At 32.9% G+C, this 63331-nt stretch overlaps 7 protein-coding genes and 1 pseudogene across 44 annotated transcripts; 2 read left to right on the plus strand and 6 right to left on the minus strand.

The window, feature by feature from the left end:
* Positions 1-933: 933 nt before the first annotated feature.
* LOC8268777 (armadillo repeat-containing protein 7) lies at positions 934-10159 on the minus strand. 33 transcript variants are annotated; one of them, XR_007216455.1, is made up of 11 exons: positions 8936-10004; positions 7666-7787; positions 7141-7317; positions 6946-6982; positions 5742-5786; positions 4143-4216; positions 3930-4023; positions 3719-3801; positions 2589-2705; positions 1891-2025; positions 934-1795 (listed from the first exon to the last, which is right to left on the minus strand). XR_007216455.1 is itself a non-coding variant. In XM_048375956.1 (11 exons), exons 5-11 carry the CDS (start codon positions 7210-7212, stop codon positions 2529-2531), a joined length of 582 nt encoding a protein of 193 aa, XP_048231913.1. In that variant the 5' UTR covers positions 7213-7317; positions 7666-7787; positions 8936-9265; positions 9849-9895; positions 10011-10136; the 3' UTR covers positions 2357-2528. The 33 variants fall into 33 exon arrangements, 28 of the variants coding, with proteins under 28 accessions (XP_048231967.1, XP_048231959.1, XP_048231951.1 ...); XM_048375956.1 differs by lacking the exons at positions 934-1795; positions 1891-2025 and adding an exon at positions 10011-10136 and having other exon boundaries at positions 2357-2705; positions 8936-9265; positions 9849-9895; XM_048375949.1 differs by lacking the exons at positions 934-1795; positions 1891-2025 and adding an exon at positions 10011-10136 and having other exon boundaries at positions 2357-2705; positions 8936-9282; positions 9849-9895.
* Positions 10160-12487: 2328 nt separating this feature from the next.
* LOC8268776 lies at positions 12488-20201 on the plus strand. 4 transcript variants are annotated; one of them, XM_015721810.3, is made up of 3 exons: positions 12488-12775; positions 13301-13495; positions 18100-20201. In XM_015721810.3, the coding sequence occupies exon 3, from the start codon at positions 18122-18124 to the stop codon at positions 20105-20107; it is 1986 nt and encodes a 661-aa protein (XP_015577296.2). In that variant the 5' UTR covers positions 12488-12775; positions 13301-13495; positions 18100-18121; the 3' UTR covers positions 20108-20201. The 4 variants fall into 4 exon arrangements, with proteins under 4 accessions (XP_015577296.2, XP_015577297.2, XP_015577298.2 ...); XM_015721811.3 differs by having other exon boundaries at positions 13301-13379; XM_015721812.3 differs by lacking the exon at positions 13301-13495 and adding an exon at positions 13662-13742.
* Positions 20169-28337, minus strand: LOC8268775 (4-diphosphocytidyl-2-C-methyl-D-erythritol kinase, chloroplastic). Of its 2 annotated transcripts, none has more exons than XM_048369861.1 (12): positions 28027-28337; positions 27765-27860; positions 27604-27672; positions 27339-27443; positions 27148-27204; positions 26853-27053; positions 26008-26100; positions 25815-25914; positions 25182-25281; positions 22556-22641; positions 21666-21774; positions 20169-20449 (listed from the first exon to the last, which is right to left on the minus strand). In XM_048369861.1, the coding sequence occupies exons 1-11, from the start codon at positions 28183-28185 to the stop codon at positions 21674-21676; spliced, it is 1167 nt and encodes a 388-aa protein (XP_048225818.1). In that variant the 5' UTR covers positions 28186-28337; the 3' UTR covers positions 20169-20449; positions 21666-21673. The 2 variants fall into 2 exon arrangements, with proteins under 2 accessions (XP_048225818.1, XP_002523216.1); XM_002523170.4 differs by lacking the exon at positions 20169-20449 and adding an exon at positions 21268-21493 and having other exon boundaries at positions 28027-28336.
* Positions 28338-29192: 855 nt separating this feature from the next.
* Positions 29193-35517, plus strand: LOC8268774 (tyrosine-specific transport system). The gene is made up of 14 exons (XM_002523169.4): positions 29193-29641; positions 29864-29904; positions 29987-30079; positions 30543-30617; positions 31204-31253; positions 31624-31713; positions 31858-31914; positions 32340-32409; positions 33198-33299; positions 33411-33463; positions 34164-34311; positions 34396-34480; positions 34950-35078; positions 35201-35517. The coding sequence occupies exons 1-14, from the start codon at positions 29383-29385 to the stop codon at positions 35380-35382; spliced, it is 1434 nt and encodes a 477-aa protein (XP_002523215.1). The 5' UTR covers positions 29193-29382; the 3' UTR covers positions 35383-35517.
* A 1434-nt stretch (positions 35518-36951) lies between these two features.
* LOC8268773 (protein WHAT'S THIS FACTOR 1 homolog, chloroplastic) lies at positions 36952-39049 on the minus strand. Of its 2 annotated transcripts, none has more exons than XM_002523168.3 (2): positions 38800-39049; positions 36952-38561 (listed from the first exon to the last, which is right to left on the minus strand). In XM_002523168.3, exon 2 carries the CDS (start codon positions 38491-38493, stop codon positions 37066-37068), a length of 1428 nt encoding a protein of 475 aa, XP_002523214.2. In that variant the 5' UTR covers positions 38494-38561; positions 38800-39049; the 3' UTR covers positions 36952-37065. The 2 variants fall into 2 exon arrangements, with proteins under 2 accessions (XP_002523214.2, XP_015577276.2); XM_015721790.2 differs by having other exon boundaries at positions 36952-38564.
* A 6245-nt stretch (positions 39050-45294) lies between these two features.
* On the minus strand, positions 45295-47357 carry LOC125368663 (probable serine/threonine-protein kinase PBL23). The gene is made up of 4 exons (XM_048370007.1): positions 47215-47357; positions 46925-47116; positions 46610-46759; positions 45295-45872 (listed from the first exon to the last, which is right to left on the minus strand). Exons 1-4 carry the CDS (start codon positions 47326-47328, stop codon positions 45582-45584), a joined length of 747 nt encoding a protein of 248 aa, XP_048225964.1. The 5' UTR covers positions 47329-47357; the 3' UTR covers positions 45295-45581.
* Positions 47358-47383: 26 nt separating this feature from the next.
* LOC112535501 lies at positions 47384-50132 on the minus strand. The gene is made up of 5 exons (XM_048373613.1): positions 49185-50132; positions 48857-48999; positions 48345-48442; positions 47997-48208; positions 47384-47901 (listed from the first exon to the last, which is right to left on the minus strand). The coding sequence occupies exons 1-5, from the start codon at positions 49327-49329 to the stop codon at positions 47384-47386; spliced, it is 1116 nt and encodes a 371-aa protein (XP_048229570.1). The 5' UTR covers positions 49330-50132.
* Positions 50133-62205: 12073 nt separating this feature from the next.
* Positions 62206-63331, minus strand: part of LOC125370858 — a 6820-nt pseudogene continuing 5694 nt past the window's right edge.

Below are 63331 nucleotides of genomic sequence, written 5' to 3' on the forward strand. Positions count from 1 at the left end.
TGGATGCCATTTTCATATCAATGATTCGCTTTGTAGATAAATTGTCAGACTCGTTGATCGACAAAGCAACTCTAATCTCTTCTGCACAACAATACCCTGTTCAACTTTTTCTCTGCTTACACTGGTCAAGAAATGAGTGACCCATCTGCACAAACTGATTCAAGCTTTTCCACTGCAAGGAGAGAGGGTGAGATGCTCATATAGGTGGTTTTTTCTTTTCTTGAAGAATGTCCAGGATCCCTTTTTTTCTTATTGAACTTTATGTTAAGCAAGAATTTTACTATTATTTTAATAGTGCAAAAGTTGTATGTAAAATGTATTTATGTGATATATAAAAGTTATACAATAACATAGTAAGAAAATTTAAGGAAATATATATATGGATATTAAAAAATAATTTTAGATATCACCATATTTATATTAAAAATGTACTAAATAGATATTAAAATATATTAAATAGATATAAAAAATATAACATATATTAAAAGATAATTTTAAATATCAATTTTTATATATCTAATATGTACTAAGTATATATTCAAATACTTAAAATGGATACTAAAGAATAATTTTGAATTCTAGTTATACCATATTTATATTATTATATACAAAAACATATTAAAATATTAAAATGAATACTAAAAAATAATTTTAAATACTATATATACCAAGTTAATAAATAATAATTATGTACCAAACATACACTAAACATATACCACCATACTTTTCAAATAAAATTTCAACTTCACAGTAAAAAAGATATTTTAAGTCTTTTTTAGGATATTTCTAAAAAAATCCCTTTCTTTTTTATTTAATTTATTCATAATGTGTCTCATCTATCAAATAATATATATAATAATACTTCATATAGACTCGAAAGGTTAAAATCACTTTCAATAAAAATAGAATCGATCCTCTTTTAGTTTTGTATCTTATTTTATATTCATTTTTTTATTTCTTCATTCCCTCCTATACCCTCCTATATTATGTGACTTTTTATAGCTCATCTAAAGGATGCGCGCAGTACAAAGTTCATATGCAGAATTCATTTAGTTCATCGTATTAACTCGACTTCATTCCCCCTTTCATTCGTTACAATAAAATATTGAGAAATTCAATAATTTTCCTTAAATAATTAAAGATTTTATTGTTGTTGCAACTTTCCACCAACAGAATCTGCTTTCCTTAGGTCTATTATTGCAATTTTCATGTCTTATTGTCCTTAGTGACATCTTTTCTACCATTACTGAAATCCCCTGATTCTCTTTTCTTTTTCATGGACAATTACTTATTTTTTACAAAACCTCAGCCATTTCCTCTATTTCTCATTCCATAATGAAAAATGGGAGTAACCATTGAAGAACTTCACGGTCGGGGTAAAACCCAGAAAACATACAAGATCACACCATCCACATCCGGCTAGTTCGCACCACCGTTACTTGCTCAAGAGCAGTAGCTGACAGATGGATCCAAGAACATCTTGAAGCTCCATGCCATCATTACCAAAACATTGTCAGCTTCGATATAGAATGGCGGTTGACTTTCCAATACTGCATCCGAAAATGCTGCCCTACCTTCCAGCTTTATCAAGCACTAGCTAATCCTAACATTATCTATACTAGAGTTCGTATATCAGGCAATGCAAAGAAGCTAGAAAAGGATTATGATTTGGAGGTGACACACATGGCAAACGTAGCGGATTTGGCAGCAAAAGCATTAATTTGATCATAACGAATTCAGCAGAAGCATTGGTTGAGACTATAATTGGAGAAGAGTTAGATAAGCTGCAGTAGCACTAGAGAGGAGCATGTAATATTCAGGAAAAAAGAAATGAAGAAATGAGCATGGAGGATCATGGAGTGTCTTGAAATGATGTGAGAAGAATAAGACCTTATTGCATTTAAGAGCATGGAACCATAAGAGTAAATTTGTAGTAACAGGAGACAGTGAGTGCGTAGCAGGGAGGATCACTCAGATTATTCTGGAGTTATTGCCCCACGACCACCGACACAATCATTGACGCTGCTATCACCACCGCCACTAAATCAGTGAATCACAACAGTTCCCACAGTTTCATGACATAATTAATAAAGAAAAACAACACAGTTTGTTTGTGTTTTCTTTAAGGAAAAAGGAACCTTCAAAACCAAAAACCAAACAAAAACTGAACATCAGAATAGTTGTCCAGCAGTCCTTTGTAATTAATTCTAAGGATCTATTGCGTTTCATTCCAGCAATTTCTTTTGTTACTACTAGTATTTGCTTCATGTTTGGTTGTGATATCACAAAGAAAGCTCCGCAAAACAAGTGAATCAAATGTTCAAGAATAATTTGCATCAGCTGGAATACTAAGACATCAAAAAAAATAAAATAATGTGGATTAGGACTATGTCAAACAAAGAACTTACAGATATTGGCTTGAAGAACCATGAAGCTAATGACTTGTTGAACTATATACCGTTTTTTTGGGATAAGAAACTAGAAATTTAAGATATTATTCCTTAAAAAAATGTCAAGTAATCCTTGTCTCAATTATTGCCGGAGACATGTTTATCTAAGAATGCATTAGCCAGATTACTGAAGCTTACATTTACTGCTTCTGCTGCAGCATATCTCTGGATGACATCTATAACTTCCGGCCTCAGAATCTCTTCCTTGTTAGATGAGTTGCAAAGATAATAAAGAGCTCCAATAGCATAGTTGACCTGCAACCATGATTGGATATTATATTAGCATAGGCATTGAAACAATGCAACATTGGAGGAATTATTCCAGACCCATAGTTCTTGAAAGGTCAACAAATTTGAAATAGCAAGGCGCTTTGTGAACAAAAGTAGAAGACTTGTGTAACTCGGCCAGTAACACCTTAAAAATGGTATTGCAGGACAAGGAAAGAGAGAGAGAAGACTAAAAGTGGACATTTGTTATCATATTCATCAACAGTCATGTACATTTTACTGCCCCAAACAATGGACAGTTAAAACTCAGTAGAATATCCAGAGTTAGCATTCTACAGGATAATCGCACCACCCACTATCTTAAGAATTTAGAACTTTAGGCATAACAAGCCAAAACTAGATGTTTTGAATTTTAGTTATTGAAAAATCAGAAAAGCACTCCAAGAAAATATTATACGAGCAATTTGCCAATAAGAATACAAATTAAAAATATCACAAGTACAACCAAAGAAGAATATGAATCAAAGATATCATGAGTACAACCAAAGCCACCTTCTTCCCAGTTTTCATAACAGGTCACAAGTTCGAAGCAATTATGATTTGTTAAAGAGTGGACTCAGAAAACAGGGGATCAATCACTTCCTATCAGGGTTGCTCATTTCTAAAAATCTTTTAATTCTTGAAATTACAAGTCTTCTCACTCATTGTACGCCTTTAGTTCCTTCAAGGTTTTCAAGTTTATTGAATATTACTGTTTAAGAATCTGAGTTTCAATATCCAATTCTCAGATTTGAAATACTAAGATTCCTTTTATATTTTGAATCAGGCTAAAAAATAACAGAATTTCAGGAGTCATTATTGTAATACTACCCTTTAAAATACTTGCAAAAGAGCAGACAATTACAAAGGAAAAAAAATTGCATAGATTTTGCCAGCAATTCAATGTGCCTTTTTACAATTTAATCCCATGATAAGCCTCCTAGATATGAAAATAGTGCTACAACCAAATGAAAACCAATAAATCACAAGTTCTCACATACTGTGTTTTGAACTGGGCTTGACAAACATTGGATAATAAGGGGTATTCCACCACTCTGCGTGATAATCGCAGCATTTGCTGGATCTGCAATGTGATAAAGGACAGGTAGTGAGTGCTAACATAAGCGAATAATTCTGATGGCTTAAGGAGGAACAAAGTGAAATTAACGTAACTTTCAGGTTATGAAAAAATACTTGCACTGCTGGACTTACCAGCACAAGAATTACATACACCTCCAATCCCAAATTCCACAAGCTTCTCATTTGGTTCGGTTATGCAATCTAGGAAGAGTTCCAAAACATTGAGCTGATCAAGAATTGCATAGAAAAGATGTTTATGTGGGATAGAATATGTGAAAGGAATCTTAGTTCACATTCACTGTCATACGATTCCGGGTTTCAAACAGCAAAGCAAAAGCCCCAAACCTGGCGTAAGAATACATAATTGTAAGGATCATAAGCAAAGTTTGCCAAATTAGCAACGATTCGCTCTTTCGTTTCTGCAACCACAAAAAAAATTCTTCATATAATTACATGGGGATCTCAAGTATGGATGAATTAGTTGTTAATAGAATGAGCATGTGATTAGAGATACTGTCAAACAACGTTTACAAAATATTAGTAATAAACTATGGCTTTCAGCATCACTCAATAAAAATATCGCAAACATGACACATTACTGGAAAAGCTCATATAACCAATTATCTCTCTCCCTGTCTCACACATATATGTGGGCGCACACACAAGGCTGACATTTTCAGATGTCTCTGAATTTAAGCTCAAACTTAGGCCAAACCTATTGAAGACACTTCACAATAAAAGCCACAATTTTTCAGTAAGAGATGACATAATTGTAAAACGAGTATCATCTTAGAAACTCTGACAGAATCCAAAAGATAATGTATTTGAGTCAACATAAATGACATGTCTTAGTTGTGGAGTTATTATATCTCCGACACTTCTCAGAAATCAGCAACAAATACCATCAAGATACTGCAAGAGGACAATGTTATCTTCTACTATCCAAGTTTCTCTTTTCCTTTATTTCAGCTGTATGTTGCAAAGGTATATAAGTAAAAGCACCTATATCGAGAAGGATTGATCACGATAAAAGGACTACTGCTAACTTTAATAAACTACAATTCACAGAAAAGAAGATAATAAATTCATTCAAAGACAAAGAGGTGTAATAAAGAACCATGTACAGAATTCAGTCTATACAGATATTTTGCAAGCTAATATCAATGTACAGCTTAGCAGTGGCTGGCTTTGCAGTCTGGAAATGCATCATGTGACTTGAAGCTGGTCAAATGGACAAGGGATTGCACAATCTCAAGCATAATGAGAATGACATTCAATTGAAAAAACTACAAGAAGAAAAATGATGGAAGGCAGGACTGAACCCTAAGCACAAACATGATCATGACAAGATATCAATGTTAAGAGAGGCTGCACTTTCACTTCAGTACTAATAGCAGATTAAGATACAGCACACGCCTCTTAATGTTTGAACTTCCAGTGACACTATCAAATAAAAAAGAAAAAAGAAAAAGACAAGGAGTAAAAAGAAAAGAGAGAGGACAGAACCTAGCTATAAGATTCCCTATAGATATATTAATGGCCCGACCAGGAGTAAGGAAAAGTTTAATGTGAAGACTGCTGAAAAAGCTCTATATTAATCAAGCTGGATGCAGCAAATGGCACACAGGCTGGAGCAGGGAAATAGAATTTAAACGACTAACCGGATCTTGATAGAGATGGGCTGATGATTCTTTTAATCAGAGGCAGAGAGAGGGCAAGGAAGGTTCCCATGATCTACCAAGAGTTTCAAATAAATGAAACTAATTTCCTAGTTTCCACTATTAGATTAAAGAAAAATGATACTGAGTGTTGCCATCAAATGATTGTATCTAGGGAATAAGGATGTTAGGCATTATTACTGGTTGAAATCTCTCCTTAGTAGATGAACGAAATATTAATATCACTGGCACCAATGGAAGTAACCAAAGACTCAAAATTGAGTACCAGTGTGTTGAGTGAGTCCACCTGGAATTATAAATAAAAGATATTCTGCCAAAAATAAAAAGCATAAAATAAATAGAAAAAATATAGAGAAGAGGCTAAAAATGAACAAATGACTCTTCATGAATATGTACATCAGACAGCCATATTAAAAGTATTCCATTAACTAAGTCAAATATATCATGGGTAGTACTAAGGACTATGTTAAGAGGTATAAAACCTTCTAAGCAAGATAGTTTTCACTTACCAACAAAACTTGGCCAATAGAATTGCTTATGAATATGTACATCAGACAGCCATATTAAAAGTATTCCATTAACTAAGTCAAATATATCATGGGTAGCACTAAGGACTATGTTAAGAGGTATAAAACCTTCTAAGCAATAGCTGTCCTTATAAAACATATGTAACCTAGTTATGTTCTTACTTCTTGGGTGATTGATTCTCTCTCTCTCTCTCTTTATGCTTTCTTTCTTCTGAAGGATGATGCTACAGTGACCGTACACTCTGTTCCAGCACTCTAACAATACCATTCTTTTTATATCTCTAGACAGCCTCGTTTCTCTCACTTTCTCTTCTTCCTACACTTCTCTTTGTTTCTTCCAAAGGATGCTACAGTGACCATAGTTACTGACTAACAGTTCAGAGCACTCTAAAAACACCAATTTCTCTTCTTCTTTTTTTCCCACACTAGTCGGTTTCATGGCACTCTAAGCTCTTCTTAAATTTTAAACTCTGTAACTGATAAATTACTGGAGACCATACAGCTGTAATGTGATACAAAAAAGATCAAGAATAAACAGAAATATGCTAATTTAGGGAAAGAACAGAACATGTAGACAATCTCTACCTCATTAGATTATACACTAAATGCAGACTAACAGAACTAACATCTCATGCGCCACTTATGAGCATGCTTACAGTTGGTAATGGATAGCAACATAATCATACTGAAGTGAAAATCTTACAATTACAAACATATTTCCGAAAGTCACAATTTGTCAAAAACTTTTTATGAAGCAATATATTATACAAATATTTAGAATGCCATTCAAAGATTGTAACAGTTTTACATAGCTAACAATATCATTCCATCATATGATGATTCATATAGTTGAATTTTGATTGTCTGTGTGCTCAAAATTATAAATTTAGGAAAACAGATAGACAAAGAAAATTATCAAAATAAACTATAAAGTGAACATACCTTCATCACTTGCATTCTGAAATTGGCTCACCAATTCCTGTAATAAATAAGAAAAAAGAGTAATTAATGGAGCATATATATATATCAAGAAGTCAGTAATACTAATAAATGCTCCAAATCTTCTGCTTTGCAAAGAAAAAAAATAGTAATAATAGTTATAATGAGAAGGAGAAATTGAAAAAGAAAATAGAAAACCTGAAGGTATTGGAGCCTTGGGGTTCCATATTTTCCAATTCTTTCTTCTTGTCTCTGATTGTTTGTAAACATCTCTTCTTGCGGCAGAAAATTATTTGGGAAATACGAACCCTGAAATGCTTAACATTGCAAAACTCAACTATATGAACCTCAGATATTTTCCAATTCTTTCTTCTTCTGCATTACAGGAAAAGAAAGAACATCAAATTCTTCAACTCTAACAGGGGGAGAAAGAACCAGAAGACAATGATCATGATGATGATAAATAATAGTTTCTAGAAGTGCAGATCAAGAGTAGAACCCATTGCAATACATGTATGTTTCACACCAGACTCAGCTTATAGATGGTTGTATATTATCCATGCACTTCTTTTACTAGTGAAATAAAAATAACCAGCATTGACAGTTTATCTTCTTTGCAGCTTTAATGATTAACATTTTGCAGTAATTACTTAATGTCCTTAAACTCATTTGTTATGAAAACATAATAAACATGTTGTATGGATGAATTACGTAAATATATACCTCAGATCCTTCAAGCACAAGCTTGCACCTTATGCCTAAGCCCTGGATATCCCTTGTGTGCTAATGCTTGCAACTTTCACATCTTGGACTTCACTATTGCAATCTCAGATGTTTGTTCTGAACTACACTCAAATTACAGTTGGTTGTACTATTATTTATGCACTTTTTTCCTCATGAAAAATGAATTGAACTAGCATAACAGTTTATCTCCTTCATAGTAATAATGCTTGAAAATGATTCAACTCTATTGTTATTACTTACACAATGAAAACATAATATAACTTTTTTATGGATTAATTAAGTAAATATCCACCTCACATCTCTCAAGTGCAAGCTTGCACCTTAAGCCTAAGTCCTGGGCACCCCTTGTATCCTAATGCTTGCAACTTCACATCTACAATTCCACATTTTATTCTATACAAAAATGTTAATGACAGATAACTTTCTATTGCAAAATAAATTAAACACTTATACTACAAGCCATTTGAAATTTACATAGACAATTTGATCAACAATGCAAACAAGTTTAGAGGAAAAATTTCAGTTCAAAAGTATACCGTCTAAAAGCTGCTATCAGGCTATCATTAAGCAAGGCACTAGAATGCTCTTAGGGAATGGAACTGCTTTTTCATTTTCCTAGGACTGAATGGCTTGAAAGAAAGCATTCTCAAACCTATTTAATAACCAAACTAGCACCTATTGCGTGCCTTCAATAAATTCTGCAATCCTTCTGATCCAATTCTGAGAGCAACAGAATAAATGTCCATTATCTATCTTACCACCCTTCCTAACCACTTTAGAATCACTAAAACAATGTCTATATATAACCCAATGAAATAAAAAGTTTAGCCTATTTTTCTGGTTTAACAAAGGTTTTCAAAGGAAGGAAATCCTTCCATGTATGTCTGTTCTGCAGTATATTTTTCTAGTTTAGCAAGAAAAAAAAAATCTATAATAAAAATGTTCAATACCACTCACTCTATTGTGCTTAATCACTGCTCACTCTATTGTGTTTACTCACCATCAAAAAGGGCCCTAGAGTGAGTAATTTTTAATAGAGTGAACGGCAGCAGCAATAGCCAATCCAATTAAAAATCGATGTGCAGATCCATTTGCTCAAATTAAAGCATGAAAATAGTGTTTAGAGAAAATCAATGTCATCAAAAATAAGATCCAACTGGAGTTGAAAGAATAGCAAAAACGAAACACATCAAAAATACAATCGATCTAAGTAGTTGAAATTAAAGGAAAGGAAAGGAAAGAGGAGCACCTTACGAACAAAACCATACTCGCTCTCCTTCTCAGAATCTTCGAATGTTGTCAATCGAGCACCGTATACTGACGGCGTTATGGCAGAGAAAACAGGAAAAAGAAAACAGAAGATTGCTTAAAAGCCCTTCCTAGGGTTTCAACTGGAAGACAGGAATTCGAAGATGGTGGTGATACAGAGACAAAGAAGAGAAGAGTGTATGATTTAATCAAAGGAGAGAAAAGAGAAAACACAGAGTCGATTATGATTAAGGGAGCTTCTTGAGTTTCGTAATGGCACAGTAAGAACAAGGAAATTCTTGCAAGCATGCCTATTCCCAATATATTTTTCCTGGTTAAGCAAGATACCTACAGTAAGAACAAAAATTATACACCAGGGCAGCTTTTTGATAAAAGTACAGTTTAATTTTGTATTTATAATGATGTTGTGTGCTCGTAAATAGCTACTTAAGAAATAGAAAATGAGCAACACAACTCAGCTCCGAATCCTTAAAATTACAAAATTTTGTCCAATAAATAATTTATATATTAAAACATTCTTATAATATTCAAATAATTAAAATATAATTTGCAAATATAACCTCAAAATATAAATTTTGTCCAATTTTATTTTTAAACCATCAAGACTTGAAAATAAAAATATTGTTGCCATCAAATGAATCGTTGAGCATTGAAGTTTATAAAAGGCTACTACCAGATACATAAAGTCAAATTCATTAAGCAAAATCGTAAAGGAGAATGCTAATAATGAAACAACAAGTAAAAGAGAGTGGAAAATGAATTTCAAGTTAGTAGCATTTCCTGTTAAGCCAAAGAATAACCCAAAACTATCATTTCAAATCTTAAACGACTTGACAGTAACACATTCATTTAACGCAGAAATGACAATGAACAATGATCCCTTACACAATTACCAACTAGAAATGTTCAATCGCTTAAAGATCCATCAGATGCCATAACCCTGTAAGTTCTACGAGAATTCAAAATCCCTAATTTAATTGCCCCAAAGAAATGCGATACTTTCATAAAAAAAAAAAAAAACAAAAATAACGACGAATTGACAGAGGGAAACTTACCCTTAAGAGAGAGAAGCGTGATCGATTAGCAGGTGTGAGAGAGAGAGAGAGAGAGAGATTAGAACTTAAAGAGAAATTAAGAATGAGAAATGAGAATAGAGCAAGAGAGATAGGGAGAGTTGTAATTTTTTTCAGGTGACAGTTAAAGACTTTCGCCTTCGCATATTCGACAGTCCGACTTCTTCTTTTTCGGACTTTTGTAATTATTTTGTACTTGTATACTTGTCATTTTTACTCTAGAGTATCCGCAGTAGGAAATTTTAAAATTTGTATAACTATTCTGACTCTTGTTGGTAGTTTGATGATGTATTATGCAAGACAATTATGACTATTTTATATTTGGTTAATTGTATATTTGGATTTGCGGGTTGGTAAAGAACTTACTACGGGTTTGGTGGCCTCACCCATTCTGAATCTTGGGCCCAGTGGGTCGTGACAAAGTACTGAATCGATAGAATTAGTGTTTTGAGAAATTAAAAAATATTAAAATAAAGGAAACTTTCTTTTTATTGATTGGGTATATTGATTTTATTACTACTTACGAAGATAGCTCTAACCATCCTCTCTCCCTTTTCTCGATCTAAGAAAGAAAAGAAAACAATTGCGATTGATTACAGTAAAATTTTTCTACAATAATATTTTATGTATTAATAAAAAATTATAACTTTAATTTAATGTATTTATGAATAAAAATAAACTGTCTATTATAGTAAATTATACATTTTTCAAATCACGCTTTAAAAAAATATCTTTCTATATAATAATTTATGTATAATTTTAAAAATATATATTATACTATATTTTAATTTATTATAGTATTATTTTGTCTCATTAATTTTATTTATATAATATGATAAAGTATTTATAATTTTATATATATATATATATATATATAATATTAATTTATAAAATTTAAAATCTTTTTTAATATGTATGCTTGCTTTTTGACACATAAGTTTTTTACTTTAATATGTGTTTTTAATTTTGACACAGGAGATTTAAACTTATGTGTAATTATATAGTTTTTTCTATTAATTTATTGATTCATAAGTTACATTTCTAATTAAACGCTAATTCTAACACTAAAAAATAGCACATTAATTATATTCTAATATTATATTTAACTAATAAATAATTTTCCAATCAGGTAATAATACTAATTATTAATTATATTTTAATATTATATTAACTGATAAATTAATTTTATAATTAGATAATAACTCTAATCTAAATGTATACTTGATTTTTGACACATAAGATTTTTGTTTTGATATGTGTACTTATTTTTGACACGTCAAGTTTAAGCTTATGTGTAATTTCATAATTTTTTCTATTAATTTATCGATTTATAAGTTACATTCCTAATTAAACACTGATTCTAATAGGAATAGCAGTCGGATGGGTATTTCCGAATAACTGACCTGACTGAATCCTATTATGATATATTTAGATAGTGATAAACGGGTTTGGAATTTAAATTTACTACTCGTATCGGATTTATGTTCGACCGGGTAGATACCCTCTATCCGATATCCGATTATGTAGCCAGATACGGGCACAGGGTACCCAAATCCGAACCCGCTACCCATTTATTTCTTCGGGTATCTTATTAGGTATCTTTGGATACCTTACTCTATTAAATTCATTAAGAATTTTTTTTTTATCATTTTGTTCTCCATATATATTGAACTTTAGACCTTTTATAATAAAAAATCATTCTACCATTAATCCATATATATATATATATATATATATATAGGTAAAACTCATAATTTGGCCTTTGAATTATTAAATTTTATTTCAATAAGCCCTTGTACATCTATTATACTCTATCAAGCCCTTCTACATCTCTTTAAAGACTTTTGTAATAGCAAGAATGATCGTGTAACGAATGCTAATAGTTTAAAACGAGAATGTATAAGAATAAGACAAAAATTTTCCATATTCGCTATTTGCTGATTAAGAGAGAGAGAATTAATATATAATAAAATAATGTATAGTTTAAATACTGTTTTACAGTTTAAATTGTTGATAAATATTTTAACTTAATTTTCTTACCCATTCATTCAAATTGTAAAAGAAGAAGAACACATGGGTAGGTTAATCCCGTGATTCAGCCTCTTGTTCTTTATAATTTAGTTGTCGTGAAATTACAAAAAGGATCTTAATTTCAATTTATTCAGTGATAATAATGTGGATACTCCAAAACACATTACCTTTCTTTTTCCTTCCCCTAAAGTAAGAAGAGTTTTTGGAAGGACAATACTGTCCTTTCAGTATTTATTTTATCGTATTCTCGCACGATCCCAAATTTTCCACGCAATATGTACACAATACATACCATATTAAAAATCAAACATAAAATAAAATTACGTGCATCGCATCAACTTATCCAAAATTCCTAAAAGGCCGTAGGTGGCAACCTATAAGTGGGTGAGCGCATAGGATGACACTAAAAACACATGCACCCTATCACTCAATATCGACCATTACGAAACTCAAGAAGCTCCCTTAATCAGAATCGACTTTGTGTTTTCCCTTTTCTCTCCTTTGATTAAATCATACAATCTCTTCTCTTCTCTTCTTTATCTCTGTATCACCACCATCTTCGAATTCCCTGTCTTCCAGTTGAAACCCTAGGAAGGGCTTTTAATCAATCTTCTGTGTTTCGTGTTTTCTCTGCCATAACGCCGTCAGTGTACGGTGCTCGATTGACAACATTCGAAGATTCTGAGAAGGAGAGCGAGTATGGTTACGTTCGTAAGGTGCTCCTCTTTCCTTTCCTTTCCTTTAATTTCAACTACTTAGATCGATTCTATTTTCGATGTGTTTCGTTTTTGCTATTCTTTCAACTCCAGTTGGATCTTATTTTTGATGACATCGATTTTCTCTAAACGCTATTTTCATGCTTTAATTTGAGCAAATGAATCTGCACTTCGATTTTTAATTGGATTGGCTATTGCTGCTGCCGCCCACTCTATTGTTGCTGCCGTTCACTCTATTAAAAATTACTCACTCTAGGGCCCTTTTTGACGGTGAGTAAACACAATAGAGTGAGTGGTATTGAACATTTTTATTATAGATTTTTTTTTTCTTGCTAAACTAGAAAAATATACTGCAGAACAGACATACATGGAAGAATTTTCTTCCTTTGAAAACCTTTGTTAAACCAGAAAAATAGGCTAAACTTTTTATTTCATTGGGTTATATATAGACATTGTTTTAGTGATTCTAAAGTGGTTAGGAAGGGTGGTAAGATAGATAATGGACATTTATTCTTTTGCTTTCAGAATTCGATTTGAAATGGATCAGAAGGATTGCAGAATTTATTGAAGGCATGCAATAGGTGCTAGTTTGGTTATTAAACAGGTTTGAGAATGCTTTCTTTCGAGCCATTAAGTCCTAGGAAGATGAAAAAGCAGTTCCATTCCCTAAGAGCATTCTAGTGCCTTGCTTAATGATAGCCTGATAGCAGCTTTTAGACGGTATACTTTTGAATTGAAATTTTTCCTCTAAACTTGTTTGCATTGTTGATCAAATTGTCTCTATGTAAATTTCAAATGGCTTGTAGTATAAGGTGTTTAATTTATTTTGCAATAGAAAGTTATCTGTCATTAACATTTTTATATAGAATAAAATGTGGAATTGTAGATGTGAAGTTGCAAGCATTAGGATACAAGGGGCTCCGAGGACTTAGGCGTAAGGTGCAAGCTTGCACTTGAGAGATGTGAGGTGGATATTTACTTAATTAATCCATAAAAAAGTTATATTATGTTTTCATTGTGTAAATAATAACAATAGAGTTGAATCATTTTCAAGCATTATTACTATGAAGAAGATAAACTGTTATGCTAGTTCAATTCATTTTTCATGAGGAAAAAAGTGCATAAATAATAGTACAACCAACTGTAAGTTGAGTGTAGTTCAGACCTTTCACATCTATAATTCCATATTATATTTTACAGAGCACATTCATGACAGATAACTCTCTATTGCAAAAGTAAATTTACCACTTGTTTAACAAACCATTTGAAATTTACACACATAATTTTATTAACGATTCAAACAATTTTGAGCAAAATTTTAATTCAAAATTATACAGTCTAGAAACTCTTATCAGGCTATTGTTAAGCAAGGCACCAAATTAGGGAATACAACTGCTCTTTTGTCTAGCTAGGACCAGTGGCTTGAAACAAAACGTTCTCAAACCTAATTAACAACTAAACTAGCACCTATTACATGCCTCGAACAGAGTTTGAAATCCTTCTGATCCATTTAAGTCCAACTGTGAAAGCAAAAGAGTATAAAATATCTATTTACCACTAAGAATCAGTAAAACAAATATCAAAATGGAATCTAAGCACTTGTAAAGTTTAGCATATTCTGGTTTAACGAAGGTGTTTTACAAGGAAATTCTTGCAAGTATGCCTATTCCCAATGTATTTTTCTAGTTAAGCAAGACACCAAATGCCAGAGTAAAACCAAAATTTGTATACCACTCAAGGTCAACTTTTTGACAGCAGTACAGTTCAATTTTTTAAAAAAAAAAAAAAATTAACAAAAATCTTATGTTTGAATCCCCTGTGCTATTTTTTAACAGTAACACAAAAAAATTTCATGAAAGTATCACATTTCTTTGGGGCAATTAAATTAGGGATTTTGAATTCTTGTAGAACTTGGGGGGGTGGGGGGGATGTTATGGTGTCTGATGGATCTTTAAGCGATTGAACATTCCTGGTTGGTAATTGTGTAAGGGATCATTGTTCATTGTCCATTTCTGCATTAAATGAATGTGTTACTGTCAAGTCGTTTAGGGTTTGAAATGGTAGTTTTGGGTTATTCTTTGGCTTAACAGGAAATGCTACTAACTTGTAATTCATTTTCCACTCTCTTTTACTTGTTGTTTCATTGTTATCATTCTCCTTCAAGATTTTGCTCAATGAATTTGACTTTATGTACTTGGTAGTGGCCTTTTATGAACTTCAATGCTCAAGAATTCATCTGATGGCAACGAGATTTTTTTTTTCAAGTCTTGATGGTTTAGAAATGAAATTGGACAAAATTCATGTTTTGAGGTTATATTTGCAAACTGTATTTCAATTATTTGGATATTGTAAGGATTTTTTAATACATGAATTATCCATTGGACAGAATTTTGTAATTTTAAGGATTAGAACTTTTGGAGCTGAGCTGTATTGCTCATTTTCTATTTCTTAAGTAGTTACTTATGAGCACAGCATCTTCATAAATACAAGATTGAACTGTACTCCTGTCAAAAAGCTGCCCTTGAGTGGTATACAATTTTTGTTCTTACTGTGGCATTTGGTGTCTTGCTTAACCAGAAAAATATATTGGGAATAGGCATACTTGCAAGAATTTCCTTGTAGAACACCTTCGTTAAACCAGAATATGCTAAACTTTACAAGTGCTTAGATTCCATTTTGATATTTGTTTTACTGATTCTTAGTGGTAAATATATATTTTATACTCTTTTGCTTTCACAGTTGAACTTAAATGGATTAGAAGGATTTCAAACTCTATTCGAGGCATATAATAGGTGCTAGTTTAGTTGTTAATTAGGTTTGAGAACGTTTTGTTTCGAGCCATTGGTCCTAGCTAGACAAAAGTTTGGTGCCTTGCTTAACAATAGCCTGATAAGAGTTTCTAGACTATATAATTTTGAATTAAAATTTTGCTCAAAATTGTTTGAATCGTTAATAAAATTATGTGTGTAAATTTCAAATGGTTTGTTAAACAAGTGGTAAATTTACTTTTGCAATAGAGAGTTATCTGTCATGAATGTGCTCTGTAGAACATAATATGGAATTATAGATGTGAAAGGTGCAAGAATTGGAATAAAAGTGGTACCCAGCACTTGGGCATAAGGTGCAAGCCTGTGCTTGAGGGATGTATGTTGTGTATTTACCTAATCAATCCATAAGACAGTTATATTATGTTTCATTGTGTAGTAATGACAAATAATACTACGAAGAAGCTAAACTGTTGATGCTGCTTTAATTCACTTCTCAAGAGAAATAAAGTGCACAAATAAGTAATACAACCACCTGAGGTTGCAGTAGTGAACTCCAAGATGTGTAAGGTTCATGCATTAGGATAAGGGGTAGCCCCTGGGGCTTAGGGCATAAGGGGCGAGCTTCTGCTTGAAGGATCTGAGGGTATATCTACTTAATTCATCCATATAACATATATATTGTGTGCATGTTGTGTAATAATAAAAAATGAGTTTAAGGAGATTTAGTAATTACTTTGAAATGTAATCATTAATACTGCAAAGACAATAAACTTTAAGTCTTGGTTAAATTTATTTCACCGGAGAACAAGTGCATGGCTAATTATACAACCATCTAAACTTAGTTCATAACACATTTGAGTTGCAATAGTGAAGTCCAAGTTGTACTCTTAATCTGCCCTTGCAGACTATTATTTGCAATCATCATTATGTGTAAAAATAAGAAATGAGGAGATTTAGTAACTACTGTAAAATGTAAATCATTAATAGTGCAAAGACAATAAACTTTTGGCGCTGGTTAAATTTATTTTATGAGAGAAAAAGTGCACAGCTAATAATACAACCATCTATAAGCTTAGTTCATCACACATGTGAATTGCAATAATGAAATCCAATTTGTACTCTTAATCTCCCCTAGCAGAAACAGTTATTTAAATCATAATTAGGTGAAGATTATGACGATCATCTTTATTAAGAGCATTGTTTGGTTCTTTTCCCCCGTGTTAGAGTTGAATCATCTGATGTATTCATCCTTTTTTTTTATGTCTCTATTCAATCCTTCCGCATCTATCATTTCTAAAAATATTTTTCTATGCTTGCTACTTTAAATTGATCATCTTTTAAATTTTCACACAAAGTTGTTTATTTTTATTGCTATGGCTCCTTCTAGAGGGAACTAGATTGCCTTCAATTCAATTCCTGAATATGATAGCATTAATTTGCTTTGAAATATCAAAGTTGCCACAGAATTCATGCAGCATATTAGTATAAGTTCTACATTATCTCGTTGTCTAAACACAAGTTGTGCTACTTCAGAATTGTGCTACTTCAGAATTGTGCAAGTCATGAAGCATTTTATCAAACTTAATGTTTGCCTCTAAAATCGTCTACCTAGTCCATTTACTTTTAGTATCATTATTTGCCATAATTGTTAAATGACTGTAGATGTAGAATGAGGAATATTGTATTGTAAGCTTGAGCTAGTCTCACTGTTATCTAGGTTCTTAGATCATGTGGGAATAACAGGTTAAATCTGAACTTCGTTTTTGCATGATTGTATCATTAAGTGGAGCCATTATACTTGTGGGACATATCATCCGTATTGTAGCATGTTAAAAATGGAACTTGATTGCAGATAGTGTCTCATTGGATGTATTTCCCTTGAAACTGTTCCTACTCCTTACACCTGTATTGACGAACTGAAAGAATAGAGCTTGTTGTAAGTCATTTGGGAAGGATCCCATTCCTTTTTTTTATCACTTTGTTTCCTGTAGTGAAAAAGAATTTGTTAATTAATGAATGATAGAATAAAGTTATAATTAGCTCTCAGGCTGTTCTTTCGTAGCATCAGTTGTTGGGTGTTTTAAGAAGCTTGCTCTATGAGGGCGATGTTGGAGAATGTCATCGAGTTATTCTGCCATTTGCTTGATGTGCATGCTTATTGCAAATAACAGAAAGAATAGTACTTGGTCTACTATGTTAAGATTTTACTTGAACATGAGGCTCTTTTGATAATGGCCTTCTTGAATTCATTTTCTTTTTTATCTTCCATGCAAATTCAACTGAAGTCCCATTTAAATGAGATGGATAGCTTGTTTAAGTTGTGGCATGTAAGAAATTACCATACTTTAACATTATGCATCTTTTCAGCTTTTAGGGACGAACAGTTTCTTACCGTTTTTCCTTTAATAGATTCTGTATCTGTTAGGGGTTCATTAGCCTCTATTAAGTAAACCAACTAAGTTTGCACAGATTTACCAGATAGATGATTGTAAAGATTTGAAATTTATTCTTGGTACATACCATTATATATTATATTAATTATCTTAAGCACTACAGGAATAAATTTGGTTCTAACAACATGTCTCCAGCATCAAAAGCTAAGTCCAAGGATAAAAAAGCTGGCAAGGAACCCCAAAAGGCTTCATTGAAGTCTTCAGGAACATCTAATGCAGGTAGTGGAATACCAGCTAGTGCATACAATCCTCTTTCTGGAACATTTCATGCACTTGAAACAGTTCCAGCATCCTCTACTTCATCTCTGCACAGCAATGGCCGATTCCGGAATATGGATGAGACAGATGATCACTTCGGCAGCGCACATGGGGCTGGGGTTGAGTATGATTCACTTTCAAATAATGGTAGCTGGTCCGGTGAGTCAGAAGATCACAAAAAGAAGACATCTAATCTTCCTAATCAACAGGAAACAATACCAGGGGCTGACAATGACAAGAGGGAAAAAATCCGTCAAAAGAATGAGAAGAAGCATCAACGTCAAAAGGAGAGGCGAGCCCAGGAATTGCATGAGCGATGTAGTGGCTATCTCATGTCAAGAAAGCTAGAAGCACTTGCTCAACAGCTTGTTGCAATGGGATTTTCACATGAACGGGCTACTATGGCTTTAATATTAAATGAAGGCAAGGTAGAAGAATCTGTTTCATGGCTATTTGAAGGGGGTGAAGATGCAGATAAGCTCCAGGGTCAAAACCTTGGTGGGGGTAATTTGAAAATTGACATCTCAGACGAGCTTGCTCTGATAGCTGATATGGAAGTACGATACAAGTGCACTAAGCAGGAGGTTGAAAGAGCTGTGATTACCTCTGAAGGTGATCTTGAGAAGGCAGCAGAAAGTTTAAGAGAACTGAAGCTTGAACCACCTACTGCTCCCCCAAAGCCTGAAGAAACTGGTGATCCTCCAACGGCTAGTAAATTTTCAGTTGCACTTAACCAGAGTGTGGCGAGACGACAACAACAACAACAACAACAAAAGTCCAATCCACCTTCTATGGTACAACAGAGAAGGGATGACAAGGATTTTAATTACACAAAGACAGCTGTTCCAGTTGTAGGATCTTCAGAATCTGGGAGTAAAAATCTGCAGCCTATGAAGAGAATACAACCGAAGTTGGAGTGGGCAAAACCTCAGCAAACTGCTGTGCCATCTGATAAAAGGTGGCCAAGTGCAGGGTCAAGTCCTCCTGTTTCTTATTCTTTGGCATCACCTTTGCAAGTCTCGCCTCCACCAGCCAAGATAGAAACGCGTTATGTGGCTGCTGGAAGTGAATATAAGGATTCTCACGCCGCAATAGTTAGGGAGCCAGTCATCATGATGCAAAGATCTCAATCTGTAAATGTTAAGCAGGTTCCAGCTACAAGCATAAGCTCTTCTCCTCCTGGGACAGCTGCCAGTTGGTACCCTACAAATAGTGTTGATATCATGAAGTCCAGTGGCTTGATGCCTCATATTCCCACCACAAGAAGTCTCAGCCCAAACAATTTGAATTCAAATCAGATGTTCCATCAACTGCATTATCAGCAGCAACAGCAACATCAACATCAACATTTAATTCCAAGCAGTAGCCCGATGGAGTCTCCTGGAACAAGCAGAGGAAATGGCTTGTGGAGTAGGACAGTTCCGTCACCAACACTTGCAGCTGCTTCTTCTCTTGGACTCTTCTCTGGGTTGGGTGGTTTAGCTGGTTCATCAGGGGCCACTTCGCCAGTTGACTGGAGCACTGCTGGCTCAATGGCACAGTTAGACTACACCAGCATAGATTGGAGTTTGGATAGAGGATTGTCTTCTCCTAGCCATAATGGATTGTGGCTGGGATCAGGTTCTTTGAAGAACAACACCCAAATGTATGATTCAAGTACTTCTGCCTTAGGTGCTAAGCTGACAATGCGAACAGCTGCAAGTGGGAATGGTGTTCGCATTCCAGGATTGCAAGACAATGGAGTGGCAAATGCAGAAACATCTGCTACTGGTTCTCATGAATGGACATCTCCATTTGAAGGGAAAGATCTCTTTAGTTTACCCAGACAGTTTGTTTCGTCTCCATCACTGTAGGGTCTGGGGGGGAATGATTTCAATGAATAAAATGGAAAAAGAAAAAGACCTGAAAAATGTGTTGATGAATTTGATGTTGTGTTGCTTCTTATGATGCCCCCGTGTTCATTGTTGGTGAATATCCTTGCAGTGAAAAAGAAAAAAAAAAATCATCCAAGTCTTCTTTACCTCTTCTATATTAACGTACAAGCATCATATTCTTGGGTTTGGCCTAATTTTCTTTGGCTGAAGTAATCGAGAGAAGATGATGGAACAAAGAACAAAGATGAATTGGGAAGGAATGTAATGTAGAATCTAAAAGTACTAATCTCAGATCCCCCTTTCATTGTCCTTCGTTCAACTCTGTCAAAAGAATGAAAATAGCACTTAAAATTGATAACAGCAAATACAGGTATGGGGCTGAGGAATTCCTGGCTGTTCCATTTTAAAAATCAGACCGAATCAAGTTCGGATTCACATTAATAATACAAAATTGTATCTTGCGTTTTAACTGTTTAAGAGTAGGAAAATATAAGTAGTACAACTAAGAATCTCATTAAGATTTTGATGCTGGCTCAGGGTGAATGCTGGCAGCATTGCTTAACATATTCAAGTCTGAAGGAAGGAAAGTGACAATGGAAAGTAGTGTTTTTAGCAACGGACAGGTGAATAGCTGAAAATGATTGCTAATACCTCGGAGGCTGAGGAGCAAAACAAGAAGAATAGCTTAACAAGGCGATGATCTATCAAACCAAACCAAGTCTAGACTTATATTAAGGATATCAGATCTCATCATGCATATTAATTATTCAGCTTGCCTCCTAATTAAACCTCAGTTGTAAAACAAGGCCTCCCACTGCTTATTTATCTTTGCCCTGGTCTGAAACAACTCAATGGGGGGTTAATTATGGTTTACGTATTAATCTCAAACATTTTATGGCAATTAATCAGCAGACTTGACTGGTTTGTCCACAATATCTTTCAGAAGAGAACAGCTTATCCATCTAAAAGAAATAAAAACACAAATACATGGATGGCTGATCTTTAAAATTCAGCAACTTGCCAACTTATTGTAGGTTGAAAAGCCATTTCACTATGGTATTGTACAGTAGCTAGGAATTGAAGTATACAAGCAAGATTCCTTTATCCCTAATCAGATAAATAAGCAATTAAGAACAGGGTTCTCCTGAAATGTTACTTTCACATATTTCTTTCTATCCACAGTAGCTTCTTTCATTATAAACTTGAATAAATTGCAATGACATGGAGAAATTAATGCCTAAAACGCGATACAAAAATCCCCCTCTATTAAATCCTATGGAGCTTCAGAATCTGATAGTTCGCGAGCTTTCAAAAGGTTAGGTAGCTTGCAACGGGAACGACTGCCAAAATTATTTGCCTATATAACTGCCAGTAGCATACGATTTGACATGAGCATTTGCTCTTATTTGTTCACAACAACATACTTGAAAAACTATTCCTAAGAACTTACAGCAGAAAACTGGCAGCATGAAATAACAATTATAACATTAATGAGAAACCTAATTAAAAGAACAAACTTGACAATCATTATTCTTACTAGAGATGTCACTCTGTAGATTGGGAAAAATCAGACTCTGTGCCACAAGCAGCAGTTGAAGCAGGTTCTTTGTACCACTCATTTGCTTCACGAGTCAAGAAGTTAGCCTCTGCAATTAGATAATTTGATTAGGCATGAACAGAGGCATAAAAACACAACTAAGATGAGAAAGGGGAATTAAGATCTGTATGGTGAAAACTAACCTAGGAAGTTTCTATTTGGAGCCCCATCCAGCAACTTACCCTTAAATCAAATCTCTCTCTCTCTCTCTCTTTTCTGTATTACATTCCCAATCTTCCCTTGGCTCTTATTGTTTTCATCCTACAAAGATATGCGTGCAGGACTCTTATTTTTATCCACAATAAACAAGTGGAAACATAGTTTCTTTCATTTTCTCCTGTTAAACTTTTTGCGAACAATGAAATGGAATCTTGTAAGTTCCTCCACAATCATAGGTTTCACAATTGCTACTTACAAGCATTAGCCTTAGTGAATACTAGCTTATCATGCCATGAAAGCTATTATCCTAGTATTAAACTCAAACGATTAAGCATATCCAGATCCCCGCATCATGCCAAGGAGTCTCAGGTCATGAATTTACCACTAGTTAAATTCCTTGCCCTCATTCAATGAGACTAGTTCTAAAGTCAGTCATTAGTAATTTGCTTGAGGCTATAGAAGCCACATGTGATAAAGATATGCAAGAAAGTGGGGAGGAGGAGTTATGAGTTATGTTCTACATATTCTCCCTGTGCCAAGAAGCACTCCACGACTTTCTTATGGGGTCTCGAAGACTGAATTTAGCTCAATAGTCAGTATCTCTTTTTCCATTTCAAATCCAGAGCTAAAAACAAGTAGTAAGTCAATAAGCATAATTACTCAAAAATTACCTGACACGAAAACATCCTTGTAGTCATCGTCGTCATAAATAAACTGTGGAGGATCCGGCGAACCAATCCCAACTATGGTACTACCACTGTGTCAAATAAATTGGTAAAGAAGAATTAAGATTTTGGTAAATGATGAATCCTCATATAAATTCAATAGTCATAAGGAACATGGTAAGGCTATATCTTCTTTCGGCTTATGAGCACATCCAAATAATCTTACAATACTGGTTATTTCAATAATTAGAAAATTTTATATCCACCTTCTTTGTAAATTAACCAAATCAACTAGAGTCGATCACTACGAGACATGCAAATGCAATAAAAATCTCATTTTTAAAACTTGAAAACAACTGCAAAAATATAAAGAAACATAAAACCAAAAATATAGCATGGTGTAATACAACTATCAAGGTAATGTGAAAAAATTCAAAATTGCAGGTATTTATCTATCATGGATTTCTTTTACTTTCAGATGCTCCTCTTTGATTGTGCAAGGAAACTAAGTCTGATAGTGAAGAAGGCACTTCCACTGCTAGACTGAATCTAACTGGTCATATTTGAAGGACCTTAACTAGATCAGATGTCTACATCTTTCCCTTCTGAAGACACATAAAATCAATTATGTGATAGTAAAAACCTAAAAAATGTGATGCGAACATGGTATATTCTTGAGCCACTAAAGTCATCAACTACTGTACACTGAAATGACTATATAGCCAATAGATTTGCATATGGAGGGGTATCTCCTTTAACTACTTTATGGTAGGTTAAGGCCAAGGGATCGCGAATTCTAAGTTGAAAATTGAAACGGTTCATGCAATTTCAGATAATTAGAGTGCAAAACTAGCCCCAGAGGCCTAAAAATGGGTGAACCAGATTGCAGAATCATAGTATAAGCTGCTGAAGCTTTTAGATAGAAGCTGATGAGGACCTACAAACTAATCATCAATTGGCCAAGGATGACATGAACCAGAAAGTCGAGGATCCATTAACCATGTACGAAGGTCCAATCACACGTGCTAGAACTAAAAAGATGAAAGAGGCCTTAATCTCCTTCATAGATCAGATTTGGTGTAAACAAAATATGCATGACTTGAACAAGCCAATTTCATGGAAGCAAGAAGACTTAAAGCTGTTCAACATACTTCAAGCAAGCCAAAGTCCATGTTGATGAATAAAAGCCCAATGGAATAAGTTTGGAGGTTAAAAGTTCAATGGGCCAAGAATATTTCTGTTTTGTTAAAATTAGGTTTTAATCTTATTAAGTATGCATAACAAAGGATAAAGGATAAGGAAACATAAGCTTTAATGGTTAAAAAAATGTGCTCCTTTATTAAGGCAAAATAGTGGGCTGTTTTTTAGGAGTTATGGAGTTGTCATTTAATGTAGGAGTTACACATGTGTTAGCTAATGACCTTCTTTGTTCTCAGCCTTTGCCTATATAAAGAAGGCTTGAATCCTTTGTAAAGACCATGGATATATACAAAAGTTATTTTGAGCACTTGTGAGTGTTTTGTTTTTAGTTCTTGTATGAACTATAGAACTTATCAAGCTATTCTGCTTGTGGCGTTCAAAATCCAAAATCTTTGTTTTTTTCATTCTTTACTTATCAAACTTTCTTGTTTGTGGCGTGTTGAGAAAATCAAAGTGCTGTTCTAACTATTTTATCACCATTCAATTGATAAAGTGATTGGAATAGTTAATTTGACTTCAATCTTGAAAGATCTAGGGCTGTTTCAAACTATTGGAGGGTGTTAATTTGCATTCCATGTGTATCATAGCTCTTTAGCTATTGGGGTGTATGGTTGCTAAATTGGTGAATTCCTATCAGAAGATATGTAGTGGAATCAAAGAACTTGGTGATATGTAAAAAAGTTAATTGTTGGGTTTGGAATACAAGAGAAGTCAGTCCCATTCTGTAATACCAAGTAATTTAGTAAGGATACAAAAGACGTGCATAAGGAAACAAATAGAAAAGGAAGAAAAACAACAGGAAGAATACAAGAGTTTTTTACCATGTGCCACCAGTACCAGAATTATGTTCGATCAGATTACATATAATTAAATGCTTCCCATGATAAGGTGCTAGTTAGCTGATAAGACACTAACCATGTTGTTTATAGGACAGAACAATAGCTCCTGTACTAGCAAGATATGGCGGTAATTTTCTGAGTTAAATAGGGCTATGAGTTATCAATTGCTTTACATTCTCAGCATGGAATCGCAGGCAATAAGACAATTTCAAGTTTTTAAGTTGCCATTTGAAAAGAGAAAAACATGCAATAGACCTTATAATAGGATCTTAATTACAATTCTTAAATTTCCTTATTGCCACTTTAAAGTACATGCAGTTCAGCTACTTTATAGTAACTGGAACCAAAAAGATATTGCAATACTACTGTCCAGTTGATAATTATGCAAGGCACTCAGACAAGATTTAAATATTTGGCGTCATGCTTAAAAAATATTGGATGCAAATAACTTAAGAATTGAAAGTATAACAATGAATATGGGGACATGAAGACATGCCTATATGAACCAAGAAGTGATGATGGTAGGTTAAATCTCAAGAACAAATTACTTAACAATGACATGGAAATACAAATAGGGACTCTAGTATCAGTACCTTCCAGACATAAAAACTGCATTGTATTGTCCACGGCTTGCTGCAACTATACGCTGTTTTAATCTTTTAAGAGATGGGAGAACTTCAAATGCAGGAGGTTCTGCAGAAATCACATTGGAGTTTACATAAAAGCTCAATGTCTCACTCAAAAAGAGAACAAAATGATGGATTGGAATGAGAATGAGTTGTAATCTCCTGAACTACCATAAATATAGCAAGTATCGTATTCATTCAAACTGGGCCTATAATAAATACTGAACCAGTTTGTGTACCATACTACCATTCAATACATAAGAAAGGGGACATGATGCATAAAACAATAGTGCAATATGTGCTTTAAATACTTTCCCAAAAAAATTGTTCTTCCCATTCAGTGCAGATTAAGTTCCTGACCTGAGCGCATCTCAACTAGTAATCTACTTATGTGTTAACTACCCCAAGCTGAACCTGCCTGATTATTCACACATCTAAAACAACCCAGTAGGTCCGATGCAACTCAGCTTGCCCATTTGAATGAATGCAAAAAGATAAGAGGGAAAGAAAATCAAGCAAAATGTAGATATCTTGTCCAGAAAAATCAAACAAAACGTAAAGCAAGGGAAAGCAAGATCATGTGCCTCTATAAATTATTACCCAAGTCATTTATACAAACATCTTGAGATATTCCACTCTTTGAGATCTTGTCCAGAAGTGTTAAAGGATCAACTTGACTGGTTTGATCCAACCGAAAGCGCTGAAAAATATATAAAATTCTCTTAGCAAGAATACTTAATGATGCTAAAGAAGTAAAAATAATATTATCCTAAGCATATAAAAACTTCCTTACCTTGTAAACTTCACCAGTTGGGCAGGCTTCCTGGGGCTTTATAAGAACCATTGGAATGTCAAGAGGAACTGGAGAAGGAATATCTTGGACAATCTAGAAAAATGAGTTCCAACCAATTAGAAGCTGTTTCTGTCTATATGTTGCATTGGAAGTGCAGGATCAATAATGTTAATGGTGGACATCAACCTCTAGAAATTACTAAGTGATTATTTTAAGTGAATTGTTTTGCTAAAGTAGAAGTCAGCACATTTCCTTAATCCTACAACATTGATTAGACTTTGATGCTCTGATCAATGAGAGCCTGACCCGGAAATGTTAGTGTCAAGGAGATATTCTGTATCTATCAACACAAATATTGTGCAATCTTGACCTGCAGTTCCATTCATGTAAGCTTTCCCAAACTGGTTAGGATTGATAGGATGAAATCCTTTTACTCCATTCTGCCCTTTTTAGGGGACTGTAATGTCCATGAGATGTTGCCAAAGTAGACTAGGGTGACAATGTATATGCATCATAAAGCAAACTTTTACAGCAGGGATCCCAAATAGATAATCCAACTGATTTGAACACAAAATCTAACCAGCAGGATTCCTCCAGAGGGAGGTGATCGATAATCGTACTCATGAATCTGAAGGACTAAGTTTACTGTTATATTCATTGAAAATGCACCTAGAAAGAATTACTTGAACAGTAAAGCTATCTCAATAGACTAAAGCAAAACTTAAATAGAGTCCAAGATTAAATGATCATACATCTCTTGCAGTCTTAGAGCATAAATAGAACATAAAAGATAAAATAGGAAAATTGTCTTATAACTATATCTTAAAGGAAAAATAAGGACATACTTCACCACGACCAGTACAATAGGCTGCTCCACGGGAAAAAAAGAAGGAGATATCTGAACCAATCTCACTTGACCATTCTAGAAGGTCCTTCTCAGTGGCAAGACCGCCACTGAACTGATTTGCCGCCCACAATGCAGTCGCAGCATTACTGCTTCCACCACCAAGCCCTGCCCCAGTAGGCACCTTCTTATCTAGATGAATCTGCCCACAGATTTCAGAAATACAGCATATTCCATAAATCCTTAAATCACCATTTAAATATATTGACACTAAAGTGATGTACAACACTCCTTACCCAAAAGAAGTTGTCAGTGCCCGTCTTTTTCCTATATAGGTTAAGGGCTTTAATAATCTGCAAAAAGACAGTGTTCATGAGAACATAGAGTTTAAAGCTAATGATACATACAGTAGGAGAAATCAAAATAAATACAATAGGAATTTTTGTATTTTTTTTAACATAATACTTGATACTGCTTTATGCCTTACCAAATTCCTTTCATCAAGGGGAACGCCAGCCACATTAGTTGATAAACGGTCTGTTGATTTTGAAGGAGATAAAGAGAACTTAATTGTATCTCCTAGACTAATTACCTGGAGAGGAGAAAAGAAAAGGATTAAGTTGTAACTTTTGGCACTTCAAATAAAAGCATAACTTAAGCTAAAGCCACAGAGAAAAAAAAAACTCTATCTTAATGATTTGTTTTCCATTTGCTCTCTTTGAGTTTGACAACTTAATTTTGGATGAACTTACATGAAAGAGAGATGCCAAATCATGATACCCATCTTCTCTTTTATCAGTTATTCGCAGGAAAACATTAATCTGCACAAAAATAAGCATACCAAAATATAAGCAAAGGAGAAAACCCACAAGAATTCAAGTAAAAGCAAGCCAAAAGAAAATAAATAAATAACCTTGCAAGGAGAGAACAAAGTGAGCCTTGAAAGAGGAGCAATCTTGTCTACTTCATCTCCTAACTTGTTTAACCTTTCATCGGGATCATACACTATCTGATTACCATACCAACAGACAAGCAAACAAGCAAACAAGCAAACAATCAATTAACAAATCTTAACTAAAAGAACCCCAATAAAATTTTATAACTTTCAAAGCACAAAAAAGAAAAAAGAAAAAAAGAAGAGCGATTATTGATCGAGTTACGTAAGGAAATATAACCTCTAGCTGTTTCTTGGTGGCTTTGATAAATGGGATTCTTTGTGTTCGAGGAAAAGAAATAGACCCAGCTGGCTTAAATGAAGGAAGACTAGTTTTAGCAAAGGAATTGCAAGAAGGTTGAAAGAGATGGCTGTTGCAGAGGAAATGAGCAGAAGCCATGGCTGTTGCAGCAATCCTTTACCCTCTGCAGTTGCAATCTGAAACACATGGGATTAAACTAAATGCTTAGAAATACTAAACATTATAGGTGTAATTAATAGACTTTCAAATGGCTGCTTAATTTTTTATTCTTTTATTATTTTATGTTTTGCTTATCTATTTTGTTTTGCAGTCAATTCTGAACAGCCAACGCAGAATCATATCTTTCAACACTGATGAGTGTAATAATTTTGTCATTTTCTGGGACTATGTTTCCTTTTGGTTGGTATAATAGTAATTTACTAATGAGATGAAAGTAATCAAGCTAATTATATTTAATATTATATTATTTTTTATAATTCATAATATATACCTCGAAATTTTAAAATTCTTTTTGATAAATATTATACAAAATTCAAATTAATAAATAATCTTATATAATATTTTTATATTAATCTACGAGTTATTTTTAATTTTAAAAATAATATTTTAATTATATTTTTAATATTATATTTAATTAAATAATTAATTTTTAATTAAATAATATTTTTAAATTTAAAAATAATATTTCTGAGAGACCGCAAATAGTATTTTCAAAAGACTATAATAAACATACATTTAATGCAAAGTTTTCTTCACAACGGCTTGATTTCTCTCAGATGATTTGCTTTCGCTATAACAACGGTGACTTTTGTATTTAGGAATTACTACAAATACAATTTGGGTTTTCTAATAAAAGAATTATTTTTTATTTTATTTTATTTTAAATTGCATGAGTCCCATATACATCGAAAATATTTAAAAAATTATATTATTAAATTTAATATGATTTTAGAGTTTGTAGAAGTCGAATCACAGACTCTAAAATTATATGTTCTCTCCTTTATATTAAGAATTTTATTCGATATGATTTAAATTAATTTATATTAAAAATATATAAAAAAAGAGTTTTATATCCGCTCTCAGCTTAATCGATACTGTTAAAAATAGAAGGATTGATAATGTTATGTAACTTATGCCATTTATATTATCGGCCCAGGTTTTGAAAAGGGCAGTCCGGAAAGGTGCAGTTACAGGGGGCCACCTTATCTAAAAGCAGAAGTTCTGTTCTGTCAGCTGTTTCTTCGGTTGTCTTCTCTCTGCTTCTCCACTCGGACGTAAGCCACAAACAACAGAACTGGCAAAGGGAAAGGCTAAAGTAGCTATAAAAAGAATCCAATGTCTATGTCTACCTTCCAGTTTCCAACCCTTTTAATCCCATCAAGAAAGTACAAATTTGTGCATGTTCCTCCTCATCATCTTGATCACGATCAAACTTGTAGTTCAAAAAGACGGTCGTTTCACCTTCGGCATACAAAATATTCAGGTCACTCTACAAGAACATTCCAATGCCAGGCTCAAAACCAAAAGCAGGAAGTTTATCAAGTTGAAAGGCTCTTTTCTAACCTTAACCAAGCTACTCTCAAGAGAGAACCTGGTATGTTCTTTTACTTCTGCAAAATTTTGTAAAAGGAAGTGTTTTTCTTTTTTTATTTTTTTCTTGGATACATTTGTAAATTCTTATAGGAATTTGAACCCTGATATTCTCCTGCAATATGATCAATATAATGAGCTCTACCGTAGGTGTACTGGGTCAATGGCATTTCATCAGTATACTTGTGTTTTCTGCAAAACCTCACCAAGTTTTCTTTTTAACCAGGAAGTTTATCTAGTGCAATCTTTCTGGTCGCTGGTACAACGGTATGCATTTTAGTTATATTGATTAACTCGTTCATTCATTATATTATGATTTGTAATAGTGTCTGATTAACTGAATCTGTAGGTAGGTGCTGGGATACTAGCAATTCCTGCAGTGACTCAAGAATCTGGATTTTTGGCCTCTGCTATGGCCTGCATTTTTTGTTGGATATATATGGTAAAATTGTCATCTTCTTTAAGTTCAGCTTAGTGGTTCATGGTAATTCTTAACAAATTCATACATCTTGATTTTATATTCTCGTTTAAATTGGACCATTTCTAGCCAATCATATACTGGTCCACTGCAGTTGCACTAGAAGGACAGAAGACACTCCATAGCAAGTCAAGTGTTGAAGCTGGATTAGTGACTGGGGAGGGGTTAGGAAGCCTACAGCCAAGTTGAAAAGAAAAGAAAAAGAAAAGGAAAAACAATCATGGCCTAAAGAATGAATAATAAACAGTCAAGATGCCTGTGGTATAAGAACTAACCATAGACAAAACCGAGTCAAGTCATTCATTACAACTCTGATTTTGCAGAGTAAAATGAGCTTTCCAATTCTAAGAATTCTGTGAAGCTCTTTGCATATTCTTTATAATCTTGCTACTACTACCTTAAGTTGACCCTTTAAACAATTCTGCAGGTTGCTACTGGGCTGCTTGTTGCTGAAGTAAATATCAATACGATGTGTGAATTGGGTTCCGGTGGAGTTTCATTGGTAATTCTTTAAGACGAAATGATATGAACTTCTGTGGATTTTGTATTTCTTTGAGGAATATCTTTGTTGGTACTATGTGAAATTTAATCCAGGGGGCCAAGCTAGCTTTTGTCATTATACATATACCTGTGAAGAAGGATGACATATATTTTATATGTAAATGCAAAAACTTTTTTAGGGGATCAAAGCTAAAGTTGTGAATAAGTTAAAAAGAAAAAAAAAATCAGCTTCATCATTGTATGTATTATTGAAATTTCTGAATAGAACTACTAGTTCTACCCTTGCTATATATCTTCTGGCAAAATCAGATGTGAACATTATTCAATCTTAACCATCTTGAGGTTTTATTTAATATAATATAGGATGTGCTGATGCTCGGTTACCAATGATGTCAAAATGTATGCAAGTGCTCTCTTTTTCGTTCTTTTGTTTGAAAACTCATTGGTTAACTGTCAAATGCAGTGCATCCTGACATAGAATTGTCTTCTAATGCAGCAAACTTTAAAATTGTTATATTTGCATAATATTTTTTCTGGAATGTTATGTTGTCTCTGATATATTCTGGTTTCCCGATGATTGATGTTAGGTGTCAATGGCCAGGAGAACTCTTGGGACGATTGGAGTTCAAATTGCATGGTAGGTTGATAAGTCTTTAGCAATCTTATGCCTTTCAATGATTATTTATGTTATGAGACAGTATCCTGAGCATTGACAAGGTCAAAGTTTCATGTGTTAGGAACATATTTATAATCAAAAGAAAGGTTTAAAAAACCTTTTTATGCTTTTGAATTAATTTTCTAAGATATCTGCTACTATTGATTAATTTCCAAGGTCTGACTAGCAATTTGAACAAGATGGATTATGGAGACAATCAAACATTCACCTGCATAGTCTCATACTGTCTAATATAAAGATTATTTGATGTGGAAAATCCTTGGTATTGCATGATTCTTTGTGCATTGTTTCTTGAACTATGACAATCATTTTCTGTGTACTTGTCTTGCAGCTGGTCATATATTTTTATCCATTACGCCCTTCTAGTTGCCTATGTTGCTCGTTCTTCAGATATTGTGACAAACTTTCTCGGCATTCCATTGTATGAACCACAGTTTTCTCTAATTTTATGTGCTCAAGTGTTGAATCCAAATTCTTGCATCTGCATTTTCAGAGGTTCCAGTAGCCCTTATGGATCTCATTTTTGGGAACATTTTCTACATCTATGATGGAAAAATGTTTGCAGATGGGAAAGTGCAACTTTATTTTCTTTGGTTTTGGGAGGCATATGCTACTTTGGAAGGTTGGTGTTACATTCTTATATCATCTGTTTGAATACTTAAAAGCACTGGTTGGTTGTAGTCTTTTAGGTGTGTTTTAGTGATGTTATTGTAGTTACATATGCCCTGTCTGAAATATGAATACTTAAAAGCACTCGTTTCTTAGGCCAAAGTCTTATATCCAAAGAATACAAAGAAATAGTAGTGCAAGGCTTTGAGCTTTTTAGTGAAGGCGATGTTCAATATATATGTCCTCTTTCAGTTCAATCAGTAAAATGAAAACCATGAAGTTATCCCGAATACTCATGTCTTGAATCTTGATATGTTTTCTTAAGGATCTTCAAAATAAATTTTAATGTCGCTTCTTTTAAGTTTCACAGTTTGCACTTTTTTCTTTCTCAAAAATTGAAGGAAGTACAATTGACTTCACACGTGCCTTGACTTGCAGTCAGCGCTTCATTGGTGCTGTTAATGGAATTCTAGTAATTGGAATCATTACTTCATTCGCAGCTCTTGTGGTATTTTTCTCCCTTGAAAATTACTTTTAAGTTTAATATTTGTGTTATCCAAGCTGCAATACCAATTCTACTCATCTGACTCAAATTCATGATGCTCTTCTTTTAGAACTTTTTTTGTTAGGATAGCCAATTAGCCTTACTAGATTTGAATAAGAATCGTCTCAAGTCTATTGAATCACATAGTTTGCATTGATTAGAGGAGGACTTAGAATATTCAATTGGAACTTGTTTCATATATCCTAAGACACATTTTAAATTTAGTGCAACATAGTTCTTGTACCAGCTTGGCAGAATTATGCATTAATTGTTGGACATAAAATGTTGGTTCAAAGTGCACTGCACCTCTAAAATTGGTTGAGAATCTTACATGTGCTAGACTTGCAAAAGTCCTTGCAGACTGAACTTTCCTAAGTAGTTGCAAAGCCATATTCTGCAATAGAGAAGGTGTAGGGATCTATAGAAGACTGCTAATGAGGATCTCAATCTTTAATGTGAACTCACATTATAGGGTATGCTTGTTCTGTTGGTTGTAAGAACAAGTCTTCTCATGCATGGTCTGATGTAACTAGAAAGCTTGATTTTGAGTTGACATTTCTTCTTTATGTGGAAATTTGAGAAAACAGAAATGGCAATTAGGCAATGGATAGCAGCATCTTTTCCATTTCCTATTATGACATTAAGTTGTTGACTACTTGCATGCATATAAGTATATTGAAATATATGGTTTGTTGGCAAGTTAAGGTTCTTTACATTTTAAATTAAACAGACAATAAAAATTTCTTTCTTAGGCAGTTGCCAGTGGAGATCTACAGTTAGATGCTCTTTTGAAAGCCAACTTTGAAGCTGTTCCTATGAGCATACCAATTATTGCACTTTCATTTGTTTATCAGGTAACATCACAAACCTTCCTCTATCAAAAAGTAAAAAAAGAAGCTACCATCACAATCCTGTAGTAATTCAATGTGGAAGTAGTTGTAACATCCTATATCTGCTTTCTTCAGAATGTAGTGCCTGTTCTTTGCACAAATCTTGAAGGAAACATCTCAAAAGTAAGGTGACATATCTTATCATCACATTTTCTTTTCCTCATTATTGAGCTTATTTGCAGTTTGACTTGATAAATCTTCTCATTAAAGCTCTTCCTATATAGGACCCTTTTGGCATGATGCTTAATACAGATTGCAAAGCATGTCAAAGATGACATGCTTGACAGTAATGATCATCTGACTGGTGGACACTCTCACACTAATATACTTAGCCTGGAAAAGGAAATTTTCTATTTGAATAATATATTACAAACACGTAGGAATAAGGGCCAGTTATTTAAATAGCTGAACTTTTAGGTTTCTTACTTTCTAGAAGTTCTTATAATTCTTGAAGTTGGGGTTTTCTTAATTTAGGGTTTATGAAAAAACTATATACCATTTTAAGGTGAAAGAATTGGCTAAATTTCCACTTTAGAGTGTCTGAAAACAAATTCCGAATTTATGGTGGATTTTACTGAGGGAGAGGGCTGAGGACACTGACTGAAGCTGTCCACCAGATTAACCAAGGGATAAGTAATTTTTTTCAGTTTTATACAGTAAAAGACCCATCATATTTTGGTTTAATAATTCATGAACATGTGATTTGCTTATTTATATAACTTAAATTTCATGTTCTTATACTATTCTTGTTCCTACTGTTTTCTTTTTTCTTGTTGGAAACCACATTTGCTATAATAAATAATAATTCATCAGCTTCTCTATCTGTAGGACTGCGATTGTTCTAGGCACAGCTATACCCTTGGGTTTGTTTCTTGTATGGAATGGTGTTATTTTAGGATCAATCACAAGTAATGAGATAACTGATAAGATCATTGATCCACTGCAACAGTTGAGATCTACCAATGGAGTCGTCAGAGTAAGTTTTGTATATATTTCTTTAGGTAATTGAAAGGAAAAAATATAATGGTTTGTTTTATATTTTTCTCTTCTGATTCTGCAGCCAATAATTGAGGTCTTCTCACTTCTTGCCATTGCAACATCTTATATTGGATTTGTTTTGGGGCTGGCTGACTTTCTTGCTGACTGTGAGTGGTTAACATAATCACTGTATGCTTCTTCCTATATTTTCTTTTTTCACTTTGAGGATACTTGACCTTATCATTTACTCAATGATAATCCCATTGCTTGATTTAGCTGCACAATCATGAGAGTTAGTCCTTGTAGACTATCATGCATGCACGATCCATACTAGATCTGACCAACTGTCCGTCTTACCTCCTCTAGGTTCTCGACAGTCCGTCTTTGTTTTAGTAGTCTTTCAGTGGCATGTTCTTTTTATATTTCCTCTGGAACTTATCATACATTCTCAAAGCATGTATGCATTTGCAATTGATCACAGTATTGTTAGACCCTGAGAATTTCAATCGGATACGAGCTAATAGTTGCTTAAGGCTTGTTCACTCATGCGAATGAGCATATTAAGTGTCTTCTGAATGTATTCGTTTAATTGTATCAGCAAGAAGACACTTACTCTTTTTTCCTTTTGGTACTCAGTGTTGAAACTTCCAGCTAGTCAGAGTAATCCTTTGCCATACCTCTTGACTTTGTTTCCACCATTAGCACTGGCTTTATTGGACCCTGAAATATTCTTCAAAGCCTTGGATTTTGCAGGAACATATGGAGGTATTTTAATTATTTTCTCTGACATAAGTTTTCTCCAAGGTTCACAATTAAAGTTAAGGAGGAATTATTAATTTAAGCTTGATCTGTGCAAAGGGTCTGAGTTGTTCTTTTCTATCTGTTAGTTCTGGTGCTGTTTGGCATTCTTCCTGCTGCAATGGCTTGGTCAGATAGGTACTCAAGTTCATCACCATCAATAAAACTACCAGAGCTAGTTCCTGGAGGAAGAATTACCCTTTCTTTTGTAATTGGAGGTGCAGGATACATCATTTTTTCTGAAATATTGGACAATTTTGGACGTTCATGATTGTTAAGAATACAAATGATACCATATCATGCCCTGTCCTGAAGATGGAATGTATCTAAAACTCGTATAGTTAATAGACATGGAATTTCTTTTTTTGCACATAAATAGATCTCGAATTGTATTAAGATTCTCTTATGTTTAAGTTACTATTGATATCAAAACCAATGGTTGAAATTTATTAATTTTAATAAATAACTATTTATTTTTTAAATTTTAAATTTTAACTTTTAATAAAATTTTAACCATTCAATTCAAATTAAAGATGAAGATTACAAACATAATCTATGCGAGAATACTTATGTAATTTATATTTAGAGTATCCATGTAAGACATAATAATTAAAGAAAAAAATGAACAAAGGATTACTTTTAACAATTCTTTCCTATTCTTTAGTGAACTTGTCATTTTCTACTCTCTTTCACATAATGACCAACATTGTTTAAAGCACAATTTAAAGCTGAATGATTGAAATAAAATAAATTAATATTCTTAAAATCGGACCGGTAAATGAATAGATTAAGATGTCATTTATCAATTCAACCGGTTGGATCAATAGTCAAATGGAAATTAATTATAGTTTATTTATCTTTTAGAAATGAGTGCATTGCATTACCACTATAACCGAATAAACTAACAAACACCAATTGAAAGACAATTATGATAGATGGGGCTTAAAATGGAGAGATGCAATTGCAGAACAGAATGGAGCTTGGAGGGACTTTGTAATTATCCATCCATATCCTATCGGTTTCTGCTCTTTGGAATTCTATGTATCTGGCCGCTGCTCTACCACCTCTTTCGGAAAATGAAGAACTGGCATTAGGGTGGTATTTCATAAGGAAAATAAACTAAGAGATGCTTGAAGGTTCCCTATGCACCTCCACTCCTCAGGTCCACTCTCTGTAACTCCATAGTTCTATCAGTGAAGCATAGAAGTGATGGAGCCTCCTGCATCATCTAGTTTGCGCATTGGCACTGTACTATCTAATATAACCAATCAACTTTGTTACTCAACTGTAATTCTTAATCGTTTTCTTCTTCACAAAGCCATGAGCATGTTCGTAGTTCTGTATCATAATGGTAACTCAGAACACAGTAGTCGATGAACAATATTTCAATATTAAGTTCAGAAAAGAGAACAAATGATTAATTTAGATATAAAAGTGAACCACTATCAATCATGGTTATTCACATGAACCATAATAATCACAGGTTTTGGAGCAAAGCAAACAGACTGCCCAACATGACACTTGGAATATGTTTAATGCAGAAAAGAAAGGGCTGAAATGCTATAGTATACTTGCCATGTACCAATTACAGCATAACTCAGCTCGACTATGTCTTAGTTCCAATCTAGTTGGAATCAATTGTATGAATTATTTCAGCATAAGACACAACATCAAATATAAAAGCTTGCTGTTTCTCATCCATAACAAGTGTTAAGACTGCACCTTCTCATTAATAGTATGTGTGTGACTTCCCTGAAAGCTTTGTGTTTGACAAATACTATCCTGATAAACTAAAATGCTTCCATCTGAGGACAACATCCAGCAATAAAGCCCCACGACATTCACTTGTAATTGTATATTCATTTCTTCCAAAAATATGGATAATCAGTTAGCAATATACATTAAATGGCACAGTATACAATTTTAAGTAGTTATATACAATGTCATTCAGTGGTTACCAAGGTTCAGAAGATCGTCCTTCCTCATTGGAACCATCTACAGTCCAAAATCCTCCGTGCTCACCATGGCTTGCAATCTCACAACTCGCATGCAGATCATTATCAAAATCGTAAACAAAACCTGAATCTTCAGACTCAAACACGTTCTCAAAACCATCATCATAATCATCATCGATATCGTCAAATTCATCACTGGCATCATCAGAATCTCTAATGTCATTGGTGTTCATCACAATACCATTTCTTCTTTCTCTTCTCATTGTCTTTGACTGGCTAACTAGCCTCATCAACTGATCCTTCATAGCTGAAATTTCATCTTTCTTCAAAAGCACACCCTTGTCATCAAATCCTTCAACCAATAACACAGAATTTCTAAGACCTTTTACACTAACATAGAATAACTCGGGGTGCCTAATAATCATTCCCCTCAATTTGTTGGAAAATCCAAATTCCTTCCTGAAATGTGTCAAATGGTCCAATAAAGTTCTCTTTTCTACTGTCATTCCCAGGATCTCTCTTACCACGGCACAGGCTCTCTTTTCTGCTTCAACAGACTCTCTAGCAAATTCTTCTGAAGATGTCTTATAAGGACACACATCCGGAAGTTCTTCAAACTTGATCAAAAAATCCTGGTGACGTCTCTTTAAATTAAGCCCCTTTCGAAGTCTCAGGTGCTTAAATTTCAAAGGTCTATCTACTATCAGATCAAGTGAAGCATCAGCACGAGGTAAAGGAATAGCCAACTGTGCATCCCATGTTACAAGCTCAACTGCACGGCCATAAGAGGTGTCAACAGTCTTAAATTTTTCAGGGTGGTCATTGCAGAGGCGCGACCGAAAATTAGGGGGTAGGCCAAGATCTGGGGCAAGGTGAACCAACTTTGATAAGAGGAGCCGGTGATGTGAAGAGAGCATCAAAAGCTTTTGAAGCTTGGTGGCCAAGTTGTTAGCAATGGCTGATTGCAGTTCAAGTTCCTGAGCAGCCAGTGCTGCTGCAGACTGGGTTAGACGAACACATAGTTGAGAATATGGCTTTGTAGCATTGAATGGCAAATGTGGTATCGGGATTGTGAAGAGTTCAAAAATGGAAGGATATCGAAGGATCATGGAGCGAATGGAACGGCGATCAGGAAGCGAAAGGTAGGAGCGACATTTGGAAAGGATATGAAGAGGAATATAGTGTTTTGGTTTGGAAAGGAGCAAAGTCTTGAGCTTCTGAACAAAGCGTATCTTGTTTTGCCTCACAACATGCTTGTCAAGTTTAGCATCACGAACAATTTTGGTAGAATAACAAGAGATAGAAAGAGAAACATGTCTGGATTTCTTACTATTTAATAAATAAATTCTGGGTGCAGATGGGAGAAAGCTGGACTTACTGAGGAAACAATTGTTTTGTGGCAGTGACAGTGACAGCAGCTGCATCATTTAAGTTTGGAGCTGAAATCTTCTTCAAATTGCTCCCATTATATGATATGGTATGATAATATGATATGCTGCTGCAACACCACACCACCACAGAAATCAAATTGAAGACCCAGAAGACAGTGAACACAAGTAAAAACCTTGGAATTTTAAAAGAAAATCTTCTTCTTCTTTGTCTTCAGTCTAATATCAAAGACACTTAAAGATTCTACATTGTTGTAACAATACTCAAAGCAATTACACATGAAAAAGGAAAAAACTAACAGAAAACACAAAACAAAAGCATAGATTTTTAAGTGAAGTTCATACACTGGTCAGAAATGGTAGACCCAGTCGCCGTTAACTGTCACTCGCCGCGGTGGTGGATTGACATAAAGGGTTCATAGAGAAGCAGAGGAGAAACGGATTTGCAGGTTTTAAGGTTTATCTAGGACCTCTAAGCGACGTCGTTGTTTTCAATTTTGTGAGAGTGGCACTTTTGAATGAAATAAAATTATAGACGGAGGAAGGGCTCTAAAGAATCCAGCAGAACCCAACTGTAATAATTTGAGTTTGGTTACGATTTTACACTAACTCAAACGGCATTCGAATTTAATAATTATGAATTAGAATAGAATTTGAGTTTAGTTCGTGTTTGACTAAAATAAAATAATTAAAATAAAAAAAATATCCTTTACGAGCTTAAATACAAGTCTATTAATGAGTTAGCTTACAAATAAGTTCATAGATTTGTAAACGAGCTAATTCACGAGCTAACGAGCCAAATATTGACAGATTTGGACTTGGTTTGTTAATATTAATAAACTCCTATTAACAAGTTCAAACAAGCTTTTACTGAATCAAGCTCCAAATAGCTTAAACGAGGGCTCGCAGTCAATCCACTTCTCTAATTATTAAGTCACAAGGCAAGAAATTATCTTAAATTATCTTTTAATAATTACAGAATACCGTAATGGGATTTCATTCTCTAGAGGTTAGTGTGGGCTTCCCTTCGATGAAATGAGACAGAAAGAGCGATTTTATTCCTCTTATTGGTGGTCTAGACAAGATGGCTGTGATCGGCATACAGTAGCAAGTGAATTAAAGGTCCGAATACTACTTGATGTCTCCTGGTAACAGCGACTGGTTTGTTACCCCTTGAAAAAGAGCTTAAAGGAAGTAGGAATGCTAGGCGAAGAAGGTGGCTCCATATGGAATGAACTGGGTTTCGTCTCGCTTAACTCATCGAATAGTAATTATTCTAAAATGAAAATCTACTCGATCAGTATCGTGAAAAATTCGTATAATAATTAACTCTTAGAAGAGGCTTAATTCGTTTACAATCCTAAATACGGAATCAATTTGCCCCTTGAACTTGTTTCAAAGGATCAAATAGATCCAATTTTATTTTCTCAACAATTAGGCCCACAACTCTAATTTTAGGGCTAAATAAATTTAAATCTTAACCATATTCAATTACATGTGTTTATAAAAGAGCGTGAATTGAGTGTTTATTAATAAAAATAATTTTATTGATGTTAACTAGTTTATTAATGTGTTAAATGAAGATAGTAGAGTGGCGATGGTGACATATAAATACAAAACAAAGTGGCCGTGGTAGTAGTATTATGAGAGAAAAATAATTAATCAAAAAATAAATAAAAAATATGAAAATATTTTATTATTTAAAAAGCAAAAAAAATACAAAATAAATATTTTAATATTATTTTAATTTATCAATCACAAGTAAGATACACGCTTATAAATGAGCTAAAAATTGGATTGATTTAGTCTTTAAATAGAAGTTGTAGGTTTAATTGTTAGAAAAAATAAATTTGAACTAATTTGAACCAACAAGACAAATTTAAGGGGTATTTGACCCTTTTTTGTCCAATAAATTATTATGTGTCTGTATTAAGGGCTTCAGGAATTGTTTCAAATAATTCATTTTGGAAGAAATTAATTTACCTGAATTCTTTTTTTCTTTATTTTAAGTCATCATAACTTTATAATAACTTTTTGGTAATCTTTTAAAATGAGAAAATCAAATTCCAACACCTACATAAATTTTAAGAAGATGAATTGAATTTTTATATTTTTAAACTTCCCAATCCCAAAAGAAATAAAAGCACTATGAGTTGAGTAGTGTTCAAAAAAAGTGTACTGAATAAATAATTGATAATGGGATACTTTAGTAAAATAGATTTGTTATTAATTATAGATAATTAAACTACATTAATAATTGTAAATTGATAGAAATATTCTTAATGTTTGGAAGCAAAACACTTAATTTACAACAATTTCTTTTCATATTCAATCATTTAATTCCTTGCATTTTTCATGTAAGAATTAATGACTTGTATTTGCAAATTAATTTAGCTTCACAAATGTATTATCAACTATGAAGATTTTGATATATCACAAATAAATAAAAAATTTCTCTCCTTTTGTGAATATTCGTATTCAGTAAAGATAAAATTCTAAAGTTCTAATGTCTCGATCTAATGCCAAAATTAACGAAAGAATTAGTCATTTTATATATAATATAATTAAGACTGGTGTTTCAATTTTAATTCTAATAGATCAAATATGATAATATTAAGGTCTCAATCTAATATAATCTCCTAATATTTATTAAAAAAATTTAGCACCAAGTCCTCGATCTTTCCCTCCTTTTAATACTTAGTTTTAATATATGTATTAGTTAATTGTATAGTTCTACACATTAAAGAATTAATTAATAGTTTCTTTATTTTCTCTTCAACAATAAAATATTAATTAATTAAGAACACTCTGAAAATCTTATCACACGTTGATATAAAGAGAAATATTATTTAATTAATTAGATTAAATTGAATCGAGCAAAACACTCTGAAAAATTTATATGACGATCATATTAAAAATTATTATTATTTAATTAATTAGATTAAATTGAGCTAAGCGAGAACACTCTGAAATCCTTATCTCACAATCACATGAAAATTATTATTTCTTAATTAAGTTAAATTGAGTGGGGTAAGGACACTCCAAAACTCTTATCTCTTGATCCTTAAATTAAATTGAGTCTAGCAAGGACAATTTAAAATTCTTATCTCATGATTATATAATAATAAATATTCCTTAATTATATTAAATTGATTCGAGCTTTGAAACCTTTATCTCATGATTATATGAAAAATTATTATTACTTATTTAATTAGATTAAATTAAATCAAAAGAGAACACTCTGATATCCTTCTCTCACGATCGCGTGAAAAATGAATATTTCTTACTTAATTAGATTAAACTGAGTCGAGCAATGGTACTCTAAAATCTTTATCTCATGATCACATAAAAATGAATATTTCTAACTTAATTAGATTAAATTGAGACTAGCAAGAACACTCTAAACCTTTATCTCATGTTGACATGTAAAAAAATTAAACCTTTATATTTAATTAGATTAAATTGAGACAAGCAAAGCTACTGCAAAAGTACTTTTATGAAACTTTCATATAAAGAATAATTGTAACTAATCAGTTCTAATTGGGCTCTACTGTTTTGGAAAATTTCAAAACCCTAATCACACCTTTATATTTAAAATAATTAGGGATAAGTACAAAAAAATACTTTGTGATTACACCATTTGACAACTTCGAGTATGTGGTTTATTAAGAGAAAGAGAGTATGTTGTTACAGATCATGACACAAAAAGGTATCTCATTGTTGAAAAGTCTCGATTTGTAGGGATTCAACTACCTTCATATCGATCCGCTATCATTATCAAGTTGTTCGTGTTTGATGATATGATTTTGGAACTTTACAAATTCTAATTTCATTATTTGACCGTTAAATCGTAGTTTGAGAAGTCATTGATCCAATGAGATTGATTTAATTTAAAAAATAATATTTTGAGTTACTAAACTCTAAATCTATATTATTAAGCACATAAAATATAATAATGACAATTAATCGGAGTGAAGCTAGTTATATTTTTATAAATCGAGACTTTTTTAACGGTGAGATATAATTTTTTATCACGACATATAACTACGTTGTCCCTTAGAATTAAGAAGGGGGATTGAATTGGTGACTTCAAACTGCGGAAGTAAGTAATTTTGAATAAAACACAAGAATTTAAGAAAGATTAAGGATGATTGAAGAGAGTAAGGGTTAGAGAAGCTGGCATGAAAGGTTTATAGTGATTCAGGAACAATCCTCCCTACATCCACTCTTTAATATCACACTTGAGTATTTCACTGTAATTTTTAAGATTACAATCTTTGGGTTTTATAAGTTCACTCAATAACTTAGTGTTTTCAAGGCTAACACAAAACCTCTTTCCTTAGTGAACCAATCTCTAGTATTAATGTTACTCAACAACCAATTTCTTGTGTTTTTAATAACTAGACTCATACAACAATCCTTTACACTTTTAGTTGAACAAAAAGTTTCAACTTAATACACTTTACAAATAAAAAAATTGAGTGTAGAAAGTTGAGAAATGGATTTGCAAGAGTTTTAATATACCTAAATCACACACTTACTTATTGAGTCTTTATGAGGGGTATTTATACTCATACCAACCTCTTAGAGACGTTACAATGGGTCCAAAACTTATTAAATGCAAGATTGATGACTTGGCAAAAAATTACCTAAAGTCTTGAAAGGAGCCCCCATGCTTTTTAGAAAGAGATGTTGGGGTTCCAACGGTTCTAGACACATGGCTCTGACGGGGTGACTGCTATCTCAACTGTTACTGATATAGCATTAATTGCGAAAACTACCCTGGCACTACAATAGCTCCCTTGTGCTGGCCTTATCCGTGCTCAGAAGCGTCCTCATACTTCTCATCAAGCTATCGTTTGTCATTTTCAGTCTCAGGCTCCAATATGAAGCCCTCATGCATATGAAGCACCTTCACGCTTCTTGAAGCTCTGACACTTTGACCGCCAGGCGTCCTGATGTAATTGGCAAGATTTAAGATGGAAATTTTAATGTTTTGTATAATGTTGGTCATATGAAAAGTACCCCCACAGTCTGGAAGCGCCCTCGCGCTTTTTGGGTCTTTATACAAGACTTCCTTGAGGATGCTCTTACTTTAATATGTTCCTTTGATTTGCTGTCATATAGACACGCGGATAGAAGGTTAGTAATATTCAATTTGAATGTTGAGCTCAAAATATAGATCAATTGCCCTTTAGGTTAACAAACTACATACCTCCTTTTATCTAAAAAAATCATATACTCTAAGTTATTAAATAGTAAAACTACACGGTACTTTTTTATAGTTATTTCAAATAATTATTCCATACTTAAATTAGCTTAAATTGATTCGAGCAATACCATTAAAAAGTTCTTACCACAGTTTATATGAAAAATAATTTTCATACTTAAAATTAGATTAAATTAAGTCGAGTAAGGTATTTCAAAATTCTTATCACATATTTACATGAAAAATAATTATTCCATATTTAATTAAATTAAATTAAATCATTTCAAAATCCATATCACATGTTTACATGAGAAATATTTTTTTTTATATTTAATTAGATTAAATTGAGTTAATTATACATTTAAATAAAAAATAATTATTTTATTTTTAATTAAATTAAGTTAAGTCGAGCAAGGTGACTCCAAATCTTTTGTCACATGTTTACATAAAAAAAATTATTCTATCTTAATAAGATAAAACTGAATCGAGCAAAGTTACTCCAAAATTCTAATTACATATTTATATAAAAATAATTATTTACATATTTTCTCCTACGTTAGTATGGTCATTACATCCAATTCCTAATATATTGGCATTGCACTAGGTCAAGCCTTAAGATTGTAAAATCCCAATCTAACAAGTAATGTCAACAAGCATCCTTATCAGATCCCCCTGCCCATATTTTAATTAATCGAATTAATAGATCATCATTAATAAATAATCTCAACAAATGGCAATTATAGATGCCATTCGTTTAAAGTGAATATATAAAATTATTTAACCAATATTTATATTTACAATATAAATTCAATTACTAAATACATTCATTAAAATTAACAAAAACATTTAATCCGTATTTTAGAGTTAAAACATCATATTAATTAATATAAATTTAACTAAAAATGAATAGTGCTCATTAAATAATAAAATTATATTTGTATCACATTTAATGTGGAGCAATTTAAGTTGCTTAGGTGTTTTTCATAAATAATTCACTCCAGTTCTTTGATTCTTCTTTATAAATTTAATTTTTTTGATTTTTTAAAATTTTTAGGTGGACTAAATTCGATTTTAAATAAAAGAGAATTTTATTTAACCAAACTAATCAAAATATTTATTTTATTAATAAATTTATTTTTTAAAAATAGATAATATTGATTATATTTGTTTAGTTATTTTCATATTCAGTTTGATTTGGTTTATATTTATAAAAAAATTTAATTATCTAGTTTCATTTATTCAATTTTAGATTTTTTAGTTTGATTACAATTTTAATAATATTATTATTTGTTGGCTTCAATTTTAAACCACACAAACAAAAATGCTAACCCTTGAAGCACTTTGTAATACATTATTGTTTTAAAAGAATAAGTCATCTACCATTTTTACTATATAAAAAAAGTGAAAAATTCAGGAAGTGTTTTTTATTATTTTTGTTTTATATTTTTTTATTCACTTTTTCAAATAATATAACAAAATATATTTAGTATAATTGTTTTTATTTTGTCTTCTTAAAACTTCTTACATAGTATTTAAGAACAGAATCTATTTTTAATATATTACTAAATATTGGCTTTATAACCTTTTTTTTTTTCTTTTCACATTCTCTTATGTTTATTAACTTTTTTCTTCCCACATTTTATCTTTTTATTATTTTCTCATTACATTTTCATGTAGAATTAAATAAAAAAAATTATTTTAAAGAAATAAAAACTAGAAAACACTAAATACTTTTTTAATTTTTGTAAACAAAGATTGCAAATTAATTTCACTTAATAAAGAAAAACTTTTACTTCTCTTTTCACATTTCTTTCTTATTTTTCTAGCTTTATTTTATGTAATCATTTCTTCTTCTTTTTTTTTTTTTTTTCTCCTTTGATGACATATGTAATCATTTTTCAAACTAGTCAAAATGGAACTAATTATGCATCTGTGCATAATACAGTGAAATTCTATTTCCTGTTATTCCTCTATGCATTTTGTCACTTCTTCCATTACTACTTGTAGAGCTCCTGCTAAAACTTGTGCTACTTCTTGCGGTCACTGAAGAAGAAGTTAAGGAAAAAGATCTGCTCGTCAATTGGTGTCCTACTACTTCCATGTCTCCACTAAGCATTTCCTGCTGCTCTATATATGATTTCACTGCAGAAAAATCTTCCATTACATGGCTTGATTGTCTATCTGCTATGCATTCCAGTGCACAAACCACCTACAGCAATGGAAACAGACATGTAACAAATGATACTGTTACAGATATAAAACTATTCTTGAAACCCGATTGCACTTCTCCCCGTAACAAGCCCGATAAGCATTTTCGAGCGAATATGTATAATACATATATATGTATATATATATATATATATATACTCTTAGGCCTTGTTTGGTATAAATAGTCTACTTTTCAGAGAGAATACTTCTCAGAAAGTTGAATTCGCAGGAATAAAAAATTATAGTGTTTGGTATGTAATTTGACTTTCTAAGAAATAGAAATTTCATTGTCTTGTCATATATTTTAAGAAAGTAATATCCATTACAAATTATTGTTTGCTTTTTTTTTTTTTTTAAATATTTAAGTGATGATATATTAGTCAATTGAGTTCTACTTACCTAGCCACCCTAAGTAAGTTAAGTAAGTTCTTGTCATGGTGCAATCTAAACACAATTATTTCTGCTTTCTAAGAAGTGCTACTTCCTCTCCTTACTTTACTTACCCCATACCAAACGAATCCTTAGATTCAGCTTTTGGCAGGGGTGTGTTAAAGATATAAAACTAAATCAGGTTTAAGCTTTTTGGTGACATAGATCTTTTGACAGATACAACTGGAGAAGATGTAAGAAACCATTTTCCAGGAGATATAATTTTTAGGCTTGCAGAATAACAAATAGGATTTAAAACCTTGGCTAACTGTTTGTAGTTGGTGCACTGTGAAAACAAATTATAGTCACCTTGTCTATTGTTAATCTTTTATCCGGAATTTTGTGAAGACAATTCTGTATTAGTCTGCCCATCCAATAAATTTGTTCTCCATCATGGGAGTTGGCAATTCTAGGATCAATTATCTCAAGAAGTCTCCTTTCTTTCAGAAGTGGTCTTGCCTGTACAAAAAGTAACCAATTATGAGACTCGGACAAATGATGATCTAGCTTGTCTAGCCAGAAGCTATTTAGTGATGCCATTTGCCTGCAATTCCATGATAAAATGTTCTATCTTTTGCCCTTTTTGGGAAAGGGAAATGTATGGTGTTTTGATTCCTTACATACCCATCCCACAAGACTTTTCCCCTCTGGCATCTTGTCTGTAACCATCTGGCCACTGATCAACTCTAGCAGAACAACACCAAATGCATAAACATCTGAAGCAGTTGAAAGTTGCCAGTTTCCTGCATATTCTGGTGCTAAGTAATCCAAAGTTTCAAGAATCTTGCCCCCTGATGGAAACCCAAAATCTCCAAGCTGAAAATGCATTTAAGGCTCAAGTTAAAAGTAAGTTTGGCACGTATGTGCAATACAAATTTGACAATGTAAACAAAAATCAGTTGCCAAGTCATTACCAGTGGTTCAAACTCATGGGTTAGCACAATGCTACTTGCTGTAACATTTTTGTGAACTATGTTGTTTTTGTGTAGATAGTCTAATCCTCTTGCAGCACCCAATGCTACTTTCATCCTCTCCGCCCATGTCAAAGGTAAAGGGCAATGTTCTGCATCAGGGCACAGCTTGTTAGACCTCTTGAATTTTTGCTAGATTCAAGAACTGGATTGTTTGATAATGAAGTTGTAAAACCAACTGCTTACTTGATAAGTGTTGTTTCAGTGAACCATTGCAGGCATACTCATATACAAGTAGCTTCAGACTTCCTGTTGCATATGATCCTAAGAGCATGAGTACGTTTTTATGTCTGAGCAGATTGATTTCTGAACTGAAATTCATTTCTTTTTGAGGAGTTGCAGTTTTCTGTTGCTTTACGACTATTTTCAGATTTCTACTTTTCAGGTGACCTCTGAAAGCAGATCCAAATCCACCTTCATATAAATAATTCTTTGGCGAAAATCCATCTGTAGCAGCATGGAGTTCTGCATATGTGAAGTCCATTTGGCATCCATTACTCGGTCGTCTATTCTTGCAAAGTGCACACATTGAATTTTGAAGTACCTCTTCAGCTTGCCATTCTTCTCTTGCTTTCTCAGAGCCATGTGTTATTTCTTGAACCTGTCTTTCTTGGTCTGCTTCAGCTACGCCTGTCATTAAACTCAACTCAACTGAATATGCCACTAAACTTGGAGGTAAAAACAGAAAAAATTTCTGCAAATTAAACCGGAAAATTAACAATTACTTGGACGAATTTCAATGCTGAAAAGATCGTCAGGAGTTCCTGGCACCATGTCGTCATAAGTTATTAAGCTGCTGAGATTTTCTTGCTTTAAAGGTGTGTATTTTGGCATTGGTTTTGGACCTCTCAATTGCTTAATCATGTTATTTCGCTTCATTCTTGATATACCACATGAAAGTTTCGCCAGGAAATATTTCCTGTCTCTCTTCATCTGCCTGTTCAAGTGAGAACTGAGATCAGTATCATAATTATTGCAATCAGCATTCCTCTCTCTCTCTATAGATATATATTACTTGATAAAAAAATCATTTCTTTTGTAAAATTTCTTTTTGGGACAAAAGTTTGCCTGACCTGTCAAGAATCACCCATGTTGCCTTCAAATTTTCTGCTGCTTTTAAAGCAACTACCTTTGGTGAAGGTCCTGTTGCCACCTCTATCTTAAATACAACCTGGGATTTCATGCAAAAGAAAACATCTTATTAAGCTTAAATGGAAACTGCACAATTCATAAACTCAATCTTCCTGATAAGTTCATGGTCTTGCACTTCAGAAATTCACTAGAACATCTACCCTGAGGTTGTAAAACAAATGATTTTTAAAATCAAAGATGAATTATAACTAGATTGCATTTTGTCATCTATGCTATCAAATATTCCATATCAGGAAAAAGAAAGCCTATAGACAGTATATTTCCAAATCCATTGAAGCGGCTCAGGAATTCTGTCAACAGACGTTTCTCGTCTTTCTGAACAAATATGAGTTCTTATTACAATAAGAAAACTTTATGGCAGTGGTCCTTATTTAGGTTATGATATCTATCAGTTTCAAATACAGGCTGCATTAGTAGCTATATTCATAAGTACCTTCTGCATCTCATACAGCTTGGAAACCTGTACGAGTTCTGCATTCTTCCCATACTCTTCCTTCTTCCTCGCAGCTTCTCTATTGACAATTTTCTCATTCGTTCCGAACATGGAATTTGAATCCACTTTGCTTTTATATCCCACTGAAAAGAAAGCAGGAAGAAAGAAAAAACACCAGACTATTAAGCAAATAGATGAAAACACCTGCACATGACATATCATTTCAAGCTAATTGATAGTTTACTAGCTATTTTGCTCCTGTCAGCAAGTAAAATAAACATATAGACATGCTTACATAGCTTCCTGCTTCCTGCATAAGGTGACTTACAAGGGTTATCAACCTGATGAAGAACTGCAAGAAAGGTAAGCATATCGCCAGGCTTAAGTGACAAGCCTTGGAATGCCCACCTCAAAGCACTTGAACAAACTTCTCTTGATGCATCCTGAATCACCACCACCCTTTGAGATTCCATTGAACTCAAATCGCATGTAAACTTTTTTCTATCTTACAGGCGGATAGAACAGTTATTAATTTTACTAGTTCTCTTGAAAATACTATGCCCTTTTGAGAGACAATGAGAAATGATGGCGGTGATGAATCCGGGAAAACATCTAATTCAGAAGTTGATTCAGTGCGCATATTCGGATATCCATTAAAAGGGAATTTTTAGTTATATAGATTTGTAAAGAAGAGGATTGGCAGTAAGGCAATAAGGTGGCAATTTCTTTGATTTTGTTAATTCCAAAGTTAAAAGCATCTTCAAACCAATGCAATGTCCTGTACGTTAGTGGGACAAGAAGACAAATGTACTAGGAATGTTCTGATAAAAACAGAGTTATCGTCCCTTGGAGAATCATGAATCTTTTACAAACTCTTGTGGCATTTAGTAGTTACAGCCATGAGAGAGAGTTTCCCTGTAAAAACTTTGGTTTCATGTGTTCTTGTTTTGTTAACTATTGCCAAAGTGCCTCTGTCAATGAAATTGACTGCTACCATTTTCTGATGTTAATTAAGATGGTTGGATATAATATCAAACAAAGGAAAGCAACATCCGGCTTCATCATTTATTCTTTTTTTTTTTTTAATTTATTTTTCCCTTTAATCTATGTTCAAGAAATGTTTTATGTTAGAATTGTCTTTGATTCAGCTGATGAGAGGAACTGGTAGCTGTTTATGTCAGTCAATAATATTTATTTAAGTTTTTGATAAGCTCTTTATCAGCTGCTAATAGTCGAAATGGAGCTTGAAACTATTGTTGGATGACAACTTATTTGGTGTTTTGTACGTTAGCTAGATTTATTTTTTATATTTTGATAAAAGTGACTTTTATAAAAATATAATTGAGATATTCAAGAGCGCATAGATGAAATGATATAGGTCTTTTCAAATTTTAGATATGCAATTGCATTAAAATTTTTGATGGAGTGATTTGCAACCTCTAAGAGTCCTACATCACTCATAAAAAAATAGACTAAGCATATTGTTGTTCTTAAACTTAATTGCCAAATAATTAATTTTAGTACATAGGTCTTAGTTTTTAAATTCTAGCAGCGTATTTTGATATTAATTTTAATTTTAGTTTCTGACTAAATTATCGGGCAAAGTTTTTAACATGATCACAATTACAGAGATAATAATAAAAAAAAATTTGATTAATATTAAAGTTGTTGACTCATCCCATGATAAAAAATACCATTATTTTAAGTAAACAAACAGAATATCTATATTCTTGAAATATCACAATCACACGGGAAGGACTTAGTGAATTAGTGGTTTAAGGAAAAGGAAAGACTATATAAAAATGACTTACAAATAAAAATGAAAATTGCTAAGAAAATTGAGATTAAAGAAATATAAGTAGAAAAAAACAATAGAGTCAAAAAATTTTAAAGAGAGAAGGAGATTGAATATCTTGATTTATAGAGGTCCTTCAAGCCTATAACATATCTTCAGCAGAATTTAGAGAATCTACTAATTATCTACTTTATGTGTAGATCAAACCTTATTTTACAAGTTAACACAAAATTTAATCCAATTATTTTTCTATAGATTTACATTCAAACCATAAGTTAAAATTTTCAATTTTAGTTACGAGAGAAATAAGTTTCTTACTTGTACAAGCTAAACAATTTGAACTTTGAATACAAAAATAAATCATTCAACTACTTTAAGGATTGAGCCCTCACTCGAATCTTGATCACAAGTTGAAATAAATGAGCTTTTGATGGTTGTTGAGGGTAATAATAATATGAGTTTCAAAATGACTCTTGGTAACCCTAAAACTATTAAAAGTAAAGTTTGTACACTTTTTGATGGAATAGAGTAGTTGGAGCTTGATTAACTGCAAAAATATTGAAATTAGTTTTACCCGTAAACCTTCCTTCATAAGTAGGAATCCTTGTCTTCATTGTCGTGAACTATCATGGACATGATGATGGGAGAGGGAGATTTATGAATTCTAAGCCATGAAGCCTTCCATGATTTTCTTTGTTTCTTGACTAAAACTTCAATACAAAATTGGAAACATTTATTCACAGGTGTAAAACCCTTCCAATCAATCAAAGCATTCCCCTTGATGATTCTCTTTCCCTTCGCTCTGCCTACTAGGACTAGCCCTAGCCTTTTGCTTTTTCAGACTTCATTGTCATCTTTCTCGCTACTACCATGAGCGCTTCATCAGACCCACCCGTAATCCTTGCTTTCGTTCGGTTCCTTGCTGACTAGCTACTGAAAGCAGATTGGTACTTTCTTGTGAACCTTGATTGGACTTGCATGGAATGAAAAACAGCATAGAATAAGAATCTCTTGGGCACTTATCCATCCAACTCTTAAGGCTTAGTATTCAAGCTTTGAATCAAAATGGTTAATGATTTATCGCTCCCCAAAATAGAAAGTTGATGATGTGAATCATCCATAACACTACTTTTAGCTTGCTTTTCTAAAGGGATCACCACCTCCTTGTCTAAGCTCCTCTAAATCTCCTTCCTCCTAAATAGGTTTCCTCCTATCGTCCAAGCACATAAAGACATTTGGAGCTACCTCCTTAAGAGCTTTCATTTTTATTAAACTTGAGAAATCAGCTAACACACTATGACTTGTTTTCAGAAGTGTATATAGAATTAGGACTTATCGTCTCAAGAAACTTAGGAACCTTAGTGACCAATCTTGTATCACTATACTTCCAGCTTTCATTTAAGTGAAATAGAGAACAATTGATCTGCCATCTATCTATTATAAGCAACTCAAACTCAATTCCTTATACAGCAAATTCGGTTTTTCTAACTGCTCCATTGCTTTCTTCCAGACCATAAATGGTAAAAGACATAAACCTATATATATATTTATGGGTAGATTCAAGAAAAGAGGTTGATTTAGTTGTCTTCACATCCCAAAATAGGTCATAAATAGTTATACTTATTGTGTTTAATTCTCTTACATTTTGATTGGATAATGTGCTTAGTTGTGGAAATTGTGTTTATTATGATCTAGATGGTGAAATATCAAGGATTGAGTGAAATTCAGCCAAAAGACATGTTTTAAAGTATCACTTGTCAAAAACCAAGTCTTTTGAAGGAAGAGCAAAAATTTGGACAGAAGATCATTTTCAATAAGGCGTGACCACGCCTTACAACTCATAAGCTGCTGAAAGTTGCAAAAGAGAGCTTCGAATTTTTCAGAGATAAATTTGTGGTGGACCCATCTTTAGTTAATTTTCTTTATTTTTGGAAGTGTTAGATAAAGAAAACTTTCTCCCATGTATTTAGGATTTTAATTTGTTTAGATTACTCTTTATCTTATCCTTCCCTATAGGGATAAGATCATATATGAACTTTATTTCTTTTTAATAAGGATTCTCTTATTAGGGTTTAGGTTTAACTTCCTATATAAGGAGGCTAGTTCTACCAAGTAAAGGAGGGCCGAGTACTTTGAGATTCATATTCTTATTCTTCTTCTATTCTCTACAATTCTTACTCCACCATGAGTAGCTAAGTTTTTAGTTTCTAATTCAAGAGTGAATAAATTCCAATTGTGATTTCGTAAGGCTTTGTGCTTAACAAAATTCTTCTTTAATTCAAGTTTCTTTATTTCTTGTTCTTATTATTTATGAATTACTGATATTGATTGAACTGACGACTCAATTTTAATATTGATTTTTCTATTGCTAATCTTTGAGTTTGTGATCCGTAATAGTCATAAACGATTGACACAAGTAGCAGGGAGCTGGCTCATGCGTGTGTGATTGTGGCTTATTCAAATTACATAGCTTGCATAATGGGCTCTAGGGAAATAAAGGAACAAGGTTAATTCAATTGCAGTTATCTCAATTAATTAATATTGGTTTAGTCATTCTCATTATTCTTAATGTTATCATTAAGTTGATATGAAACGCTATCGTGCCCAGTTGACTAATGGTGAGTTTTGATTTGGATGTTGGGTTTGAGTCAATTATATTAGGAGAATTACACTTATTGCGGCTTTTTCGAATAAGTAGACTAAGTACTTGAATAGAAGAATTGATATTTTAGCCTATGATCATGATTACAATTTGATGAAATTAGCACTCTTGAATTGAAAATTTGTTAAGATTGATTTTTATTTACTTTAATATTCTGCCTTCATTATTTTCTGTTTATTCATAATTTTAATTCAAACATTCAAAATTCCTCCATTTTTATTTTACTTTGAGAAGCTATCCACATTGGTTCCCTTAGGATTCGACCTGGTTTCACTATTTCTACAAGTTAGTTTAGGAAAATCAATAAATTATTTTGAAAGGCTTCGATAACCCATTCAAATTTGGCGCTGTTGCCGGAGAACCTATTTTAGTTTCTCATTGTTTAATTTATTTGTTTATAACTCATTCTTCTCAAGATATTGATTTGCAGTTTAATCTTGAAATTGAGAAGACATTGCGTCGATTAAGAAAGGAGACTAGACAAAGAAAAAGTTGTCTCATAGAAGAGTTGGAAATAGATTTGGCTATTGGTGACACATCTATTTTTCAAGAAGTTATAGAAAATATGGCGAACGGAACTCTCAAAGAGCTAGCTGCACCGGATTTAAATCAACAACCTTTATGCATTATATTTCCAAATATTGTAGTTGATTTTGAATTAAAATCTGGTTTAGTTCACTTACTCCCTTCTTTTCATGGATGTGCAGGTGAAGATCCTCATAAACACTTGAAAGAATTCCATATTGTGTGCTCCGAAATGAAGCCACATGGTGTCACTGAAGAGCAAATAAATCTTAGAGCTTTTCCCTTTTCTTTGAAGGATAAAGCAAAAGATTGGCTCTATTATCTATCCTCCGGTTCAATAACAACATGGAATGAGATGAAAAGATTGTTCTTAGATAAGTTCTTCCCTGCAACAAGAGCTGCCAACATCAGAAAAGAAATTTGTGGCATAACACAGTCCACTGGAGAAACATTGTATGAGTATTAGGAAAGGTTCAAGCAACTGTGTGCTAGCTGCCCCCATCATCAAATTTCTCAACAACTCTTAACCCAATACTTCTATGAAGGATTATTGCCAATGGATAGGACTATGATTGATGCAGTAAGTGGTGGAGCTTTGATAGACAAGACACCTGAAGAAGCCAAGCAATTGATTTCAAACATGGCTGAAAATTCTTAGCAATTTGGTACAAGAGCTGATGGAGCTACAAGACGAGTTAATGAGGTAAGCATTAAAAATCTTGAAAATCAATTTCTGATTTAACTACTTTGGTTCGTCAAATGGCTGTAGGGCAATTGCAAATGGCAAAAGTTTGTGGAATATGCTCAGTTCAAGGACATCTCACCGATATGTGCCCAACATTGCAATATGACTCGATGCAAGAAGCTAATGCTCTAGGCGGATTTACTGGTCAACCTCAAAGGAGGTATGACCCTTGTTCCGATCATTAAAATCCTGGATGGAGAGATCACCCGAATTTGAGCTATAGAAACCAATGAGGACAACAAAATTATCCTTTCCAGAATTTCATTAGACTACCTCAAGTTCTCCAAAAACCTCAAGCTTCAAATTCAGGTATGTCTTTGAAAGATATTATTAAAAATCTTGCTAACAATGCTTTTCAATTTCAACAGGAAACAAGGTCAAACATTCAGAATTTAGGCAATCAAATTACTCAATTGGCTACGTCGGTTAGTAAATTAGAGGCTCAAAATTCTGAAAAACTACCTTCACAACCAGAGATAAATCCAAAGAAGAATGTTAGTGCAATTTTTCTAAGAAGTGGAAAGGAGATTCCTTCAGGGTCGATCCCACTTAAGGGAAGTGAACCGATCAAGGAAAAGGAAGAAGAAGCTTCCTCTAAATATCACGTGGGGTAAAATTCGATCCTCCTCTATTTCTTTCATCTCACACTCCATTACCTCATTTTCCTAGCAGATTAGCTAAGCCAAAAGAAGATGAGCAAGGAAAGGAGATCTCGGATACATTTAGGAAGGTGGAGATAAATATCTTATTATTGGATACTATCAAGCAAATTCCTAAATATGCAAAGTTCTTGAAGAAATTGTGCACAAACAAAAGAAGGATGAAGGAAAAGGAAAAAGTGGTGGTAAGTAAAAATGTGTCGGCTATCTTGCAAAAGAATATGCCAGAAAAATGCAAGGATCCAGGTATGTTTTCATTACCTTGTGTTATTGCTAATACGAAAATTGAGCGTGCCATGTTAGATTTGGGAGCTTCCATTAATGTCATGCCATTTTCTATTTATCAAGATTTGAAACTAAATGACTTGCAAAAGACTGGTGTAATGATTCAATTAGTTGATCATTCTTATATTCATCTCCTTGGAGTTGTTGAAGATGTTTTGGTGCAGGTTAATGAGCTCATATTTCCTGTCGACTTTTACATTTTGGAAATGGATGGTAATTCTTCATCAAAATCATCTTCAATTTTATTAGGACGACCATTCATGAAAATTGCTAAGACAAAGATTAATGTAGATGAGAGTGCTCTCTCCTAGAGTTTGATGGAGAGATTGTTAAATTTAATATTTTCGATGCAATGAAATATCCTAATAATGTACATTCTCTTTGCCATATTGATGTAATTGATCTAATTGTACACGAAGTATTTGCAAAAGAAAGTGTTAGTGATGAGCAAGAATTAGATGCACAATCTAATTTAGAAGGAATTAATTATGGGATTGGTAAAAAAGTATTATTATATAATTCTCGATTGAAGCTTATACCTGATAAGTTTTATTCTCAATAGATCGGCCCATTTATTATTAGTAATGTATTTTCCTATGGTGCAGTGGAAATTAAAAGCTTGGATTCAGATAAAATTTTCAAAGTGAATGGTCATAGATTGAAGATCTTCCATGAGGGTGAAATTGCTCAATTTCTCATTAGTTTTTCTTTGGATCACCTCATTTATTTGGATGACTCAAATGTTTATCATTCTGTCGAGCATAACGACGTTAAATAATTGTGCCATTGGGAGGCAATCCAAATGCTTTCTTTATTTTTATTTATACTTTTATTTTCTTACTTAATTCATTTTATTTTCTAATATTTTTTAATGAAGAAGTTCAATTTTTTTTCTGGCAGGAGACTAATTTCGATAAGGCGTGACCACGCCTTTTACAGCTCTCCCAGAAGCATTAACTGAATTTTTTTTTACAGAAGCTCGTTTCTTATAAGGCGTGACCACGCCTTGTTTCAAAACATCTTCTGTTTTGAAAACTGCTCTTAAGGTTACAGAAGCTCGTTTTTTATAAGGCGTGATCACGCCTTGTTTCAAAACACCTTCTATTTTATTTTGACGTTCATTTTTTCTACAGAAGCTCGTTTCTTATAAGGCGTGACCACGCCTTGTTTCAAAACATCTTCTAATTCATTTTGACTTCTCTACTTCATTTTCTTTATTTATTTATTTATTTATTTTTCTTATTTATTTATTATGGAACCAAAAAAAAAAAAGGAAGAAGAAGAAGAAATAAAGTTTTATTTTACAGCAGCCACCAACATTTTATTTTCTTTTGCAGCAGCCATCTTCCTATTTTCACTGGGCGGTTCTACCTCCTTTCCCACCATCACCATTGACTATTCAGTCCGAGTTGCTCGCAAATCAGGGGAGTTTCATATTTCATTTCATTTCTTTTGTGAGCCATTTTCTTTTTGATACATTGAGGACAATGTATAGTTTAGGTGTGGGGGATGAATATGATAATTACATGATTTCCTTTTCTTGTTGAAAATATTTTTTTTTTATGCTTAGAATTAGGTGGGCTTTAATTCATATGTGCTAATTTTTCTTTTACAACCTTGAGTTTTGTTTTGATAACCTAGAATACCATGTAAGTTATATATACATTTTTTGTTTGAGTTTTAATGCATAAAAGGGATAAGCATGATTACTGTTTCTTTAAAATTATCTGATGGTATCCCATTAGTTTATTGACTGAAAAATGCACAAGACTTGATACAAATTTGAACATTAAAGTGAGCTTTTGAGCCTAAGAGTAGTTCATTATATTTTGCTCTAATTATTTTTGTTGAGTGTTATCAAACTTAGTATGTTTATTCTAGAACTTGCTTGTAAATGCATGTTAAGACCATATCTTTGGATTGATGCTTTAATATAATAAGGGCAATTAGGATTAACCTATTCTTAGACTCTTAAAATACCTACTCTGTTGATTTTCCTTTTAGTTAACCACTTTGAGCCTATTTACCATTTTCTTTTTTTTTTCTTATTTTTAACACATGTTGTTTAACCCAAGATATTTCGTTTGATACCTCTATTTTTTTACCCTTGTCAAGACAAGAAGGGAAGTGTTGCATGGTACAAATGAAACAAAAAAAAAGATAAAAAAAAATAGAAAAATAGAAAAAAAAAATTTGATATTTATTCCTTTCATGAAAGAGGATAATTGGAGAAGTATTCATCAAATATATTAAATTGAATTGTTACATATTATTTCTCCAAAGTTTTTAGTGCTAATATAAGATGTGGGAATAAATCTCAAAGTTTTTGTAGTGTGTTTTATGATTATGTGACATAGTAATCATGCAGGTAACTAACCTTTTTGTCTTGATTATGAAACACTTTAATTTTTTCTTTTATCATACCCTTTCCTAAGCCCCATTACAACCCTTGTAAAGTCCCTTTGATTTTTGCATCTAATTCATGTGTAGTGGTGGAGACTTGATTCATTAGCAAGCTTATGGTAATAACATGCTATGTTTTGATCTTGAGAGCAAATGTACCCTAAACACTTTGAGAGTATTGAATGAAACCATTTTAGGGTGTTAAGTCTTGTTGTTTTGATTTTGATGAATTATTGAGATACATGTTCTTCTTACAAAATTTATCCTATGAGTGCTAATCTCTTGATTGTCATCATTATTCAGCTCGTTGATGTATGTTTAACTGATTTGGTATTTGTGGAGATTAAAAGAGATAAAAAGGAAGTAGAGAGGAGAATTGGTATGTTGAATTGAGGTATGCTTGAGGACAAGCGTAAATTAGGTGTGGAAGGAATTTGATAGGTCATAAATAGTTATACTTATTGTGTTTAATTCTCTTATATTTTGATTAGATAATGTGCTTAGTTGTAGAAATTGTGTTTATTCTGATCTAGATGGTGAAATATCAAGATATCAAGGATTGAGTGAAATTCAGCCAAAAGACATGTTTTAAAGCATCACTTGTCAAAAACCAAGTCTTTTGAAGAAAGAGCAAAAATTTGGGCAAAAGGTCATTTTCAAAAAGGCATGACCACGCCTTGCAACCCATGAGCTGCTGAAAGTTGCAAAAGAGAGTTTCAAATTTTTCAAAGATAAATTTGTGGTGGACCCATCTTTAGTTAATTTCCTTTATTTTTGGAAGTGTTGGATAAAGAAAATTTTCTTCCATGTATTTAGGATTTTAATTTGTTTAGATTACTCTTTATCTTATCCTTCCATATAGGGATAATATCATATAGGAAGTTTATTTTTTTTTAATAAGGATTCTCTTATTAGGGTTTAGGTTTAACTTCCTATATAATGAGGCTAGTTCCACCAAGTAAAGGGGGTTGAGTACTTTGAGATTCATATTCTTATTCTTCTTCTATTCTCTACAATTCTTGTGAATTCTTACTCCACCATGAGTAGCTAAGTTTTTAGTTTTTAATTCAAGAGTGAATAAATTCCAATTGTGATTTTGTGAGGCTTTGTACTTAACATAATTCTTCTTTGATTCAAGTTTCTTTATTTCTTGTTCTTATTATTTATGAATTATTGATATTGATTGAACTAATAACTCAACTTTAATATTGATTTTTCTATTGCTAAACTTTGAGTTTATGATCCGTAATTGTCATGAACGATTGACACAAGTAGCAGGGAGCTGGCTCATGTGTGTGTGATTGCGGCTTATTCAAATTACATAGCTTGCATGATAGGTTCTAGGGAAATAAAGGAACAAGGTTAATTCAATTGCAGTTATCTCAATTAATTAATATTGGTTTAGTCATTCTCATTATTTTTAATGCTATCATTAAGTTGATATGGAATGCTATCGTGCCCAGTTGACTAATGGTAAGTTTTGATTTGGATGTTGGGTTTGAGTTAATTATATTAGGAGAATTACACTTATTGCAGCTTTTTCGAATAAGTAGACTAAGTACTTGAATAAAAGAATTGATATTTTAACCTATGATCATGATTACAATTGGATGGAATTAACATTATTGAATTGAAAATTTGTTAAGATTGATTTTTATTTACTTTAATATTCTGCCTTCATTATTTTCTGTTTATTCATAATTTTAATTAAAACATTCAAAATTTCCTCATTTTTATTTTACTTTGAGAAGCTATCCACATTGGTTCCCTTAGGATTCGACCTGGTTTCACTATTTCTACAAGTTAGTTTAGGAAAATCAGTAATTTATTTTGAAGGGCTTCGACAACCTGTTCACCACCATCAGTCAAACCTCTCCAAGCATTCCCCAAAAGGAATACTTTTACTCTTTTTCATAAAGAGCATTCTCAAATGGCAAACTAAAAAATGCTAGCAAATTGTGAGGCGGTTAAGGTTCTTCAATATTTAATTGAAAAGTCATATCTCCATTTACCCTTAAATATAAAGGAGCAAGGGATTATAAGGTTAACTCCTTATAGGATTACAATATGCATGTTAGGTTCTATGTATCTATATGTTATCAATTTAGAAAATAGAAGTGTCTGATAGATAAATCATAAAATGTGGGGGCTAGTTAACCATTCATTTATGTTGTATTTTAAAAATAAAAAATAAAAAAGGGTTTTTCTTGATTTTTCAATGTTCTTAGCATTTTACTATTCTATATTTTTAAATATTAAATAAAATAAAAAATTCGCTAAATTTAAAAGAAAAGAAAAAATTCCAAGTACTGTGTACTTTTTTATTCCACTCTTTTCTCATTTATTATTGACGCTTGTATTTATTTAAAAAGAAAAAAAATCATCTTTGAGTCCTTAGATTTGGATCCTTAAAGTAATATGCAATTTTATTAAGTTTTTGAACTTTCGTTTTAAAGATTTTTTGCCCAATATAGAGCATATAAGATAATTGAGGAGTGACTCTCCTCAAATTTTTTTTTACTCTATCTAGAGGAATAATATCTTATTAAATTCCATTTAATAACTCATGTTTATTCTTAAAAGTAAGAATAAGATGAAAAACTTTTATCTAAAATGTATGGAGATTTTCAAATTTCTTTTTATATATGATTTTTTTTAATTTATATATTAAATCTTGTAGTCTTACTGATTTCGATTAACTAAATAATTGAGTAATTATAGATGGTGTGATTATAGATGTTAACAATTTTGTATTTTTAATAATAATTAAACTATAAAGTTACTGAATATTTTGATTATAGAACAAAAGTAGTTAATTTTGTTTAGGGCTGGGCATAGATCGTGGATGTTGTTGAACTAAAAAACAGTTCTGAAAAATACAAAAACCAAAATAATTGAAAATTTTTTGCACTTAACTGTACCGAACTGTAATTTTTTTACCATTATTGTATGATACTGGTTCTTGTTGAACCTTAAGGGTTTTTAAATTATTTTGATGGTCATAAATAATCATTAAAAGTGTATTTTACTTTTTGCCTTTGAGTGTTCTCTTAAAAGTTTTAACACAATTTCTTCGAATTACAAGTAAAGGCAAAATAAGATAGTGTCACTCCCATGAACATTTCTTCCCACCCATGAAGAACGTAAATAGAAAAAAAGTAGAAAAAGGACAGAAGACCTCATGGCTTCCAGTCCCAGCAGTGAACTTTATCCTTCACACTCATGAAAACCTTTTCTTCAGTTTTTATAGAAAAAGGACAGAAGACTTCACGCCTTCTATTCCTAGTCGTGAAGATTAAGATTTACGCCTATGACTCTATATTCATGGTCGTGAAGGAGGGTTTCTTTATTTTTTATGAAAGGGGATAAAGAGGTTCACGAGTTTTAGTCCCAACCGTGAATATTAAACTTCACGCCCGTGTAGACTAAGATTCCTAGCCATGGATAATTATTCATGGGTAGGACGAATTACCAAATTTTTGAAATCCAATTTGGCGTTGAGGCTTCACACCCTTGAAGAAAAGGTCATGCTCATGTAGCTGCATTTATTATAGTAGTTGAACGGCTATTTACACTTTATATGAAGCTTCGATGACTCTATTTCATTAGAAGTATATAAACCTTATTTCTAAGTGATTTAGGATAAGAGAATTTATTTTGAACAAAAGTGTATATACTCTCAACAATCACGAAAACCTTTCTATTATCATCTTGTGAACAAGTTTCAAACTTAAACTTGATTCTTGGATAGTTAAGTGATTTAATTCTTGTATCTGAAGCTCGAGTTTGAGTGAGTGGGTAGAGATTTAATTACTCATGCAACTAAGATTGAGTGTCTTAGGTTATGGGTTTGAGTGTTAGCCATTTAAAAAAAAAACACTTTGTGTAAGTTGTGTGTGAGCTTGCAAAACATAAAGGTTCTATCTACACCTAAAGTATATTGTTAATCGATTCAAACTTTCAATTGTGATTGAGGAGAGGACGTAGGCTAGAAGAGCCGAACCTCTATAAATCGAGTGTCTTTCACTTTATATTTTCAAGCACTTAATTTCCTATTCTTGCTTCATTCATAATTTTAATTTTTCAATTCTACATCAAATCCACAATTCACCCCACCCCCATCTCTCCCCCCTCCCCCCTTGAGTGATTTTGGTATTTCAGTTCTTTTGGTGATAATCGAACAAGAACCACACTAAGATGAAACTATATTATACCGATCCAAGACTAAACCACATAACCAATTTTAATATACGTTTCAATTCTATTCCAATTAATCCCTATTTCATGGCCACATATCTTTCAGGCTAAGGAATGGGAAACCTTTCTCCTATTACATGAATCCAATTTTCATTTCATCCGGGAAAAGCCATCTTTTTCTCAATAATGCCTTTGTCATTTGATCCAATACCGTTCCGTTAGATAGGAACAGATTTGATAAATACTGATAACTCTCGGATAGAGTATTCGAACGGAAAAATCCATTAGATCATGAACTATTGGTTCTAAGCCATCTCTGGCGATGAATCAACAATTCGAAGTGCTTTTCTTGCGTATTCTTGATAAACCAACATTTATATATAGATGTAGGAGGATCCGTTTGGGAAGTAAGAAGCCTCTTTGACATCTCTTCATTTGCAAAAAATTCTCGATGTGAAAACATAGAGACAAGGGGCTGATCTTTGAATAAGAAAAAGAGTGGATCTGCAGGGTCCCAAATGAATTGGCTTATTCGAAAAAAGCCTTATTCTTTGGAGGATCTATCTCGTATCTGGTACTGCATGGCTCCACTCTGCAAGAACTCCGAATCATTCTCTTGAAGCTCATCCTCTTCATTATAAATGATATGCTTGCCCCGAAATGACTTGGCCTAATAGGGAAATCCCAATTCATTGGGCCTTTCGATACAATCAAATAGAAAGCCCCAAGGGCGCCATATTCTAGGAGCCCAAACTATGTGATTGAATAAATCCTCCTCTATCTGGTACGGGTCGAGGACTTCTTCTCCTTCCCCTTCTTCAAACTCCGATTCATATTTTTCATAGAGAAATCTCTGATCAAGGATAGAACAAGATCCATTTTGCATCATATCTAAGGGACTTCTTGGTTCAGGCTGAAGAAGCAATATCACTCGATCATTATCAAACTGACTGCAATCTTTTTCTGTCCGTGAGGATCCCACCAAAGCGCTTTCTACTTCTAATAGGCCATGAACTAGATTAGAATCATTCTCAACAAGTCCATAATAAGTGATCCCATTTTTTCATCGGGTCCGAGTAGAGACCAAAGGTCTTGAGCAACCGATCCAGCAGAACAACTCAAAAGATAAAGAAGTATCGTTAATTTCTTCATGCTCGTTCTAAGTTCGAAGTACCATTTGTACAAATAAGAATCCCCTTCGTTA

This window comes from Ricinus communis, chromosome 1, assembly GCF_019578655.1.
Source record: "Ricinus communis isolate WT05 ecotype wild-type chromosome 1, ASM1957865v1, whole genome shotgun sequence".
Taxonomy (NCBI): domain Eukaryota; kingdom Viridiplantae; phylum Streptophyta; class Magnoliopsida; order Malpighiales; family Euphorbiaceae; genus Ricinus; species Ricinus communis.

Bases quoted from the DNA above. Each gene is read 5' to 3' on its own strand.
- LOC8268777 (XM_048375932.1), bottom strand. From the start codon at position 7,212: ATGTTTACAAACAATCAGAGACAAGAAGAAAGAATTGGAAAATATGGA. The intron at 6,983-7,140 runs GTTTTCTATTTT...TATTTATTACAG, and splicing joins CAAGGCTCCAATACCTTCAG to GAATTGGTGAGCCAATTTCA. The intron at 5,787-6,945 runs GTATGTTCACTT...TATTTTTGGCAG, and splicing joins TCAGAATGCAAGTGATGAAG to AATATCTTTTATTTATAATT.
- LOC8268775 (XM_048369861.1), bottom strand. From the start codon at position 28,185: ATGGCTTCTGCTCATTTCCTCTGCAACAGCCATCTCTTTCAACCTTCT. The intron at 27,444-27,603 runs GTAAGTTCATCC...TCTCCTCTCCAG, and splicing joins ATTTGGCATCTCTCTTTCAT to GTAATTAGTCTAGGAGATAC. The intron at 25,915-26,007 runs GTAAGGAAGTTT...TATATTTTTCAG, and splicing joins CAACTGGTGAAGTTTACAAG to CGCTTTCGGTTGGATCAAAC.
- LOC8268774 (XM_002523169.4), top strand. From the start codon at position 29,383: ATGTCTATGTCTACCTTCCAGTTTCCAACCCTTTTAATCCCATCAAGA. The intron at 30,080-30,542 runs GTAAAATTGTCA...ACAATTCTGCAG, and splicing joins TTTTTTGTTGGATATATATG to GTTGCTACTGGGCTGCTTGT. The intron at 33,464-34,163 runs GTGACATATCTT...CTCTATCTGTAG, and splicing joins GGAAACATCTCAAAAGTAAG to GACTGCGATTGTTCTAGGCA.
- LOC8268773 (XM_002523168.3), bottom strand. From the start codon at position 38,493: ATGATGCAGCTGCTGTCACTGTCACTGCCACAAAACAATTGTTTCCTC.
- LOC125368663 (XM_048370007.1), bottom strand. From the start codon at position 47,328: ATGAAAGTAGCATTGGGTGCTGCAAGAGGATTAGACTATCTACACAAA. The intron at 46,760-46,924 runs GTATGTAAGGAA...CTTTTTGTACAG, and splicing joins GGAAAAGTCTTGTGGGATGG to GCAAGACCACTTCTGAAAGA. The intron at 45,873-46,609 runs GTGACTATAATT...CCATTGCTGTAG, and splicing joins AAAGATTAACAATAGACAAG to GTGGTTTGTGCACTGGAATG.
- LOC112535501 (XM_048373613.1), bottom strand. From the start codon at position 49,329: ATGGAATCTCAAAGGGTGGTGGTGATTCAGGATGCATCAAGAGAAGTT. The intron at 49,000-49,184 runs GTAAGTCACCTT...CTTTCTTTTCAG, and splicing joins TCATCAGGTTGATAACCCTT to TGGGATATAAAAGCAAAGTG. The intron at 48,443-48,856 runs GTACTTATGAAT...ATGAAATCCCAG, and splicing joins AGCTGTATGAGATGCAGAAG to GTTGTATTTAAGATAGAGGT.